Source organism: Achroia grisella, unplaced genomic scaffold, assembly GCF_030625045.1.
Source record: "Achroia grisella isolate CSIRO2021 unplaced genomic scaffold, CSIRO_AGI_Agris_v1 utg970, whole genome shotgun sequence".
In the NCBI taxonomy this organism is placed as follows: Eukaryota; Metazoa; Arthropoda; class Insecta; order Lepidoptera; family Pyralidae; genus Achroia; species Achroia grisella.
In genome coordinates this window covers 16,176-88,264 of record NW_026713076.1, presented here as the reverse complement: position 1 = coordinate 88,264, position 72,089 = coordinate 16,176, and the positions used below count along the sequence as shown (strand labels likewise).

The 72,089-nt window shown below is 42.3% G+C and overlaps 5 protein-coding genes, 1 long non-coding RNA gene and 1 pseudogene across 6 annotated transcripts; 2 read left to right on the top strand and 5 right to left on the bottom strand.

The window, feature by feature from the left end:
• Positions 1 to 21,909: 21,909 nt before the first annotated feature.
• Positions 21,910 to 27,545, bottom strand: LOC131854125 (probable G-protein coupled receptor Mth-like 1). Its single transcript, XM_059205257.1, has 4 exons — positions 26,267 to 27,545; positions 26,076 to 26,154; positions 23,071 to 23,397; positions 21,910 to 22,677 (listed from the first exon to the last, which is right to left on the bottom strand). Exons 1-4 carry the CDS (start codon positions 27,252 to 27,254, stop codon positions 22,296 to 22,298), a joined length of 1,776 nt encoding a protein of 591 aa, XP_059061240.1. The 5' UTR covers positions 27,255 to 27,545; the 3' UTR covers positions 21,910 to 22,295.
• A 3,573-nt stretch (positions 27,546 to 31,118) lies between these two features.
• On the bottom strand, positions 31,119 to 37,371 carry LOC131854142 (protein-tyrosine sulfotransferase). The gene is made up of 4 exons (XM_059205273.1): positions 36,959 to 37,371; positions 33,846 to 34,374; positions 32,881 to 33,134; positions 31,119 to 31,317 (listed from the first exon to the last, which is right to left on the bottom strand). Exons 2-4 carry the CDS (start codon positions 34,368 to 34,370, stop codon positions 31,119 to 31,121), a joined length of 978 nt encoding a protein of 325 aa, XP_059061256.1. The 5' UTR covers positions 34,371 to 34,374; positions 36,959 to 37,371.
• Positions 37,372 to 38,078: 707 nt separating this feature from the next.
• LOC131854136 (putative nuclease HARBI1) lies at positions 38,079 to 40,178 on the top strand (annotated as a pseudogene).
• A 118-nt stretch (positions 40,179 to 40,296) lies between these two features.
• LOC131854154 (uncharacterized) lies at positions 40,297 to 42,013 on the bottom strand. Its single transcript, XM_059205288.1, has 4 exons — positions 41,987 to 42,013; positions 41,731 to 41,916; positions 41,432 to 41,617; positions 40,297 to 40,919 (listed from the first exon to the last, which is right to left on the bottom strand). Exons 2-4 carry the CDS (start codon positions 41,914 to 41,916, stop codon positions 40,695 to 40,697), a joined length of 597 nt encoding a protein of 198 aa, XP_059061271.1. The 5' UTR covers positions 41,987 to 42,013; the 3' UTR covers positions 40,297 to 40,694.
• Positions 42,014 to 42,542: 529 nt separating this feature from the next.
• On the top strand, positions 42,543 to 60,564 carry LOC131854140 (helicase domino). Its single transcript, XM_059205272.1, is given in 18 exon segments — positions 42,543 to 43,083; positions 44,764 to 44,987; positions 45,811 to 46,267; positions 46,373 to 46,513; positions 46,753 to 47,858; positions 48,148 to 48,465; positions 49,188 to 49,596; positions 49,598 to 49,869; positions 50,480 to 50,691; positions 50,781 to 51,262; positions 51,585 to 51,645; positions 51,790 to 52,004; positions 52,086 to 52,274; positions 54,074 to 54,112; positions 54,196 to 55,209; positions 55,854 to 56,018; positions 58,845 to 58,882; positions 59,256 to 60,564. Coding segments are annotated over 18 exon segments (6,711 nt in total). The 5' UTR covers positions 42,543 to 43,023.
• A 495-nt stretch (positions 60,565 to 61,059) lies between these two features.
• LOC131854155 (uncharacterized) lies at positions 61,060 to 62,679 on the bottom strand. Its single transcript, XR_009358020.1, has 3 exons — positions 62,626 to 62,679; positions 62,208 to 62,280; positions 61,060 to 61,123 (listed from the first exon to the last, which is right to left on the bottom strand). It is a non-coding gene; the product is annotated as an uncharacterized LOC131854155 (long non-coding RNA).
• Positions 62,680 to 64,560: 1,881 nt separating this feature from the next.
• LOC131854139 (E3 ubiquitin-protein ligase RNF19B-like) lies at positions 64,561 to 69,667 on the bottom strand. The gene is made up of 5 exons (XM_059205271.1): positions 69,539 to 69,667; positions 68,721 to 68,887; positions 68,454 to 68,552; positions 64,982 to 65,205; positions 64,561 to 64,597 (listed from the first exon to the last, which is right to left on the bottom strand). Exons 1-5 carry the CDS (start codon positions 69,630 to 69,632, stop codon positions 64,561 to 64,563), a joined length of 621 nt encoding a protein of 206 aa, XP_059061254.1. The 5' UTR covers positions 69,633 to 69,667.
• Between the last annotated feature and the right edge of the window lie 2,422 nt (positions 69,668 to 72,089).

Here is a 72,089-nt window from a genome sequence, read left to right as displayed (position 1 = left end):
AGCTAGCTCAACTTGAGTCTAGATGGCGCTGTGTGAATTGTCCTGAGATTATTATTATTATTATGTATGGTACAAATACCATTCATCATCGTCATCTCAGCCGGGAAGACGTCCACTGCTGCACAAAGGTCTCCTCCAAAGATCACCATGACGATCGGTCCTGCGTAACATTGCCTCCGTTTTACGCATATGTTATTATATCATCACGTTGCGTTGTTACTCAACCGATGTCAATTATCAATTCAAAGGAAATTGTCACAGCTGCGAAGAACGCCGGAAATTAGATATGCTACTTATTTTCCGTCATAAATATTGTCGCAAGTAAATGTATTTTAAAAGGGAATGAAAATGCGCTAATTCCTGGCTGCATGAACTGACTCTAACGCTGTTCATCCGGTGTGACGGCGTGGTGTGTACTGGTCTTCTCAACTCCCTACATGATGTGCCTCTCACACCCTCACACTCAAAATTCAAAATATCTTCATTCTTATATCTTCAAAATATCTTCTTCTTATGATATGTCAAATCTACCGTCAGTTCGCCATTTTGATTTATACCAAAAATGTGTAATAATTGTTTTCAAGCACTTGCCTTAGTCCTACTATTAACACATATTTATGGTTAAAAATAAAATATATTAAAGATATAATTGTCCCCATTAACTAGTATTTTATACTTACACAGTCAGTACAGCAGACTCACTACACACACGAGTCCTTTCAAATCTTTATTGTGAGGTTGTAATAATATCAATTGATGTAAGTTTATATTTACTCAATGATTTATATTATTTTGTTTAATTCCGCTACAATTAGCATGTGTGAGATCACAAATAGTCAGTGCGGAAACTTGACTACCGACTACCGACTACTACCTTACGACCTCTAATGGGTATCAAATTCCGACCATTATTGAGTCTACACCCATATTGCGACAATTGTTTCGCCTCTGGCGTTGAATAGAGTTCGGATGTAGCTTGGAAGTCTAGACTCAATAATTCGGGGACTTCGGGGACCAAACCGCGACCAGTCGAGGCTAATTATAGCGGAATTAAACAAAATAATATAAATCCAAGTAGTGAAATGGACTATCGTAAAATAACACTTAAATCGATTAAATATAGAATTTTTAGCGGCTATGATAGAGCTCAAATATTTGTATATTGAGTGTTCGTTTGGTACAGGCCGCGGCAGGAAGAGGGCGGTGAAAGGATGAGTCCAGTGATGTCTATTTACATGTTTATAATAACGAAATATTTACAATGAATATATATACAAGAAGGCGATTCAGTCTCGACACAGGCCTGTTTATTTTATATTAGTTAATTCGCCACCAGTTTATGTTTATTAATACCTAATGAAAATTGATCAACAGAATAATAAAGCTGTCTCAATCGCTACAGGATTGCGGGATGAAAGTGATCGGTAGAGCGAGAAATTAATGACCACCTTTGTGAGAGGACTGCAATTACAAATGAAAAGTTTATTGGGTAGTTGTCAAGTCACAAACTTAGCTAACGAGGTTCGAACTTTTGCACAGATTCAAAATTAAATTCAGGCTGAGTTGATACTATGATTAGATACATCAGTGTATTGTGCAGTGTACAATATAACAATTATTGTACTCTAATAACATTCAATATCGTTGTGAGTATGGAGGAACACCACAACTTCCTCGCCAGTATCTCGGAGAAAGCAGCTAGGAGAAAAAAACACGAGCTTCGACATCAGGGCAAGACGCTGCAAACTCCAGATAAAATTCCATCAAGCCGCCTGACCAGCGCGGTGATAGCAAATCTCGGATGCAGAGTCCAGCGATGGCATAAATATTGCGGAAATTTAAATGTATATTTTGAACCAACTACTAAACAAATTGGAGTGTGTATAATATTGTAAAGATGTTATAGTATTTTTTATTACAGTAATATCTCTAAACATACATAAATGTGTAACATGCGCATCCTCGTTTGAATTGGATCGATCAGAGGGGGCGCCGGGCCGGGTTATTGGGCTCTCTAAAATATGGTCGAGCGCAGTGATGACTGGCTCATACGTCATACTCGTGAACGAGTGCTGCTTGTAGAGACTGTTCTAACCACTACGACTGTTTTAATTGTATTGTGTATTTAACATAATAAGTCTGTAATAGACCTACATTTATAAAGATATTTTGAATTTGAATATCTGGTCCTAATAAATTAGTGCTTGTTGGTAGTTTGAATTCATACGTTTCTTTCTCGTTCTTCTCGTGATGGGACAGCTTTCCGAATGAGCGGTAGATTAAAAGAATCACTATGACTATTCAAAAGTGCTTAAAATAAGTTTATTTAAATTATTTTCTATTCTATTCTATAACAAGAAAGCTAATAAGGTATCCTATACAATTAGGTTACGATGGTCACCTCACTCTTCAAGAACACGCCGCAGCATTGAATAATATATTGAAGGTATCAAAGTTTAATGACGGTGAACGGTAACTAAATGCTTGTAAAACATTATGATTGAGACAGTGGCGTACCTACAACACACCACTGCCTCGAGTGTACGTATGTGACGTGAATACATAAATAGATAAACATTAGCCTATTCCTTCTTAAAAGGCCGACAACGTACTTGCAATTCCCATGGTGTTGCGGGTGCTCATGGGCGACGGTAAACACTTACCATCAGGTGAGTTCTCGTTGTACCCCGTGTTATAAAAAAAAAAGAAAACAAAACGTTTTAATCATATTCAATGTACACTAAATATCAATTTCTTTTTGTTTAACTAGCTGTGCTCGCGACTTCGTCTGCGTGGAATGGCGACCTTGAACAGCAATTTTAATTGTTTTACTAATAAGACGTGCATGATATCGTTATAGCTTCAAAAATGATGAATTCCCATAGAAACTTTCATCTTTATTATATTTTCGACGGCCTCGGTGGTCTAGCGGTTTATCACACGGCCTTACTTCCGATAGTCGCGGGTTCGATTCCTCGCACGGCACAAACATTTGTATTCATGAGTATGTTTGTTTGTATCAGTCTGGGTGTTTTCTATGTATAATATGTATGTATTTACGAAAAACAATATATCTATGTATTTCTATTTCTATCAGTTATCTAGTACCCATAACACAAGCTCTAGCTAGTTTTACATGGGTCTAGATGGCGCTGTGTGAATTGTCCTGAGATTATTATTATTATAATCAAGTATTAATTACCAAATCCTGAAGGAATGGCCTGTCACTCAGTTTGCCATCTCAAGTTTTATAAAAATACTAGCTACTCGCCCCGGCTTCGCCCGGGTGTACACGTATTATATATATAAATCTTCCTCTTAAATCACTCTGTCTATTAAAAACAACCGCTTCAAAATCCGTTGCGTAGTTTTAATGTTTTAAGCATATATAGGGACGGACAGATAGCGATAGCAGTTTTTTCATATATTTTATTTTTTTTATATTCAGGAATATGTATGTATCTGCTCATGCAGTAAAAGACAGTTCCCCGCTGCGTTTGTCTGTATGTCCGCGATAATCACTGAAGAATATTAGATGTATAATTTGTTAATATTTTTGTGTAAATTGCTTGAAATATCCATGGAAACCGTGGCCTCGCTAGTTGTATATAAAAATAATATGTACATAAATTTTTATTATACACACACCGCACAGACAGTCACCAATAATATTGCTCTTTTTATTTTATATTCATTTTAATTATTATTGTCACGTACCCTCAAATGGGTTAGAGCTGAAATACAGTGTTTTGTTCCCTGAACAATGTCCCACGCTGAGTTCGACCTGTTTGTATGCTACAGATCACACATAATAACACAATTTTATAAATCTTATGTCGTATTATGTATTGTCTATTCTTATGAACGTGTTGTGTATGATTAGTAACAAACAAATAAACTATATATCTATATACCTATCTATAAAATTTATTGTTAGTTACTTAGCTACGTCAGCTTATTTACTCAGCAAACTACAAACAATTATATAAATGTTGATGTCCTAAATACAAAGCAACATGACACACGCCGTGTTATCGGCCACTAAACAGACAAACGCACATCACTACTTCATTAGCATCTATTTTGGTTGCAGTCGATAGATTACACGCAACTTTAAATATTCCATTCAAGGTACTACCTACCTTCAATGCACAATCGGGTTCCCTATAATGTTAACCAGGGGCGGATCGTGAATTTGTGGGGCCCTGGGCTAAATCTACTCAGGGATCTACCTAATTATATTAATCAACTAAAAAAATACACCGACCAAAAACAAGCGATCAGAAATTCCCCGTCCCTTTCGATAGATCCACTTGCATTGGTTAATTGATCTCAGGGTTGCCAACCTTATGATAGGTTTTTTAACATTCTAGATATTTTTTTATGAGTGGAGGCCCTTCATATCGTCGGGGCCCTGGGCTGCAGCCCAAATAGCCCTTAGGTAGATCCGCCCCTGATGTTAATAATAAGGCATGAAGTACAGATTAAAGATGTGTCGTAAGTGTAGACAGAGAGAGCACTTCACCTGTGGTATCTCCCATTAGTGCAGGTACTAGTTTTAAAAGCCCCATTTGACTATCTTAGCTAATGTCAACCGAAGGCACCGCTATGCGTCTTCCGTCGCCCACGCCACGTCGCTCCACGTCGCACCACGTCGCTCCACGTCGCGCCACGTCGCGCCACGTCGCTCCACGTCGCACCACGTCGCTTCACGTCGCTCCACGTCGCGCCACATGTTTATAGTTATACTATGAAATAATAATAATCTTATTGTAGAAAATATCTAACTTAAAATTCATAGCGCTGACAATGTTATCTGATTGAACAGAGATTAAGTGCGTAGCGGTTTCTATGTTGATTGTCGCATGCCTAATACTGTTAATATAATTAAATATAAAAATAAAAATATAATTAAAACAATATTTATTTAAAAGAGCAACACACAAGTTTCTTGCTCGTTCTTCTTGTGATGAGTCTGCATTCCGAATAAGCGGTACAATAAAAAATGTGACTATTCAAAAGTGCTTACATTAAGTTTATTTGAATAAAGATTATTTCTATTTCTATAAATTCTTATAGTAATATTTCCAAAGATACAATAGTAACTTAAAATCAGTATCGGTTGTTGGTTCTATGTTTGTGGAATTAAAAATACTTGTTACAGAGTTATCTTAGTTCCACTCTGAATAGCAAACTTAAATGATTACTCATATCATCGTAACCGCTCATATAATCTATACATATAAATAAAATTGGAGTGTCTGTTTGTAATATTGAAGTAACAGTTTTTAGTACATGCATATGAATATAAATACAGTACATATACCAAAATATCGTTTTTTACCATTTTTGCCCCTCTGTTTGTTCCGGCTAATCTCTGAAATGGCCGGGGACCTATTTTGACAGGATTTTTATTGGCAGGTAGCATATAATAAGGACCAAAATAATATTTTTTACAATTTTTGTCTGTCTGTCTGTTTGTTCCGACTAATCTCTGAAATGGCTGGACCGATTTTGATGGGACTTTTATTGGTAGGTAGCTGATGTAATAAGGAGTAACTTAGGCTACCTTTAGTAGTAGTTTTTAGTACTAGTAGTAGTGTACCCGCGACCGCGCGGACGAAGTCGCGGGTACACTTACTTGAACTCTTAGGTAATATTGTGTTGAGTAAACTGTTACACTGCACTCTCTAATTATTTACGACATAAGCGTCTTTAATTACAATTCTAAATGGCACTAATTTACTTTTGGTTGTAAAATTATATCGTAATAGTTTATGCATCAGAATTATAGATACCTACTAGCTGTACCCGCGACTTCTTCCGCGTGGAAACAGACAGTGAAGACAGACAAAAATTATAAAAAAACTATAATCCCGTCAAAAACATAAATGTGAAATGATAACCAAGTTCAATATTATGATATATGCCTTGATTGTTGACTTCAACGACAAAAGAAGTGATATCTAAATGGATACCAAGTTCAATGGTGAGTCCTAAAATTTATCTATAACAATATAAAATATCATTTCTACTTATAACTTAGGATAATGTATTGTAGCCTAAGGTCTATAATTTTTTCCTTTGTATTCACCCAATAACCTATCTGCATGCCAAGTTTGAACTTCCTAGGTCATCTGGAAGTGGGTTATAATTTTGATCGATAGTTGAGTCAGTGATCAAAATGACGATGTTTGGACGTTAATATCTAAATAACCGTTTGAAATAAATAACAAAAATAGATAACTAAATAACATATTTATCTCGCAAGTCTCAATATATGAACCAAATTTGACAAGTTTATGTGAAAGAGTTTTTGAGTTATGAGGGGGTCAAAAGTGGCTCCAAATGGTTCGTGTAAAACTACACACGGTGCTGCTCGCCAGTTCTCTTACTTGAACTTGGCTTTGACACGCTCCCGCGTGTCTAGGTAATATATACGTCCAGCCCCGGCGCTGTATGCTCGATCGGTACCACGCCGCCACGGCTGCAGCTGCGAATGTGCACTGCTCTGTGTGTGTGTGTGTGTGTGTGTGTGCTCGGCTCTGTACAAAAATGTAAACCCGTTGTGCGTAGTTGACCTTCGATCGGAACCGATCCGCCGCCTCGGGTCCACACCGCGCTGCACACGTAACGTAACCATTTACACTTTGACTCAAAACGGAACAAAACAAATTCTTAAAGCTATTTATTCAGGAAAAGGTAAGTATTATTGGATGAACAAACTTGTTTTAATATAGGTAGTGAAGACCACAGACAGACACAATTATAGACAGATTTACAACGTATAAGACCGATTTACATGACTAAAAATTTTGGCACGATTTTTTATACCTATTCACTTCAATTATCAACTATAATCAACATCACAACCGGCCCGCTCGACCACACAAATTTTCGCGGAGTGTCCAAAAACGGGACAATTTTGCGTCCCACATTTTATTTTGGGGACTCCGGGACTTGTAATTATAACAAGGGACAGTCCCGTTTAAAACGGGACGTCTGGTAAGGTTAATCATACGAGTACATCGTCAGTGTATACACAATACACACTTACCTCAAATAGATGGCGACCTATAGATATGTACATCGCATACTTAATCAACTTGCATTGTACTTACACGAGTACAGACACTTTCAAATGTGTTGTTAAACAACCGACAATCACAACACTTTCTCAAAACAAGAGTGCAACCAGCACGGTGTGTAGCCGGTAGTAATATGCACCGCGGCTTTGCTTATTCTTTGCAGCTCCATACAATTGGGTAAACTACACAAATTTATTTATTAGTAATTGGAATGTCTGTTTGTAATTTTAAATTAACAGCTTTTCACTAAACGCATATCATTACATAGTATAAAACAAAGTCGCTGTCGCTGTCTGTCCGTCCCAATGGATGCTTAAATCTTTAAAACGCAACGAATTCAGAAGCTATTTTTTTAATAGATAGAATGATTCAAGAGGAAAGTTTATACGTATAATACATGTACACCCGTGCAAAGCCGGGGTAGATAGCTAGTTAAATATATACGGTATTTACATAAAGAAAAATATTTTAAAACTTTTTTGTCTCTGATTTTGCTAATCTCTGAAACGGCTGGACTGATTTTCGGGACTTAACTCGCAGATAGCTAATGTTATAAAGAGTAACTTAGCTACTGTTATTATTTAGAAAATGTTTTTTTGTTTGTTTGTAATACGTTATTGTACAAGAAAATTATAAATTAAAGGACCCAATTGACTTAAAGAATAATAACTTAATGTATTCATTTATTTTATACTATACTAGCTACTCGCCCCGGCTTCGCACAGGTGTACATGTATTATACATATAAACCTTCCTCTTGAATCACTCTATCTATTTAAAAAAAAGCTTCAAAATCCGTTATGTAGTTTTAAATATTTAAGCATACATAGGGTCCGTCCCTATGTATGACAGCGACAGCCACTTTATGTTATACTGTCATTATTATATATATATATATATATATATATTAAATTATATATATACATATAATACATAGCATTACACATCTTTATTGCACTCTGTTTAAAAGTAGGCCTCACAGTATTGAATGGGTCACAATGTATGAAAGGTAGCTCTGCTGTGTTGTAGGATTGTTGTTAGTCGTAGTGAGGAGGACCGGTGCGGTGGGCTGCTGTAACCGGCTCGGAGAAAGCGGCCGCGATCGATGCCCCGCGCCGCACTAGCGCCGACCCCGGAACTACTTGCTTCATGCATTTAGATTTGATTACTTTTCACTACTACACTCTGCCTACTTACGGCACAGAGACGTGGTCACTAACTATGAGCCTCATGAACACGCTCAGAGTCACTCAGAGGGCAATGAAGAGGGTTATGCTCGGAGTTTCTCTGCTTAATCGAATCAGAAATGTGGAGATGCAGAAGAACCAGAGTGACCGACATAGCCCGAAGAATTGCAAAACTGTGGCAATGAGCACAGATGGCCGTTGGGGCAGTAAAGTCCTCGAGTGGTGACCGCGAACTAGAAGACGCAGCGTGGGAAGGCCTCCAGCAAGGTGGACGGACGATCTGATCAAGATCGCTGGAAGGCGTTGGATGCGAGCAGCGCAGGACCGATCGTCATGGAGGCCTATGTTCGGCTGTGGACGTGTTCCGGGCTGAGATGATGATGATCGACAATTTACGCGGATCAACTCTCGGCCACTTTTAATAAATATATATTTATATTGCGTAGATAATCCTTGATTATCCTGCTACAATATTTAGATACGGGAAACACTTTAAATGTCCAACTCAGTTAGTAACAGACTTGGGTGTCACTCACGTACTTTCCCTGATATCTAATGGGACCAGAAACGTCCATACTCCCGATTACATCACTATGTATAATCAATCAATCTTCATTATCTCCAAACATTAATTACGTCGAGGAGGCTGGGTCCAGGGGATATGGAAGTTTGGTCACATTGAAAATCAATCTAAAATTTAAATAATTATAATTAGCCTAAGTACACATTGCGTGCTCTGACGTACCGGATGGGTGATCGTTGGGTCATAGCAGATTGAGAGCCAGCGAGATAGTTAAACAAAGTAAGTATGGGAGAAAATTGTCTGAGAATGTTATGATCATTTGTCTTTTTTATGGCGTAGGAGACAAACGATCTTGCGGCTCACCTGATGGTAAGTGATTACCGCCGCCCATGAGCACCCGCAACACCAGGGGAATTGCAAATTCTGTAATGTTTTGTAACGTTAGACCATATTTTTTATAAACAGGTGACGATTTGCTAATATGCTTTAAAACATAGGCAGTTTTAAAGTGCCTTTCATATCTATACATAAATAAAATTGGAGAGTCTGTTTGTAATATTGAAATAACCGTTTTTTTACTACATGCATATGAATATAAATACGGTACATACACCAAAATAACATTTTTTAGAATTTTTGTCTGTCTGTCTGTTAGTTTCGGCTAATCTCTGAAATGGCTGGACCGATTTTGACGGGACTTTTTTTGGCAGTTAGCTGATGTACGTACATAGTATAAAACAAAGTCGCTTTCGGTGTCTGTCTGTCTCTATGTATGCTTAAATCTTTAATTCTCCGCAACGGATTTTTAAGGAGTTTTTTTTAATAGATAGTGATTCAAGAGGAAGGTTTATATATATATCAACACCCTGTAATGATCGTTTCAACCGTGTTGCTATAATTTTTTCTGGGTATTATTTTTGAAGTCCTGAGTAATAATTCTATGAATTGCATAATCCAATTTTTTTTCCTTTAAAATTTAGGAACTTTTGTACAATCCAAAAGTACCACTTCCATTGTACCCTAAAACTAATTACATCAGTGAACAAATTGCCTTAGCCGCACTATCTGAAGAGCAAATATAAAGTCTAAACTTTAGAAGACTAAAAAAAAAGAATTTTGCCCAACTTTAATCTACTGTACGTATTTATGTAGTAAAAACGTAATCAGTAATCCCAATTATAAAAGGTATTTCAGTCCAATAAATATCAAATCTATTTAAGACACCGTATAGTCCGCTGCCAGTCGGAATGCGGCCGGCGACGCGCCCATGAGCCTGTACTTGCCTACCTGCCTTCCAAGCAATGTTGAAACCACACTTACCTACTCACTTCCTAGTTTTAACAAATTCGCGCCGCTTGCAGTGAGGAACCGTCTCGTACATGTACTCATACGTGGCCACTAACTATTTTATTGCCTACATGTAGGATTTTAAACTTGGCTGTATGAATGAATGGAGACGAAAGAGTGAATGGATATCTAACCAAACAATTATGGTTCAAATAAATAGAAATGAGAGGCGTCAGGCTAGGGGCGTAGCTACCGCCTTATCTGCCGTATCAATTGGGGCCCCTGGGCCACGCGGGCCCCCAACGTGCGTAACAAAATTCACTTCCCAATTCTTTTTTTGTTATTTCACAAATGATAAAAGTAAAATAAAAAAAAATTCCCGCAAAACGTGCGGTCAAAATGGCAAGGAGAGTGTAGATTTAATTTGAATTGTTTGTAATAATTTTGGAAAAAGTAACAGATAGGTAATTATGATAAATAAATATTAGTTGTATTTTTTTTCTTTTGTGTGCAATCTTTACCCTTCGTACGCGCCTCAAATATTTTATTATACGGGGCCCCTCCAAGACACGTGGCGCTTTTGCGTCAGGCCTTACATGACTGTGAAGTAGGAAGTAAAATGTATCCGAACAAAAGAAAACAAACTCGTATTAAGTGGTACAGAATTAAGTTAACACATTACACTTTGAACTAGTTTTTTTTTGTGGATGATAATGGAATGGTGCATCCGCCTGCGCTAACGGTTTACGGTGGCGGGGCACCAGTGGAGGATGATAATATGAGCATGAGGTCAGGTCAGTTAGCTCATCGTGACAAATTCACCAGGAATTTAACACAATGGTTTCCAGGGGGAATCGCGTGGAGGTCAACCTGATATGGTACATTGCTAGTAATGGGTTCATTATTTTGTCCACATTAAACAATCCCATTTTGTTTTACTTTGAACTATTTATTTTATACTAAAACAACAGCTGATGGAGAAGAATTGATTGGAAATCGTGCGGTGACCACAAATAACGGGAAACAGGTAAGGTCAGCATACCATGATGCTGGTATAGAGTACAGTCCTATTATTATTGAATAGATTATCTAGATTCTAAATTGCTCAGTAATCGCTCGGTGGTTCGCCTTCACAGGGCCGCGCCGTCAGAACATTGGTGTTATGGACTTCATAGTTCATTGCTGGCCACTTAAAAGCCACTATTTTTACTTAAAAAAGCATATATATAATTTGATTTCTTTATTTTGTTGCACAAGAAAATATACGATTTTGTTTTACTCCTTTTTGCATCGATTTATTTTATATTCTAATTCAAAATATCTTTATTCACGTAGTTCTATTACAGACTCTGATATGTCAAACCTACCGTCAGTTCGGAATGATTTCGAGATGAGAAAAAAGAAAGGTTGCCTTCGACAACATTATCTGTGGTACTGGTGTAGCTGTAATTGTATCCGAATGTGTACGCGTCCCAACCAACAGAGCACTACCACTGTGTTGCTACAGATCACACATAATAACACAATTTTATAAATCTTATGTCGTATTATGTATTGTCTATTGTTATGAACATTATCATTTATTTGTTTATTATGATGAAAATATTTAGGTATTATACTAGCTGTGCCCGCGAGTTCGTCCGTGTGAAATAATGGTCTGGTCCAAAATAATTTCATAATCTAACCCAAAAAAGCTAAGGAAAAAAGTTTCATCGCTCTAGCTACAAAAATGACGAATTTTATGAAAATTAAATTTTCATCCCCTCTTTTACTTAAGTGTAATTTTTTTACAAACTTTGAATGCCATATTTACTTATATTTAATCGCCAGCTTAAGAAATAATTTCCAAGCATCTAAAAACGACGATACTTCCACACAATCTTTCATCTCCTCTTTCAACCCCTTACAACCCTTTTTTCACTTCAAGAAATAGCCTATGTCCTTTCTCAAGATCTAAACTATCTATGTACCAAATTTCATTTACATCGGCCATTGTTTTCTGTTGACTGGAAGAGATCACTTCTAGTGATAAGTCCACCTTTGCTCACATTATCTCTAAATTATAATGACATTGTATTATCAGTGCAATAAAGAATATAGAAATATGTGTATGTATGTATGTATGTATGTATGTGTGTATGTATGTATGTATGTATGTATGTATGTATGTATGTATGTATGTATGTATGTATGTATGTATGTATGTATGTATGTATGTATGTATGTACGTGTATGGAGCGACTTGTAGACGCGTAGTAGTAGCGCGGCGAGGCGCACCTACAATTATTAGCAATTGACTGGAGCGCGATGACCGCCGCTCGGTGGCCTCAGGGCCTCCATCACAATACACTGTTACTGTTATTTGATCAGTTATTTACTTAACTTATATTCTGCAACGTGAATTTAAACTGTCGAGAAAAGTCACGAACCCTCGTTACTTTTATAGACAGTTTAAACAGACAGTTTATTGATATTAAAAATCTATACATATAAATAAAATTGGAGTGTCTGTAATATTGAAATAACCGTTTTTTACTACATACATATAAATATAAATACGGTACATACATCAAAATAACAATTTTTACCATTAATGTCTGTCTGTTTGTTACCGCGACTATCTGAAATGGCTGGTCCGATTTTGACGGGACTTTTATTGGCATATAGCTGATGTAATAAGGAGTAACTTAGGCTACTTTTATTTTAGAAAAATAAAGTAATATTCCACCACGAACAGCTAGTTCTAAATAAAACCCTCCTGCTTTTAGCAATATAAAAGTACCACACATATGAAAATGTTTTCTCAACAGAGTATTCCGATAATGATTGTGATGATGAATGTGTGATGAATTAGAACAAATGACATCTGGTGGCAGCCCTAGCTTGTGCTAATTTCACATATGTAGTGCTATACGTAGTAGATAGGTCGCTACGTGAGTTACACTTGACTTGCGTACATCACTGCACTGACCGTCCGAGTAGTGGTTGTACTGGTCATTGTGTAGGTACCACAGGTACATGCTGTCATTGTTGCACACGATCACCAACGCCGAGTAAAGTAAAGTCACTACTTTACTTTAAAGGACGAGGATTGTCAACAATGGAAAGAACAAAGAAATTATCTCATGCTAGCAATAAACTCTGTTTAACTTCACTCGGCTCCATAGAAAACCAGTCACAATAAGGAGCAGGATATTGTTGATTATATACGAACCAAGAGTAACCTGACATTGAGGGTGACGCAGCTGGAGTCGAGCCACAACGCGAGTCTCTAGGCGTTCGTGGCCTTGGTCCAAACCAACATGCTGCCCACCTTCATGAAGCAGGACTTCTGCCCGAAGGGTGTGTGGTGTGATGTAATGGCGCTACCATGGCAGGTTGCCGTCGTCAGTGTCGTGACCACACAGACCACATCAATATATTAATTCATATGTATCTTTAAGGTATTTAAAATATGGGCCTGGTTGTCTGAAATAAATCTATACAAAACAGAGTGTCTGTTGGTAATATTGAAATAAGTTTTTTACGACATACATATGAATATAAGAAAGAAAAGAAAAATGTTATTTGTATGTCTGTACCGTATACAGACATACAAATAACATTTTTTACAATTTTTGTCTGTCTATTTGTTCCGGCTAATCTCTGAAATGGCTGGACCGATTTTGACGGGACTTTTATTGGCAGGTAGCTAATCTAATAAGGAGCAACTTAAGCTACTTTTATTTTAGAAAAATAATGTTAAATTCCACGCGGACGAAATCGCGGGAACAGCTAGTAAATAATAATAACCTATAGACTAATTTGCTCCTCATTCGCAGGAGTCCTAGCGCATGCGCTATACTTACACTTTTTAAAAAAATACTCTAAATGTTACTGTCAGTCATACCTACACACTACGCTATTGTAAATTACATGGAAAACAATAAACATCACTTCCACTTTCAATCGCCACGCGCGCCCGCCGACTCTTGTCATGGTATCTCTATACTGTTATTGACCGCCGCGCCGCACTGAAGAGAAATGTGTACCTACTTGGCAGTCTTTTCAGGCTTTTATCTATACATATACAAAAAAATTGGAGTCTTCGTTTGTAATATTGAAATAATCGTTTTTACTACATGCACTATGCACATGCATGAATATAAATACGGTAACGGTACATACACCAAAATAACATTTTATACAATTTTGTCTGTCTGTCTGTTTGTTTCGGTTAATCTCTGAAGTGGCTGGACCGATTTTGACGGGGTTTTTATTGGCAGATAGTCGATGTAATAAGGAGTAACTTAAGCTACATTTATTTTAGAAAAATAAACTAAAATTCCACGCGGTCGACGTCGCGGGTACAACTAGTAAAACAGTCAAAGTATTCAATTGATTCAGAGCACTGACAAGTGGAGGTTTCAAACAGGCTGCTGGTCAGTAGATCGTGGTAGTGCAGGCGGACACGTGACAGTGACCACCGCCGCCGTGCGTACACCTCGCTCGGATCACATCTCTGTACTGTACCTGTACCTGTACCTGTACCTGTACCTGTACCTGTACTGTGTATAGGACCACGCTTGTAGGGACTGGTCTGCTCTTATCACTACCACTGATTTAATCTTATTGTGTTTTTATATTTGACCCTAATAAATTAGTGCTGGTTGGTAGTTTGTATTCACACGTTTCGATTTGTAAAATGTGAACTTACAAGGATTATTTAAAAGAGCAACACACAAGTTTCTTGCTCGTTGTTCTTGTGATGAAACAGCTTTCCGAATGAGCGGTAGATTAAAAAAATGTTATGACTATTCAAAAGTGCTTACATTCTGTTTATTTGAATAAAAGACTTTCTATTATATTCAATAAATATATACATATATAAATGACGTGTCACATTGTTTGTCTGCGATGGACTCCTAAACTACTGAACCGATTGCAAATTTGATTTGCACATTGTGTGCAATTTGATCCAACTTGAAAGATAGTATAGCTTACATCTCAATTTGTAGTCGCAATATTATTTTATTGCAAATATATAACATATTACTTTCTTGGGAATCAGCTAGTCTGTCACTCGATGTATAATCTCTTTCAAGAGAAATTATTAAAACTAAAAACGGTGGATACAGATGAATAACCTAAGCAACTTATTTAGGTATTATTGAATGTAAAATCTAGCAAAATTAACATTGGGTTGTAGTTGATATACTTAATTATATATAGAAGGTCGTCTTACATCCATAAAAAAATTGCGATAGTTCCCTCAACTTGGTAATAAATGCTTAGCAATCATTTGCGGGATGACTTCACGTATTTATTGACCGGATTACAAAGTAGTGGAAATATTCCATGTTTTATAATCATTAGTGGAGTACACTTCTACGTGGATATAGTTGCATTGATTACCTCGCAGTGTAGGGCACGCGCCCGTGCGTACAAATATAAGATGGATTGAATAGCACTGCAGAGAGCATCGTGTAACTCATCTCACAGCTCAATCCAGGTAACTCAAATGAGGTGATTTTAATAATCACCAACATACAATAGTATACTAGGATTCCATTACTCAATATCTCCGTTAAAAGATAAGCCAATGTTGATGCAACGAACATCCATACATAGCTACAGACCGCAGTCCAAGTGACGACCCTACATATTGATAAACGAAAAAGAACTAATTGTTAAACCAAACAAGCGGCTATGTTCCTTATCTGGGATGAGATACTGGTAATGGGCAGTAAGTTACATCCTCGCTCATCCGAGTGACGCATACGGCGCGCCGGTTATTAGTATAATACGTCGCGTACACAGCCATCTTGACCTAGTTTTTTTTTTTTGACTACTCTAATGCTGTTGCCCTTTACAGCTTCACCGGACGATAGGGGGCGAGTGCAGATGGCACTCCAAACCAAAGGACGGACTTATGGAGCGGCTGAAGGCCAACTCCCGCCTGACGGATACGACTTTAGTCTGAGGGCACCGCTAGGGGTTCGAACCTCGGCTCAGGCCGTCGTAATATCGATCCCCGTTTGAATTGGACGGGGATCGATCGGAGAGGACTTGACCTGGTATCAGTGTGGATTGTACGAGTGGTATGTCAACCCACTGACTGACGCTGACTGACGGCGAGCGGCGTGCTGCGGCACCACACAGCGCAGTGTTCCGTGCATCCGATAACCTCTAGCACAGAGCCCTTTATCTAAGTAACATGTAATTACTAGTTATTTATACTCGTCACATATAAGAGGTGATATTGTTTACAGCGCGCCGCCGCGCGCCGGGCAGCTACTCGCTCGGACCAGTATTGGTATTCCGTAAGCGTTTTATCAACTCACTAGCTTATGCCCGCGGCTTCGCTCACGTTAATTTATCCCCTTAGGGGTTGAATTTATCAAAATCCTTTCTTAGGGGATGCCTACGTCATAGTAGCTTTATGCATGCGAAGTCTCAGCCCGATCGGTTTAAAATTGACAGTTTCATACAAACTTTCATGCCTTATTTTATCCCCTTGGGGGTAGAATTAATCAAAATCCTTTCTTAGCGGATGCCTACGTCATAACATCTACCTGCATGCCAAATTTCAGCCCGATCCGTCCAGTGGTTTGGGCTGTGCGTTGATAGATCACTATGTCAGTCAGTTACCTTTGAGTTATATATATTTAGATTTGACTCATCGCTTCACTGAAGGCACTCGTATCCATTTGTAAATATAAAATTCCTACTGAGCTATCGAGTTTGTCTTTATGTCTAAAGAAATCACTAGTGTCTGTCATACCTCCATCCAGATCTGGAGCGTGTGGCGCTGCTGTCGCCATCGAGTTTTACAGAATACTAAAGTACAATCTCACCGCGGATTCAGCTTTCAAATTCGTGAGGGGCCGTCCATTAATCACGTAATCTTGTTTTAAGCATTTTTTAACGTCCCCTCCCCCCCCCCACCTTGGGTGATAAGTGATGAGGTTTAAAACTACCCCCCCCCCCTTCCCACCCAACATCACGAGTATTTTTAGTATCTACAAAAATCTTAAAATTTTTAGAATATTATCTTTAAATACAGGTATAAAGTATAATCTTATTTTATTCTGAAATTAAGGCAGATTGCAGATTGTTTTTAATTGGCATAATATAAAGACCCCACTCCCCCTTGTGATATTTCGTGATTTTTGCCAACCCCCCCCCCCCTCCCCCCTTTGTCGCGTCACGTGATTAATGGATGGCCTAAGTGATGCTTACAGAATATCTCTGCGGACGGCTCCCAAGCATTTCACCGATACCTGCATTGTTGAATACGAATGAGTCACGCGTTACTCAATCGTATATGTACATGTCTCTCCACAATGACAATTATAAATATAATGGGCGAGACAATCGCCGGCCACTCACTGTCATTGGCTCGCGTATTGTTATCGAAGTTATATAACACTGTCAGACTTTACCAGGCTGATGTATTATTATTATTTTTTTTGTCCAAAAATTCTCATCTCCCCTCTTAAGGAGAGGAGATGGCAACATACCCCCGGCAGAAGCACAGTCGGCCGGAGTTCAGGGCCCCAAGGAGAGAAACCGGCGTACAATGCGGGCAGAATCTAACAGCACCGCTTTCTGCATCTTTCCCGGGAGTGAACCGCCCCGGAATCCCAACCGTCTGAGATGTTGTTCCAGACTGGTTGGGATAAGACCGTTCACCGACATAACGATTGGAATGATTTCGGTGGACATCACCCCCCACATTTCGGTCACCTCGTGAGCCAGGTCGAGATACTTTCTCTTTTTCTCAGTTTCGGCTTTCACGAGGTTCTCGTCGTGCGGTATGGTGATGTCCACCAAAAACACCCTCGAAAGTGCCCGATCCATCACCACGATATCAGGTTTGTTCGCAAGAACGGTCCTGTCCGTGATGATGGATCGGTCCCAGTAGAGCTTGACGCTGTCGCTTTCGAGGACCGGCTGGGGCTCGTACTTATAGTACGGCAACCTCTCATTCGCGAGGCCGTACTTCAGAGCTAGTTCTTGATGGAGTATTTTGGCTACCTGGTTGTGTCTGTGCAAGTACTCAGTGTTGGCAAGAGCTGAACAACCCGAAAGCACATGTCTGAGTGACTCTCCGGGATGGCGACATGCCCGACAGATGTCCTCAGTGCCATCCTTCAGAATGTGCTTTCGGTAATTGTTCGTCTTAACCACCTGATCCTGTATTGCACAGACAAAACCCTCGGTCTCTCCGAAGAGATCACCGAACTGTAGCCAGTGCACGGAGGTCTTCGTGTTGACGTACGGCCCGTGAAGGGCTTTGAAGAACCTTCCGTGCAACTCCTTCTCTTTCCATACGGCCTCCCGCTGAGAGGTACCCAGGACTTCGGGTTTTCGCCAGTCCTCTTTAGCCAGAGAAAGAGGGGTGAATCCTTTGTCACATTCTATGACCTCTCTATGCAAACCCTCGTCTCTTTTCTTCAGAAAATATGTCCTGAGACTGTCAATCTCGCGGTTGTGCATGGTCTTAACGCTTAACAAGCCTCGACCACCAGCCTTCCGCGGGATGTACAGCCTCATGACTGACGATTTCGGGTGATGCATTCTATGGAGGGTCATAGTTGTGCGGACTTTTCGATCCAGGGCTTCGAGTTCGGTTTGAGACCATCTGAGTACGCCAAAAGTGTAAAGGAGTACGGGTATGACCCAGCCGTTATATGCTCGGATCTTATTGGCACCCGACAAGGAACTTTTCAGTACTCTTGTAAGGCGCGCAAAAAATTCCTCACGGACTGACTGTTTCATATCCGTCTCCCTCACACCGATGTTTTGTGACATGCCCAGATACCGGTATGTTTCAGCCTCGGAGAGGGTTTTGATGTTGGAGGGATCTGTAACGATCCCTTCAGTTTGATTGACTCGTCCCCTCTGCACATGGAGAACCGCGCACTTGTCTATTCCGAGTGCCATCCTAACAGAGCTGCTATAATCGTTTACAATATTTAACAGCTCTGTCAGGCGTTCGACACTCGGAGCTAGTAGTTTCAAGTCATCCATGTACAGAAGGTGAGACACTCGTGTACCTCCTCTCCGATACTGAAATCCAGTCCCCGGATTCTCCAGTAAAGTACTGAGAGGATTCAGGGACAGGCAAAACCAAAGTGGACTCAAACAATCGCCCTGGAATATTCCCCTCTTAATCTCAATCCGATCAGCGGCATCCGTCAATCGCTCGCCCTGGATAGTCAGAATCGTTATTATTATTATTATTATTATTATTATTATTATTCAATTGCGACTCACACGAATAGGTGCATACTGAATTTCTAAAGATATAATAATAATTATAAAAACCCTGGACAATTAACACAAGTAGAGCTAGTGTTATGTGTACTAGACAACTGATATAAAATATATATATATATAAAAGTGTGATATATAAAATATATATAAATAATAATAATATAAAACAAAACTGTCAGAACATGGTATGTACAGCTACACACACAGATATTAAAAATCTATACATATAAATAAAATTGGAATGTCTGTTTGTAATATTGAAATAACCGGTTTTTACTACATGCATATGAATATAAATACGGTACATACACCAAAATAACATTTTTTACCATTTTTCTCTGTCTGTCTATTTCTTTCGGCTAATCTCTGAAATGGCTAGATCGATTTTGACGGGACTTTTTTGGCAGGTAGCTGATGTAATAAGGAGTAACTTAGGCTACTTTTATCTTGAGAAAGATTATTTTATTTTAGAAAAATAAAGTTAAATTCCTAGTGTGTAATATAATTTTAATAATATTGTGCTGTTTGCAGCGTACAAATATTAATTCTGGAATCCAAGCATTAATAAATATATTATAAATTCTAAACATTAGTCTGTCATCACAACTTCTTACTTTAAAAACATTATGGAATATAAAAGAATGTCTATATTTCATTAATTGTAAATATTTTATTTTAATTCTAAGCTATAAAATCGATACTATGGTTGGAATACATCACAATCACATTACCGGTAGTTATTTGTTATAAAAAATGAACCTCCGCATCAGCGACCTCAATTTCCAGCAGCGTCCGTGACAGTGAGTGACTTGTGTTGTGGGTACTAACTAGAGAACACAGCCTCGCAGCCGACACTCGGCTCGGACACCAGGATGCATGTCGCAATTCGCTGTGACGTCACACCACACACAGTCACACAAACGAACCACATGTGCAAATATATTAATTGTTAAGTAGGACGAGATATTTTTCTGTCATTGAATAGAATAGAACAGAAAATAGAAAATCATTTATTCCAATAAACTTAATTTAAGCACTTTTGGACAGTCATTTCAATGTTTTTTTTAATCTAGCGCTCATTCGGAAAGCTGTCTCATCACAAGAAGAACGAGCAACAAACTTGTATTTTGCTCTTTTAAACTATTCTTGTAAGTTCACATTTACATGTCGAAACGTGCGAATACAAACTACCAACCAGCACTAATTTATTAGGGTTAAATATAAGTATACAATAAGATTAAATCAGTCGTAGTGATAAGAGCAGACCAGTCCCTACAAGCAGCATTCGTTCACGAGTATGACGAATGAGCCAGCCATCACTGCGCTCGACTCGATATTTTAGGGAGCCCAATGACCAACAAACGTGAACAGGTATAGAATTGCGATTTGGATTAGTAAGTATCTTAAATCCATATAAAGTAGACATAGATATAGATATATGTAACAATATTGATATCGGTCTGCGGAGGGAAGAAATATAATGTAGGTACTCGTATATAAAAATTCTTTCGGCAGTGATATAGATAACCTCTGTCGCGGATGCCGCGTCATTAAATCATTATTATCCACCAAAAATATGTGGTCATCATCATAAAGTGAATACTTTCAATAATAATATAATAATAATAATAATAATAATAATCTCAGGACAATTCACACAGCGCCATCTAGACCCAACTTAAGCTAGCAGAAGCTTGTGTTATGGGTACTAGATAACCGATACATATATATAGATATTTTTTTTTGTAAATACATACATTATATACATATAAAACACCCAGACCAATACAAACAAACATACTCATGAATACAAATGTTTGTGCCGTGCGAAGAATTGAACCCGCGACCATCGGACGTAAAGCGGTGTGCTAAACCGCTGGACCATCGAAGCCGTCAATAGGTAGGTATTCATTCAATATGTTGAATACTTTATAGCGTATCATAAGTCGAATGAGTCCATTCGATGGTATGGCGACGGTCACTTCGTCGTTGCCACCAAGAATGTGGCGCGTCACTGCGGACGTGACGGTCGTCGCACGTCGTTCACGCAAGGACGTGCGCCGTGCTGCGAGCTTACGTAACACAAGAGAAAGCGCAACCGGACCGTCGAGGTGGCCGCCAGGGAGGCGGTGAGGGGGGGGGGGGGAGGGGGGAGTGTAACCACTCGCTGGCGATGTAGGCACGCGGACATAGCACATACACACAGCAATGTCAGGTGTGTAATGCAGCCGAGAAAGTGGCCGCGCGGCCCACCCTGCCAACAAAAGATATAAACGCGCGCCGCGCGCTGCCTGCGGGCCCGTGGCCGCCACCTGACACACGACAGAATTTTTATCAGACTACTCTAATGCTGTTGGCCGCAGCTGGCCTTTACAGCTTCACCGACGATAGGGGGCGCGTGCAGATGACACTCCAAACCAAAGGAAGTTGGAGTGGCTGAATGCCAACTTTCGTCTGACGGATACGACTTTAGTTTTAGGGTACGGATACCCGTTTGAATTTGACGGGGGATCGATTGCAGGGGACACAGGATAGCGGGAGCAATAAAACATATACAGTTCATCATAAAATTTTATTTAACAGCCAATCGAACGGGCAAGAGCGAACATCTGGTCGACATCTAGACGGAGTACTCGCGGAGCGTGCGCCACTACTTACAGTACTTAGTCACTAATTAATTACACAATTTGTTTCACCGGAGCACACGATGTCGCTTCACGAACACAACAAACGATCAGTAGAGCCTCTCATAGCGACCGACGGACGGTCTCACCGTCCTCGTCCTCGTCCTCGTAGATACGACCACTATCTACCGTTTACACACAATCATACGACACTGTAATCGTAATCGTTAGACGCAAATACAAAAATAATACTGTAGAATAAATACACGTATAACATACGAAGAGTACATTAAAGCTGTATCTTGTGCCTGGGCGGCTACACTGCTCAGCACACGGTCTCCATGGGGATGGCGGGGGGCGCGGCGGGGGCGGCGGCGGCGGGGGCTGCGGGCGCGGCGGTGGTGTGCGTGAGCGACTCCCCGCAGGACGGCAGGTGCGTGGAGGAGTGCGTGGCGCGCGCGGCGGGCCCGCCCCCCCCGCGGCCGCCCCCGCAGCAGCAGCGCGCCGCCGCGCACCGCCGCAGCGCGGCCCACGCGTGCGGCTGGCAGCCCACCACCAGGAATATGAACACGCCCTGCAGCGCGTTCAGCAGGTCCGTCGCGTACCACACGTAGTCGGGCCCGCCGGCCGCCCACGACACCACGTCCGCGCCCCACGTCACGCCCATCACCACCACCAACTTGGCGCACACGCGGCCCAGCGCCGCCCTGCAAACCACGCGTCGGAATCATTCACACGCTCCAAATTATTACACGTACGTAAGTACGTACGGTACGTCAGATAGCACCCGAGTCCGTGGGTATGCAAGAGAAAGTTGGCTTGTAATATGAATTACGTTCTGAACACGGCCATCCCATTCACATGGAGATCGAAATTATGACGAACCAAACCAAAGTTTGAACCCCTAGCGATGCCCTCAGACTGACGTAGTGTGTCTTTAGCCGGTCCATAAGTTCTAGGAGAGAACTTTGCATTCGCCCCTTTTTTCATAAATTGAAGCTGTAAAACCTAGCTAGAGCCAACGGCATCAGAATAGTTGGATCGAAAAAACTGCCATCGTAAGATGAGCAAAGTCGGAACCAATTAAGAGGACAATGTACCTCTCCGAAGTCGATTTGACTTCGTCGCGCCGCCACAGGCCGCACGTGAGCTGTCGCGTAGTGGATATGAACAGGGCCAAATTGACGAGCAGCAGCACGCCCACGGGCCCGAAGAAGTAGACGAGGATCTCCATGTCGCCGTAGAACCAGCAGCGCTGGACGGCGAAGCGCGGGCGCAGGAAGGGCGCGGCGCCGGCCCCGGGCGGCAGCTGGTCGAGCAGCGCGGCCGCGCCCGCCAGCGCCAGGGGCCCGCCCCACGCGTACAGCATGTACACGCGCAGCCGCCACGCCTCCTGCCCGCGCTCCAGGCTCGTCGGCCGGAAGTCCCTGCGACACACCGCCCGTCACTACCGCACCTCACCGCACTTCATCCCACGCCGCGGCGCCGCCACACGAGGCCCACATACTAACACTCCCTCTGTTGGGCGCACACGCTCTAGCCACATGGGAGAATATCGCTAACAGGGGGAAAGTGATTGTTAGTAATACTAGAAATGTACAATGTCAGGTTGACCCCACGCGGTACTCCATGGAAACCATCGTGATAAATTCTTGGTGAATTTGTCACAATGGGCGAGCTGACCTGACCTCATGCTCATCTCATCACCCCCACTGGTGCCCCGCCAAGCTAAACCGTTTGCGCAAGCGGGTGCAGTCCATTAGCATTCATAAAAAATATCGCTAACATTAGCCTGCTATCAAATTCAAAAATCATATATTCATGTAGGACATTTTAGCCGCTTAAGAACGTCAAATTTTTCCATTCTAATTTTAATTTTTTCCCTACCGTCCAGGTCGGTCTATAGATCCAATTGAGAAGAACTGGCAATGAACTCAATTCAATTACTATTATTTTAAAGGCAGTTTATTTACAATGCGTATTAGGTTATCATCACGTCCGACAGGGGGCTTAACAAATATAATATCGGACATTCCTCCTAATGCTTGTGTTTTGCTTTGTATCCTCCGTTTCTATTTTTTGGTTACTGCGTATTAATACAATCACTATATATCATCATCATCATCGCAGCCCAGAAGACGTCCACTGCTGGGCGTAGGCCAGATATATATCATAATACGACCAAATTACAAAGTTATAATCGCCAACCTGAAATCTTCTATTACGTTCTTTTTAAATAGAGCAGGTAGTGATTACATAGCTAATTACAACATAATTCATTTTTAATTGCAATTTACGTTATATTGTCATATTTATATTGTGATTAATTTAATGTTAACTGACTATTCATGTATAAAGACAACTTCTAGCATATAATTTCCTGTGATTGATCGTCATCAAGCACTGCTGTCAATTGATGGGCTAGCTCTTGTAAGTGTAATATTACACGCCTGCTACCTGCTACTACATACAAAGTAATAAAACTGTAGGGGGTTTAAACTACTCCAAAATGTAATGCATGTAACAGGAATCTGATTTCAATAATATTTAAAAATAAGCATTTAGACCTAAACATTATATTTTTAAATTATAAGTTGCACTTTAAATAATACTAGTACAAATAAATTTAAAATGCAATAAAACTATACATTCATTATTAAGTTAATAAACGTTCCTGTGTTTTCACAATGTCAAGTACATACTCGTACCTAAGGTAAGGAACCTAATATAATATTCGGACATAGCATAGGTACTACTGCATACAATGATTGAGTTTCGTAATATCTCATTATTTTCCTAATTTCACATTTCGTTTAAAAGTAGAATTTCACAAATGTCAATCAATAATTTGAATGGGTATTACTGGATCCACTAACTCGACTCGTGCGTCCTTGTGGCAACACAAGGCTGATTCATTAAACCTGTTTTACGGCTGTTTAGTATTCACAAAGAAATGAGTGTACATAGCTATCGCTACAGATACAGAGAGCGCATGCTATCCGTGTCGTTATTTACTTGATTGGCAATACTTTCTACTCAAATAGGCACCTACATACCTCGACAATAGAATTACAACATGGAATGTAATTTGCTTACGCGCTACATTAATATAACAATCGCAAGCAAAACATGATTGAAGTATTAACGATAAGTTATTAATACAAAACAGGTCAGTTCTTGTCAGTTCTTCTCATCTCGGAATCATTCCGAACCGACAGTAGATTTGACATATCATAAGAGTCTGTAATATGTAGGTCACATGAATAATGATATTTTGAATTTGAATTTGAAATTTGGTCAATAATACGTATATGACAGGCCATGCGCCTGGTGAAGAAAAAAATTACAGTGGAGGTCTTACAAGTATTTAGATGCAAATGTACGCGTCATTATGAGGAGGCATGCAAATTACAATTTCTTAATGACGTACAAAATAATAAATATTAAATAATTCAATGTTAAGTAAGTATGTCAATTCACATATTTAGTAACAACATTTTTTACACAAGTGACTCGTGTTATTCTATTTTAAACCTATTTAATGACACCTCTCTAATTGCCAGCGGCATTTTGTTATATATTTGTATGGGAGTTAATTTCAAGTTGGTTATATACGGACGGACGCATTCCTGACTTAGTTTAACCTTTGTGTAAAACTACTATTCTTTATACTAAAGGAACAAAGCATATCACAGCTCCGAAGGGAGCGGCGCTAAAAGTAAAACATTGTACCGGTGAGATGATAGCAGACTAATAGAAATAGTCTTTTTTTTATTGTTCTGCCACTCATTTGGAAAGTAGATTTAGCACAAGAATGCGAGAAACTTGCCCGATCTCTTTAAAACAAATCACATTCAACGATACTTGTTACATTTAAAGTTTTATATGTGCGTAACAATATAATTGTTGATGTCATTAAAACATACATATATTGTTGTCAGTCAATAGTTGATATACAATTCAGTTATATTCCATTACAATTGTCTAGTTTATGTTTAGGGAAACAAAAGATTTAAACGAGATTTACCCGCCTGTGGCTTCTGATTAATGGAATTAGTTTTGGTATTTGATCATTTTGATTCCGATTACATTAAACCTCACTCACCTAAAGGTCCACCAGATGTTGAAACACATCGTGTTGAGCCAGAAGAACGCCGACAGGAACAGGAAGTGCATACACACCGCTGCTCCATACCATGCAAGACAAAACGAGCCAATGTAAGGGACGCACAGAAATACGGAGTTTACGCAAACGGAGCACTTTAGCCGTATTCGCAACTGACATGCTACACTCACCGAGAGCGCGACATAGTGTCGGAGGCACTTTGTCCCCGGCCAGCTGCGTGGCGGCGAGCAGCACGTCACCCAGCATCAGCGCGGCCACGTAGTGTGTCTGGCAGCGCCAGTGCAGCGCGTGGTGCGCCGCCGGCAGCGCGAAGCCAGCGGCCAGGGTCGCCGCCAGGAACGCCGCGCCCACGGCCAGCCCGGCGCCGTACAGCGCGTGCCGCGTCGCCTGCGACGGCCGAGTGGCCCGCGCCGCCGCTTCGCACGCCAGTATTCTCGATTCCTCCTCGTCAGCCACGGCTTCCGCACACCATGCTCCCGCTGCCAGAGTTTCTCCTTGCGCTAGCTGAAGGCCTCCTTCCGTGTCCAGGGTCGCCCCTCGTAGTGCTCCCGCTACCGCATAACGTAAACCTTCCGAGCACGCCGGCCACCCGCTCCCCACCGCGGTGCCGTTAGCCAGGACTCTCAACTCGGCCAGGGTCTCCGCCGCGCGGCGCTCGTCATCGATGCATCTGATTCCATCGAACGTCCTGTTTCCTGGACAACATTTGGACGGCAGATGGGGAGCGTAGTCGAGGCAAACGAGCGCAGCGGTCGCATCGGCGCAGTAGACTTTGGTGGAGAGTGCGAGAGCCGCACTACGCAGCCACAGCGAGCCGTTGTTGGCGAGGAGCGCGTACGGCGCCGCATGCTCGGGCAGCACGCGCACCTTCTCGCAGTCGGGCACGACCCCGTACGCTAGGTGCCAGTGAGCCGGCAGCCGCACCATGAACGATCCTCTCGCCGGTGCATAGATGCGAGGCGTCCAGGGGATCCTTCCGTCGACATTCTGGCACGATTTGATAGCATCTACAGGCGACAGCACTTGTGTTAACAAAACCTCCTGTCCCAATTCTTGGCCGACCGGACAGCAGAAAGGTACGTCCAGTAGTGGTGGTTGCACTCCCCCGGCCGCCGTCCACCACACGCTCACCACGGCCAGAGTTACCGTCCCGAACATCACTCGGCCGGATCGCGCTCACCGACCACAGTCCAACGGTAAACCGCACAGCATCTCGTCAATAGTACAGCATCGTGAACACTTCGCTATTATGAATAATTTTTAATGACCGAATGCCGTTTGTTTAACTTGTTACATTTAATGTCGTGACATAAACCCGCGAGCCGCGGAATAGACATGTTAGCGTGAGACGAGGAACGAATGAACACGTGCGTAAAAGCTCAAATCGTCGGCGACACAAGTTTCCTCCCCGAGAGCAAACACGGCACTGGTTGCTCGGCGGCGAGTGGCGGACGGCGGCGGTGCGCCCCGCCAGCCGCCGCGCCCGGCCCGGCCGCCCCACACCTGACTGCTCCGCCGCCAACACTCACACGCCCGCCGCCATGACAATGCAATCGTTGCATACTGCACGCTGCACGCTGCATGCGACGATACTGCACGGGTACGTGTACACTGTACACACTGCGAGCTCTACTAATATTTATTATTACTAGATATGAGCCGAGACTTTGTCGGTCTGTGACATCAGATAATGTTAAGTGACAGCGTGATCGTGACACATTCACTAATTGGGATGTACCCCATACGATAGATATAACTTTCTCAATATCAAATACCACGACTTTTTAAAGCATGAATAAGTAGTACATATTGTACTACTTGTAACATTGTATTCTGCAAATAAATAAATATATATTAGGTAAAAGTACATATTTAACGGGGCCATTAAAATATAAATTTCTGATTAAAATATAACCGTCTACATTAATAGAAGCTTTATACATCAAATAAAAGATTTATAAAAATCATAGAATATTCTGTTAAATGCAGAGAAAAGCTACAATGAATATATAACAACATATATTTATGTAGAGAACCTGAATACTATGTATACATATATTGTAGATTATAGCGTTGATACACGTACAAGTTACTTATGTATTATTGTTCAGTTTCAGATACAGACGATACAGTGCATAAAATTTTATTATATTATATGAAAGGAGCAGACACCGCGCCGACCCTAATAACAGTTAAAGCAATGATGCCTTTTATATATATAATAATATTTAATATCTGTCTGTCCGGCCCCGTGGGAAATATTGATACTCTTTGTTTCTGGATCTCTGTGCGACCCGACCCCTCTGTTCCGTTCTGTGTGTGCGACCAACACAGGAGTGGAACATAACTACAAAATAACTAATAGAATAAATAACTATGATATTATATTTAAAAAATGTATTGATATAATATTATATAAATAACTCTGCTCTAAACTCTTCCAACAACAAATAGAAACGTTGTACAGCAATCGTGTATTGAGCCGTTCTCACAAATCCACATGCCTACTTAGAATAGGTATTGTATTAGCAGGTAATATTTAAAATTACCCATTCTTTATCATTGTACTGATTTGTATGCGAAATTCCATAGCGTATACCTTTCTTCCTCATTCTGAATGAATACACTGTCACAAAGAAAACCTGTTAATTGCAAAACTGATAATTCACACTCTGCCTGAATAGCAAATGTTTAAAAAAAAACTTACGAATACGCATAACAGGTGACAATAATAAAACATAGGCCAGAAGGTTGTTGCCACAAAGTAAGTGACAGATATTACCTAAAATAATAAAAAAAAGTAGCAAATGTTTATTAAACATGGAAGGGACAGATTTTTCGGATAATTAGGTCCCTATCTTTTTATTTCGTTTCATTTTGCGTTTCAAACAACTTTTAGGTCTGTATAATCCTGCCTGATGAAATTACGCTTCGCTCTAATTTATAACAATGAAAATGTTTGCTCCCATCGTGGTATAATAAATATGAATTTCCATTAAAAAAATATAATATAATAACTAAAATATATTATTAAATGGAGTCCCTTTAGGCAAAATTCCGAAGATACTGGCAGTTTTCCCCTTTGAATGGCTAGACTAATTCTTTGTCCGAGGTAGCTGCCAGCTCTTCGGTCTCCTGTGACGTCGACTAAACTTTTTGCTATTTCCCTAAAAAGCCTTATAGCGCGATTTCCATTTGATATAAGTTCTCTATTTACGTGGATAAAGTCTCTGGTTTGATTCCGGTGTGGTTGTTATAAATGAAATAGTTTTGAATATAATAAGATATACCTATTGTATGGAATTTTATAAAATACTACTACGTTTAAGTTTTTGTAGACAAATGGCTTATTTTATATATAATACAAATATTATGAGTATTATACTGTACAGCTGTTAGTGAATTATAATTTGCTTATTTTCAACCCGTGGTGCCATCTAGTATTCTCGTACGTGAACCGTATGTAGAACCTTCAGCGTTTTATTGTAGTTGTAGTTAAGCTTAGCAGTTATCGTTTAGAAATTCGTAGTGAATAACATAGATGGCGCTTACATTATAATTCAAACGTCACAGAATTTAAAATGAATACTTAATTGAAGATTCATATTAAAATTATAGACACTATTATGTTGCAAACTATACAGAATTTTAAAATCATGTAAAATGTAAGAGGTAAATGCGTTCTATCCAAAATGGCACATAAGTCCAGTGTAACAACGTCTATATTTGTTTACTTTTTTACTTCATTTCCTTATTGAACAATATCTTGGATAAATTTCAATGATGACTTATTTGTTACCGTTTTAAAGTGATTATAGCTATGGCTATTGTATAATTATTATACACTACTAAACCTTACGTAAATTGGGGAGGAGGGAAGTTATATGATGCTACGTAGGACTTCTCGATTGTAGAGGCGGTAGTGTTAGTACTTGTGGCGAATCTACTATCATCGTGCGGCAACACCGTTGCCTAGTTACGATGCGACAGCAAAAATAACAAGTTGTGATTCGAGACCGAATCACTTTCTTGTACATACATATATATCCATTGTAAATACTTTTAATTATTATAAATATGTGCATAGCTAATTCGGATTCATCATTCCATCTCCTCCTTTCCTGCTGCTGCCACCATACATTGAACACATTACTAATACACATAATAGCGGCCACATCTTACCCGCTAAATACTAAACAGTATTAAACTGTTTCCTAAATTGCCAGTTTTATTGGTTCTATCGTCCTACCAGACGCATAGAAAGTGTATATTGGGTAACAACGGTGTATATAATTTCATATCAAATTCGTTAATTTGCGAAACTAATTTTGACGCATATTGTTCGTTGGTCACACTTAGTATGGTTCTCTGAATAATATAAATAAATTTCAAGTTTATTAAATTAACGTAAGTTCATTCATAAAATAATATAGTTTAGGGGGGTCCGGCGGGGGGTTGGAACCATACTAAGTGTCTGGCAATGAGCAGCGCAAGTTATAATACTGCTACGAATAATATATGAAAAAATAGAGTTTCTTAAAATAATGAATTTAGTATGAAAATTTTTACACCTTTATTACCTGTTATCTGCCAAAGGAACCACGAGCCAGGTGTGATGTGTGGGGATCGTTCCTACCTGTGTTGGGGACACACATTTACTAATAAGACGTATGTCTGGACACCGTGGGCTGTTGCTCTACTAGGTTACTGTCACCCAGATGTTAAATTAATATATTTCCCATATTTTTTTGAATTAATTTTTGTATAATGTACCAGCATGTCGGGGTGAGGGGGATTGTTAGTAACGTGAGCTTGTGAACTCATCGGTACCAGTGTACCCTCCCTGTCAACCGCCATAAGGTTTCCCCTGGAAACGATCCTTGCAAATTCTTAGTGAAACGACGGTTCCGTTCAGCAATGGGAGTTAAAATTCGGCTTCGCGAGTTCGATGACCGTTTAATTTACTCGAGGACAGGTGCGAATGAAAAGCAGCGATGTAACAGTGATAATTCATTTATTCTGCTACGGGGGCTGCGGCGCGGCGGAGGCGGCGGGCGGGGCGCGGGGCGGGGGGTTGGCCCACGGGTCGTAGCCCAGCACCGACAGCATCGGCGCCAGCTCCGACATGTCGGCGCGGACGTCGCTGGGGATCTGCCCGACCCACTTGTCCAGCGCGTCCAGGTTCACGGGCCGCACCACCTGGTCCGACGACCGCTCCACGCTGCGACACACCACCACCACCACCATCATCATCATCATCATCACCACCACCACCACCGTTGAGACTGCTGAGTCACCACGAGCGGTGATATAATACACACCGAATCAGTACAGATCGGGTGTTCATTATATCGCGGCATTGGGATTGACGTTTTTTAATTTTATTTTCTCATTGCTTTCTTGATTTAATTGATTGATTTTAGAAATATGAAAGCGTAGCGGTTTTTGTATTAATTGCCGCATGCATTCTCATGTAAAATGTGAATACTATAACTATCAGATGACAATTGTGAGTAGCTTTGACGTAAAATATGGTCGAGCGCAGTGATGGCTGGCTCATCCGTCATACTCGTGAACGGGTGCTGCTTGTAGGGACTGGTCTGCTCTAATCACTATGACTGATTTCCTATTATTAATTGTTTAACCAGTTGGTTATGTATTCAATTTTTTTTTTCTTTTTGAGTATTTAATTGAATTAGTGCTAATTGGTGGTTTGTATTCACACACTTAAACTTAAAAATGTAAAGTAATAATAAAATTATTTAAAAGAGCAACACGCAAGTTTCTTGCTCGTTCTTCTTGTGATGAGACAGCTTTCCGAACGAGCGGTAGATTAAAAAAATGTAATGACTATTCAAAAGTGCTTCAATTAAATTTATTTGAATAAATGATTTTCTATTTCTTATTTCTATTTCTATTTAAGCAATATGAGTTTTTTTCTCTTTATTTATTTAGGAGCTTAGAATCACAATAGTGACCGTGTTAGCTCCCTGTTAGCTTCTTAATTAATTACACACTTACATATTTTACATCTATACAAAAAAAACCTTTCTATTCTCCTATCTGGCAGATGTTTTGAGTTTCTGAACTGATGACAGAGTGTACCTACACCCCAACAGGAGGACCTACTCCTCAACATTACTGCTAAATATATAAAAGAGCAACGCACAAGTTACTTGCTCATTCTTCTTGTGATAATTCTACGTTCCGAATGAGTGATAGAATAAATAAATATGAGTATTCAAAAGTGTTTATATTAAGTTTACTTGATTATTTCTATTTCATAATATCGCTTTAAGCGGTTAGGTAGATACCAAGGCGCTTTTTATATACAAAATATATGATTACTATTTGTGCCCGTGGTTTCATCCGCATTAAATTTCAATATATAAAGTTTATACAAAAATATTAATTATATAAATTTTATACTGTAATATTTCATCAAAATCCGTTCAGTAGTTTTTGCGTGACAGAGTAACAAACATCCGTCCATACTCACAAACTTTCTCGTTTATAATATTATTAATAAGATTATGATGTTTAGTCACCAATTATTTACTTTTATTTATATATTTAAACTTTAATGCACAAATAGAATAATAAATGTATATATGTCGAACTAATATTGACTTTCAAGAGTCGCGTGCCGAGACTTTTTTAAATTTGGTAAATGACCAAAATTAATCAAGTTATAAGAATGAGGCCCTGCTAAACTAGACACTAGAGTACTAGACACATTCCTGTATGTCTGTCTGTGTGTGTGTGTGTGTGTGTGTGTACGTACTTGGAGAGGGCGACCCCGTTGGGCTGGTTGATGTACCGCTCGTGGTGCAGCACGGCGTCGTCCCAGGGCAGCTCCAGGAACGACAGCACGCGCCGCAGCGTCACCTCCGGCGCCTGCACCAGCGACTCGTACCGCACCATCAGGCACTTGGAGGGGCCCATCGTTTTGCACTGCTGGTACATCAGCTCCACGGCGTGATTCCACTTAGTCAAACACTGACGGTAGCTGGTCAAGTCGAATCCCGTAATAGTCACCTACGCACCACACCATTACACTATCATTAGTACAAAACATTATCACGAACATGTGCTGGTTGTTCGTTTTATGGTTATTTCATGGATACACAGGGCGTAGTAATAACCTGCATGCACTAGCTATGTACAGTGTACAGTACACACACCCACATGTATTATATAATACATTGAGACAATGACTTTTTATCACCGTCTAACACTGACCACAAGACTGTCAAACGGACCGATAAATAGACAGACAAACAGTTTTGATATCGTATTATGAATGTACAAAATGTGTGGAATAGGTTTTTCCGTATATCCTGGACATTATAGATATCAACTGGCGTTGTCAGACGTCCCACATTTTAAGCTTAGTTTAAGATGTCCCGATGGGACTGACTCTGTCCCGTATTCGAATCGTGCTCCGTTTTTTATTATTAAATTTAATTTAAAGATAATTTGTCCCGGTTAACTAAAATCCCGTATTTTTTTGTCTATTTAAGAGTTTGGCCCTTATAGACTGAAAAAAAAATCTAGCAACTCTAATGCCAACTGATGTTGACTCCGCACTACCTCAACAAGTATAATATGATATGATTGCAGCAGACACGCACTAGGAATACACACGTGAGTGCAGCTGTTGTTACATGTTACTGTATTGACCATCCATGAGATGCGCTATAGAAATATATTGTTAAGAGTTAACCCGTTTACATAGATAAAACTGACCTTCCTGGTTATGATCGAGTGCACGGTGGCGCGGCCGTCGCGCACCATGAACAAGAACTTGGCATTGGGGAAGAGTTCGAGGACGTAGGTGCCCATCTTGAGCACCAGCGGGTCCTTGTTGCAGAGGCGCGGCGCGGGCTCGCCGTGGCGCACGATCACCTCGAGGCAGAAGGCGGCGATGGCGTTGTCCAGCACCGCCTTGGAGACGCCGGCCTGCTCGAGGCGCACGCTCTCCTTCTGCGAGCGCGTCCAGTGCTGCCGCATCTGCAGGATGCGCGGCACCACGCGCGTCTCCTGGCCGCAGCGCACGTCGGGGTGCGCGTCCAGCATCGCGCGCATCAGAGTCGTGCCCGAGCGCGGCACGCCGCCGATGAAGATCAGCGGCAGCTCCCGGCCGGCCACCGCGCCCCCGCCCGCCCCCGCGCCCGCCCCCGGCCCCGCGCCCGCCCCCCGGCCGCGCCACGCCCACGTCACCAGCACCACCGCCGCCAGCGCCGCCGCCGCGCGCCACCGCGCCCGCGCCATGCGCCTGCACACCGCACACACTTACCCACCGCACACACACACACACTCGGCACGCGCACACACACACCGACCGCACACACGCACACACTCGGCACGCGCACACACTCACCGACCGCACACACGCACACACTCGGCACGCGCACACACTCACCGACCGCACACACGCACACACTCGGCACGCGCACACACTCACCGACCGCACACACGCACACACTCGGCACGCGCACACACACACCGACCGCACACACGCACACACTCGGCACGCGCACACACTCACCGACCGCACACACGCACACACTCGGCACGCGCACACACGCACCGACCGCACCCACGCACACACTCGGCACGCGCACACACACACCGACCGCACACACGCACACACTCGGCACGCGCACACACACACCGACCGCTCACCCGCACACTCGGCACGCGCACACACACACCGACCGCACACACGCACACACTCGGCACGCGCACACACACACCGACCGCACACACGCACACACTCGGCACGCGCACACACTCACCGACCGCACACACGCACACACTCGGCACGCGCACACACACACCGACCGCACACACGCAGCGCCCGCCACGGACCCGCGGTCCGGGGGACGCTTGTTCCACAACGACCAAAAGAAACTACAGCGATACAAATAATTTCCAAGCTAAATTATTTCTAGTAGAAATATTAGGAACTAGAAATAATAGTAAATGTTATGACAACAACTGACATTGGTATGAAATTTAAGACAAAGTGGGTCCTTGAACTTTCCATGGCATCTATTTCTGACTCAGAATATTTCTTATTTAAAAACCATGGAATTGACAGTCAATATAAATTATAAAGTGAGTACTCTTGTCTGTTTATTATCAAGGAATAGAAATGGTTCTTGATGGCTGCACAGTGCATAAAGTTATCAAAGTATGGGGAGAACTGAACTTGTAATTCAATGCAGTATTATAACACTTATTATTTTATAACAAATGTGACGAATTCATTTCAGTAAAAACATTCAATTATTCGATAAAAATTCGATAAAAAATCACTATTTTTATTTGATATTTTGGATAAAAACCATTATTGATGATTTTTTAATTCCCTCGAGTGGTGGCAGTTAGTTGATCACCTGACTGTTAAGACCCAAAAGACCCAAGAGTCCACTCAAGAGCATTATTTTCTGCTAGTACTCCACAGACACATCAACTCTAGATAGTTGTTGTGGAAAAATGGCACTGCTATCTCCACAGCAGAACTCAGTGGAGCCCTTACCATCTTTCTTCTAAGAGCACCAACAATTTATACCATTAAATAAACATATATTCATAAAAACTCATAACATTATAAATGTAATTATAGAATCACCCATAATGTTTATGTTTTATGTACAGATAGCAATTAATGGTATTTTTATTATGTTTAGAGAGATGTATATAATATAGTTTGATTAAATTGTTCTGTTTGTAGATTTTATAAAATAGATAAAAACCAGCACTGCAGTGAACATACAGCCGAGTGTAATGTATAGTGAATATGAGAGAAAAGCATTTTGTAAAATAGACAAGCAATGGGTAAAATACTTTTGATGTTATTGATATATAAATTATATATTAAATATATAAATTGTCCCAAATATGTTTACCCTTTTGATTTTTTTAAAATACAATAAGTATCAGATAACAACAATGTAATACTAACACATTATGAGCGAGACAAGTGTTTCTACCCGTTCCGAGTACTGCAACTCAAAAAGTACTAGAACTCATTCAGCACATTGCAGTTAATGGTTAAGGTATTAGTACCTGTTTAAAATAAGTCATTTTAAGTGATGCAAGGGAAAAAATATATAATATATATATTTATTAATACAGGCACAATTACCTGCCCCACTCATAATGTGCCAATAACAAATGGTAAACTTGTTAGGATATAGTTATGTATGACACAGATGAGTTGACTTACAATTTACCTCATACTGTACAATTAAATATAATAAAATATTGCTAATGATGAATTAATAGAACAATGCTAATGGGGACAATGGAGTCAATGACGTCACCACACTGATAACAAGTATACCCTACTGATGACATTAAGAAGTTACAACCCGTATTATTAATGGACTTACAACAGTTCTAGCACTTCTTGTTACGACCAAAACAGACCCTGTAACAATTATATGTAAAAATCACTAACACACTGGGAGTCGGCTGACAGTTCCAAGCTCGTCAGTATCCACACCCTCCTCCACCCCCCCTCACTACTAACTACGACCATGGCTCCCACCACATTTGTGGCCAGCCCTCTGTACACTCATTCAAATTGTAACACAATAGCTATATAGCTGTATAATTAATAGGTAGATGGGAAGTAACCTAAACATTTATTACATTTTCAGTTGTTTGCTAGATTATTCAGAAAATACTTTGGTAAAGTTTTCAATTCATGTATGTTTTGATTATAATAATAAATTTCGATTATGATTTGAACGCACATAACAAAATCAATAAAAATTTACAATCGTAACTGTAATCGTCCAAGTGGTAATTTAGGTTAACACTTTTTGTTTGCACTCTCTAATACATACCTACATTAAATCAACTCTATGCAAAGTAATAACTGCTCCCTTTGTGCCAACACATCTCTTTTAATCACTACACTTGACTCACACCACTAGATGTACCGAAATCGAATTGAATTATTTATAAATTGACTAGCAAAATATTGTGCACTTGCGGTAAAATTGTTACAAATGTAAATTTTATATCACTACAGAAATAGTAACATTACAAACCGAGACAACTTCAAGGATATCTGTTATAAAATATATGTTAGATATTTTTTAATGCGTCAATAATACAATAAATATAGAAATAATTGATGAGTATATTGAGAATTGCTTGGTTTAATTGTGTGTTTCGGTGTATATTAAAGTAAAACACAACAATTTCGTTCTGTTGAACAGTGAGTTGTCACCACAGCACAGATCAGACATATTTATATGTCACTATCAGTTTGAGTTGGATGTAAGCAGTATATACAACACATAAACAGACTACCTTGAGAGCTAGGGATTCTTTATATTCGTCAATGTTTAAAAAAAGAAACCTGAAAAACATTGTTGTTTTGAACTAGACATTAGTGGAAAAATATTAAAATTTTAACACAAGGAAACTCAAATAATGGTTATTCCATTTGCCATTTCTTTTACAGCTCCAATAAATAATAAATAACCTAAAATATATATAGGTATATGTCTCATTCATTATTATTGTACATGGATAACACTATCGATGTTTTTAAGACCATTCATACTCGTTAACATAACATTGTAATGTACACATAACATTGTTAACGAGTATGAATGGGCTTAAAAACATCGATACCTGAGTGACTGAGGTACATTCGGTATTTATTTTCTAGGATCCAACAACCCTTTATATGTGAGGAAGGTTATTTTTACCAATGCGACAAGTGGCCACCTTGAAATGGCAATTTCCATTGTTATAATCATACAATTAAATTATTTATATATAATGGGTTACGATTTAATTATACAATTATTTATAGGCGAATGCAGCCTGCAACATAATAATAAAAGTTACAAGTTACAAACAATATAAAAGTTATATAAAAAAAATCTTAAAATAACTAATTTTATTATTATTATGGTTCAAAAGAAATCGTTACTATGAAACTGTAGGTCTACCACGAAGTGCAATTCCGAAATTTCGGATCGATATTTCGTGTGATTCGTACCATGAAAAACGTTCATTCCGAAATCGTGCCCGAAAACGGAGAATATCGTTTCGATCGTCCCAAATCGTACCATGAAGTATCCGTTCGTACGTGATTATGACGTTTTGACAGCACGTTTATCGTGATTTAAAGTGCGAAGTAGACGAAACCTAAATAGTTAACTTTTTACTTTCGTAAGTATGGATTTTACGTATATAAGTGCTGTAATATATAAAAAAGTGATTAATTAATAATTCAGTTAATGTGTTACAGTGAATAATGTGATAAAAGTTAAACTAATTAGTGTTTTTAAATATTATTGTGTTCAATGTAACCTACAACTTAGCATTACTTTATTTTGATTTAGTTTCATTATGCCAAGATTGGCTGGAATTTTAGAAGCCCTCAATGAAGAAGAAATTGAAAGACGCAGGTTTAAAAGAAAAATGCGTACTAGGTACCTCCAAAGATCCATTCCCGACTTCGAGTTTGTATCTAAATACAGACTCAGTCGGGAAGTCTTCGAGAATCTTTGTCAGTATGTGGTACGATTATTACCCCTGCCTAAAAATAGTCGAGCAATCGATCCAATAACCAAAGTAAGAACTTATGTACATTTTGTAGATGAAAAAATTTAGTATTTACCTATTATTTAGTATTCCCATATCTATTTTTTTTCAGATTCTCACTGCATTAAATTTTTATGCCAGTGGTAGCTACCAGGGTGCAGTCGGACAAAATTTAGACACCACTATGGCTCAGCAGTCTGTCTCAAACTGCATCAGGGATGTAACAGATGCCCTAAATACTAAGGAAATTTATAAGATTTCCTCAATCCAGGGAAGACAGGAACATATTGAAGAGAAAGTAAGTTTATGTATATTAAATATGATTAAGATTTAACTTTATAGAATTTTATGCTCTTTGTCGATTTATAATACATATACTATTAATTTAGTTCAGTCAACTATTTGTAGCTGTAAATTTATAAATGATATTGTTGTTAATTTCAGGAATCAGCATAAGTTAATTGATGTTTAAATAATCAGTAGTTTATATTTCTTTTTCAGTTTTGCTACACAGTATGGTATCCCTGGTGTTATAGGATGTATCGACAGCACCCATGTAGCTATAATTCGGCCAACAGTCAATGAAGAGAGATTTTTCAATAGAAAACATTACCACTCTTTAAATGTTCAAGTTGTAAGTACAGTATTTTATGTAAAATTTGCATAGTGTATAAATAATTCTCAAGTTATTCATATTTGTCACTATCTGCAAATATCTTTATAATGTTTGTCCTATTTTTTAGATTGCTGACAGTAATTTAAAAATTATGAATATTGACGCCTCTTATGGTGGTGCCACTCATGATGCATTCATTTGGGAGCATAACGAGATCAAAGATCATTTGGAGAGTCTTCAAGGAGAAACAACTTATTTGCTGGGTAAATAAATCGTAATTGTTAACTTTGTAGTTGTACTACATATAAAATTGGTGAACAAACAAGAATACAATGTTTTGTCATTCCTTTTCATTATTAGGATGTCATAAAAGATGATTATAGATTGTATTTCAGTATTTTTTATGTTAAATATTATTAGCTGATATTATATTGAATAGTCTATAAGCTATCAAGTGCATTTATCAAATTCCAAGTCTCACAGTTAAGTATGTTTTCTTTTCTTTCAGGTATATAAAGATTAGAAGAGAGCCATACATTCTATTTATGGTATGGGTTCGAGATAGTCATTACATCAAGGCTTTAAAGAATCAAATATCCTCACCGTTGCCTCACAGTACATTTATGAAATATTATGTATACAAGGAAAAACTTAGATAGTTTCAAGAAACTTAAAGACTGTACAAGTAGAAACTTATGCAATAAAAATATACTAATTTTACCTAAATGCTGTTAAAATTGATATTAAACAAATGTTATGTAAAAAAGCCTATTATAGGATAGATGAATTCATAGATGACAGCAATATAATAAGTTTATTTGAATAAATGATTTTCTATTCTATTCTATTAGAAGTTAAGGCATTACTTATTTACAAAATTAAAAACTTTTTACAATAAAATATTTTTATTTTATAATCACATATATGTAGGTATATATATATATATAGATAAAAATAAAATCAAAATTGTATATTAAACATTTTTTAAAATAACACTAATTATAAATGATTAAACATTCATTCAGAAAAATGTTGTATAAGTATATGCAAACTAAGTAGTGTAGTTCAAGGCGCATTAAATTAATGACCAGTAAAAAACTGTAGTTTAGTACTTTGTGTCTTTGTTAATACTTATATAAAGCTAAGTAACATTTTTATACTGATTATTTAACAAATCAACAAACTAACAGAATTCAACAAATCAACAATGATATATCTAAAGCTAACTAACTTTTTTATACTCATTATTTAACAAATCAACAAACTAACGTAATTCAACAAATCAACAATGATATATCTAAAGCTAAGTAACTTTTTTTATACTCATTATTTAACAAATCAACAAACTAACACAAATCTACATTAATCATGTCAAATTTAAAAAAAAAACAAAATTTCATCTATTCAGTCGTCTTAATTCTATTTGTAGACCATCCAATCGATCCCTTATTAATACATTTAATTCCTGGAGTGATTGGCGAATCAGCCCTGACTCTACCACCCGTCGATCCTCCGCTGCGATTCGCCGCTCCTCCATTTCGAACAAACGCCTGCGTACACTGCGAGGTCCAATGGCGTCTGCTCGACGGCGTCGTCGCTCTGGACGTGTAGTAGCCGTTGAAGTTCTAAAAAAGTTTTTTTTAAAATAATTATTATCATTATTGTTTTCGGTATGCATGATTGGTACTAATACCAGACTTGATGTCTAGGAATATACTAGTGATTAGGACTATAAGCCCCCATTACTAATAATCTTAATATTTACAGAAATATTTTCATATAACAATAATTTATTATGATATAAATTTTTTAATCAATAATAAGGTATAAGTAAGTGTTATTTATTAGTACTGTCTTATCTTTACTTCTTAGTTAACATTGAAAAACTGTATATATAAAAAGGTACCAACTCTGTCTCAACTCATATTTCTGCTATGAAGCAGCTGTTCTTGCATAGCTGTATTTCAGTCTGAAAGGTGGGAAAAAGCTATTTAGGTACCTTATATACAGAAATAAAAGGAATGGTAATGCATGAGGAATACTATGGAAGTCACCATGTATTTTGATGACATCCATTATGTTATATATGTCTAGAGATAACAGTTAGTACTATTTTAGTAATGGTTTTACAACATACCTCTGGAAATGCAGGAACATGTGCATCCGACTGAGGTTCTCCAAAGGCCTCTCCCATAATACCCAATATTCTGCACTGTATTGGGTTTAAAGGATCAGCAGATGATGGCCCTACCCCAGTGGCTGTGGCAGACCTTCGAGCAGCAGTAGCAGCTTTTTTAGTTAGATATTTTTTGTCAGCCCATACCTAAAATTTATAAAATTTATAAATTATCAGTATTGGAAAATTTTATTTAATAACAAAATTATTTAACATTTTAAATGCATATCACGTACTAAAATATCAAGAAAAGTGCTTACCTTCTGCCACTGCTTTACAGTTTTAGTGCATCCACCCAATGCATTGAGTTCGTCTGTGAGACGAACCCATAATTGGGTTGATCTTGTTCGCCCTTCTGCATTTCTACAGTGGCCACGAGCTAACTCCTGGTGCTCTGCTAGGAATGTTAGGAGTGTATGCACTTGTTCCACAGTGGGATTACTCATCTAAATGCATAAATACATTTGTTAGCGCTTGTCATAAATAGAAACTAATAAATAAAATCAAAGTTATTACATGTTCATTTTCATTGATGTTTAACGAACAAATTTAGCAATAAAAATCATTTAAAAACACTTGTGATGATAATTCTTAAGTTTATATATAAAAAAAATAAAAACAAAAATATTTGTAATACGCAGTAACGTTATTTTCAAATATAAATAGAGGTTTGACGTTTCCTTATGACATAAAATACTACTAATTTTATATTTTTATAATTTAAATAAATTTAAATATAAACGACTGTACATTTTATTTTATCCGGAGTATACCACTTTATTTTTTTCCTAATTTAAGAGTGTATAATAAAAGACCTCTCATCTTTCATTCGTTCACGATCATAGTCTATGGTACCCGTCCGAAATATCTTATTCCGAAGAAACTTCATGGTTCCTTTAAACTAGTATTTCGGTCGTCTTTCGTTTCGTTACGCGATAATCGGCAGTAACTTTCGTGGTAGACCTACTGTTATATTAAAGAAATAAAAAAGATCGGAAAATGAAGTTACTTGCCATAATATTAAAAATCGAATTTCCCCTTTTTTAATTTACATAACTGGCAACACCTCTAATTCACGACATTTGACAAAAGGCTACTAAGTTTGATGTTCGTTTTCATTATTTATCTTAAATAATAGTAACATTTCAAAAATATTGCAATAAAGTGATAGTGCAATTAATTGTATTTTTTAAGTATACTTCGTTAAAGCATGATGTGTAATAAAAATGCTAATAAATCTTGATTAATTTTGTGATACTTCTCAGCGTCACCGCAAACGATATCGTTAATATTTCAATATGGCCGCTCTATTGTATGTCTTTAATTATTTTGTTTACAGTGGATTCCGACTTTGTAATTCATGGACTATTTGTGACTATCAATCTGACCTCAAGCACTTAAAAAGTTCAAACAGTGATGCGTTTTTCTGCCTATGAATGTAATAGAAATAAATAAGGAAAATAAATTATTATGAAAATTGTGCAGTGCGGTGTAGTGATTGTTTACGATTTGTATATCGGAAAGACCAAATGTATTAATCGCGATGTCACAACATGAGCGATTGTGATGAGTCTGCAGCGTCTCTCTCACACGGCCCAACACTACGACTCATGGTTAGTAAGAACTCGGAGGTAATTGTTTATTTCTTTATGGATTAACTTAGTTAGGACCCTAGCCGGCGATCACCGACAACTCCATCTTATATCAGGTTAATGTACTACAACAAATCTTTACAAAAATTCAGGTAACTCAGATTTTTAACTTAATTGTTAGGATGTTGTCTATAGAATGAGTCCATGAGGAATAACAATAAAACTGGTGACAAATTAATGTATTTTGTCTAGTTCAGGATCTAGTGGTTTACTGTACCCAGTTTATGAAAGTTAACCATAGTGGGATCAAAAACTAGACCATTAGCCAGCTGTGGTACTACATTTTAAACTATCATCCTGGAGTTGAATACTGGATAATAAATTATTAACTTGGACATTATGAAATTAATAAAAATGCTAAATGATTTAAAAAAAATCCTTGTATAATAAAAGTAAAAAAAAAACTATCACTTCAAAATCACTCTTATGTAGTCTATTTTAAGGCATTGTATACTTCAGATACAAATATTATTTACTTTTATGACAATAGAAAAAACTCAATTACTGGAGTTTATTTTTCTGCCACCCACAATCACACACATAACAGGGAATATTCTGGTATAACTTGCCATACCGAGAATATTCAAATGTTACGGGGCGGCAGTAGCAACAAGAGACTATTAATTTCTTCTTTCACTTATATGTATTTTTCACTTTGAGCACTTAAACCGAACTGGTCTGTGCACACAATATGTTTTTATTTATTTATTTATTGCTTCTCACATGGTACATTATAGCTATTATTAATAAAAAATATATAAGACATGTGTACCCCGTAGGGGCACTGCAATTACATTATAACTATGTACAGGTAGGTACATTAGAGTAATTAGTTAAGTTCATAAATAGGCGTTATAATTTTTACAATGTCAATAAATTTATGAATAAATTAAATAATATAATAAATCGAACAATCAAATTATACAGAGTCACATATAATCAAATAAAATTATTATATTATACATTCATGAAATGATCAACTGTTAAGAACTCTGTAATACAGTAATAACATTTGTTTATTAAAATTGATTTTAATTTGCTTTTAATTTTCATTATTGTCATTCTTTTCAATTCGTGAAGGAGATTATTATATATATTTTTAGACATGTGTAACATTGTGTAACATGTGAAACATTGTTATGGCCCATTTGATGGTATGTGGTAGCCTTCGCATGTGAACATGAAGAGTATCTCAGTTATCAACATTGTCATGTGACACCCGCCATACACTTTGTATTGACATAGTGTAGGACTAAGATGTTAATGGACTAAGATTAAGAATTATGTCTTTTATCCTGTAATTTACACATTATGAGGGGGGCCCGTATTTGTACCCGTATTAATAAATACATACCCGTATAAACACAAACACACACAAGGGAAAAATATATATATTTCCCTTGTGTCACTTAAAATTACTTTAAACGGGTACTAATAACTTCCCGCTTTTAAACGGCAATACGTGGCAATCCTCGGATCGGGTACAAGTACCTACCCCGCTCATAATGCGTCAACTACCTTGCTACACTTTGAAAGAGCTTATCAAGCTGCTTGGCAGTTTAAGTAGCTGGGACTGATAACTTTTTTACAGTCCATCTCAGTCAAATCTAGTCTAATATATAAAAAAAACTATAATCGTAGGGTGTGGAACGCGTCGGGATTCCTGCCGGCGGAGGGGCGGGGGGCGGGGCGGGCGCGGGGGGCGGGGGCGGGGGCGGGGCCGCCGTCAATGGCGGCGCGGGCCTGCTGGAGCGCATTGAAGAGCCGCCGCGGAAGAGACCAAAGATATCCAGTGAAGAAGTGCACGCGCTACGCAAACATATACTTGAATGCGAGGCCTTGCGTCAGAGATCCATACGCGAAAGGTGAGTCGAGAGTTCCCGGGGTCTGTTTGTTGCTCGAAGATGCGGAGTAGCTCTCATATGGCCGCTCTCTTGAGAACAATGGTCACAGTCGTAGTTGACTTCAAAATAAATGGAGCAGAAATTATGTAATGCCGATATGTCCTGCATATGAAGGATAAAAAAGTAAAAACAATTAAAGATTGATGAAATAATACCATAATAAATTCTTCTTCTTCCTTCTTTGTCGATACCTCAAGGCTGAGGGTTGTGACCACCAGGAATGCTTATTCCAACCAAATCTCCAGGCATCTCTATCCTGTGCCAAGTGGACCCCCGACGGAACGAACGAATTCTCAAACAGAATCAGTCCAACGTGCAGGTGCCCTGCTCTGCCTCTTATTTTGTCCATGTGACCCACCATTATACATTTTTCCAAAATATCCTGTTTCTGACGGGTCACGTAGCCAAAAAAAAATAGACGCTGGAAGCACACAGTATAGAGCGGGACACTTCAATTTATGTGAAGTCCATATTGCACACTTACATGTACGATTTTACAAAGCAGATCGGCGACCTCCTCGTTTAATTTTATTTAAATAGTGTAGACAACACTACACTCAATAGTGAATCCTTCCAGCAATGGCATTTCTGAACCGGTGCGATATCGTAATTTTCAAGAAAAGTGCTTATTCCTTTTTAAAAGGCCAACAACGTACTTGCGATTCCCCTGGTGTTGCTCATGGGCGGCGGTAATCACTCACTATCAGGTGAGCCGCAAGCTCCTTTGTCTCCTGTTTAAAGGAAGGCGACAAGTTAGGAAATTTAGTTTTTTTTTTTATTTTAGGATAACAGAACACCTGAGCGAGCTGTACTTTCTTCAGGCGGGTGGCAACATGATGGATTACCTAGCGTGGCGCAAGCGGCCGCCCGCGCCGCAGCTGCTCGCCTTCCTGGACGCGCGCCGCCCCGCGCCCGCGCCCCCGCCCGCGCCCCCCGCGCCCCCCGCCCACGCTCCCGCCGCCCCCGACCCCGCCCCCGCCGCCCCCGCCACCGCGCCCGCGCCCCCCTCCGCTGCCGCCGCCGCCGCCGACGAGATGGTGGAGAAGGCCAAGCAGGAGGCGTACGTGGCGTCGCGCGTGGCCGAGCTGACGCGCGCCGGGCTCTGGACCGAGCGCCGCCTGCCGCGGGTCATGGAGCCGCCGCGCCCCAAGACGCACTGGGACTACCTCCTAGAGGAGATGGCCTGGCTCGCTCAGGACTTCGCCCACGAACGGAAGTGGAAGAAGCAGGCTGCGAAGAAGGTGAATCTCGTAGACCGACGGATAGAAACGCTCGTGCTGTTTAGATTGGTAGTTTTTTTTTATGATTCGACGCAAACGGTTTAACAAATATTTCGATGTGTTCAGTGTGCCCGCGCCGTCCAAAAATATTTCCAAGACAAGGCGACGGCGGCCCAGAAGGCGGAGAAAGCTCAGGAGTTGCAGTTGAGGAAGATCGCGGCCTTCGCTGCAAAAGAAATTAGAACGTTTTGGTCCAACGTCGAAAAGGTGAGTGGCGTTTTCTAGTTTCTTTTTTTTTATCACAATTTATTTTTATTTATTTATTTATTAAAGGAAAATCAAGGCTTTAAATCATTATACAAAGGTACTAAGTCTGTGTGTCCTGACAGAATCAATATATATTTTGTACAGTTTAAACTTAGGTAAACAAGGTTTTTCATTATAGAGTATAATCTAGGTGGTAGGGTACCACGAAATGATAATCGAAGAGCGTATAATCGGTACAGCTGGTGGAGTGGAAGCGCGTGCGGCGCGTGGAGCGCGCGCGCAAGGAGGCGCTGGACGAGCAGCTGAGCTACATCGTGGACCGCACCGAGCGCTACTCCCGGCAGCTGGCCGCCAACCTGCGCCGCCCGCAGCCCGACACGCCGCCCTCCGACGACGAGTTCGAGCCGCGCGGCGCCTCCGACGACGACGAGGAGACCATCGCCGCCGCCGAGCGCGAGGCCGGGCTCGACGCCGCCGACCACCGCGCCGAGCTGGACGCGCTGCAGCGGGAGTCTCACCTCGACCTCGGGGACCTGCTGCCGCCCGGCTACCTGCCCGCGCACTCCCCGCCGCCCTCCGACGCCGACCGCTCCTCGCCCGGCTCGCTCGGCGGCGACGCCGACGGGGACGCGGACGGGGACGCCGACGAGGACGCCTCCGACGACAGCGACGACGACGCCGACGACGACGACGGCGCCGCCGACGAGCCCGCGCTGGACGCGCTGGTGGCGGCGGACGCGGGGGGCGAGGCGGGCGGCGAGGCGGGGGGCGCGGGCGGCGAGCGGCGCGTGGAGGCGGCGGCGTCGCTGGCGGCGTCGCTGCAGCCCACGGGCACCACGCTGTCGTCGACGGCCGTGGGCACGCCCGTGCCGCGCCTGCTGCGCCACACGCTGCGCGAGTACCAGCACGTGGGGCTGCACTGGCTGGCCACCATGCACGCGCGCGGCCTCAACGGCATCCTCGCCGACGAGATGGGCCTCGGGAAGACCATCCAGACCATCGCGCTGCTGGCGCACCTGGCGCTCGAGCGGCACGACTGGGGCCCGCACCTGGTGGTGGCGCCCACCTCCGTCGTGCTCAACTGGGAGATGGAGTTCAAGAAGTGGTGCCCCGCCTTCAAGCTGCTCACCTACTACGGCACCATAAAGGAGCGCAAGCTCAAGCGTGTCGGCTGGACTAAAGTGAACTCGTTTCACGTGTGCATAACTTCATACAAACTCGTAGTGCAGGACCATCAAAGTTTTCGTAGGAAACGATGGAAATATCTCATACTCGATGAAGCTCAGAATATCAAAAACTTTAAATCACAAAGGTGGCAGATGTTGTTAAATTTCCAAACAGAGAGGTGAGTGAATTCTCTAATTTATTATATTTTCATTGATACAACTTGAAGTTTATGAATGGAAAGTTTATTAAGTTTATAGTAACTTCTTTTGAACAATCGAAATGGGAAACAAACTGACGGCCCGCCTGATGGTAAGCGGTGACTGTCGACTATATATAAAATATGAACAGACCTACAGACGTCCGTGTCACGTTATCGCGTGACGTCCGCGGTACTGTCGATCTGTTCACTGGTCAATGGCACCTATCGACCAAAAGACACGTAGTGATGCGAGCGTGCGGGTGCGCAGGCGGCTGCTGCTGACGGGCACGCCGCTGCAGAACAGCCTGCTGGAGCTGTGGTCGCTGATGCACTTCCTGATGCCGGACGTGTTCGCGTCGCACTCGGAGTTCCGCGAGTGGTTCGGGTCGGTGGCGGACATGGCGGAGGGCGCGCGCCACAACGAGGCGCTGGTGCGGCGCCTGCACGAGGTGCTGCGGCCCTTCCTGCTGCGGCGGCTCAAGGCGCACGTCGAGCGCCAGATGCCGCGCAAGTACGACCACGTGCTGCTCTGCAGGCTCGCGCGCCGCCAGCGCTGCCTCTACGACGACTTCATGGCGCGCGCCAAGTACGTACGCACATACATTCATGTAGTATAGCTAAACGGAGGCTAACTATATACGATTTGAATCAATAGAAGACCACACTAAACTACTAACAGTCTATCACAAATAACAACAGATTAATTTAGTTCAATTCGACAACACCCTAGACTAAAATCCTTCGAGACAAATTAAAGACGTTATCTCCACATAAGGCAGAAGAATACTCGTCTTCGAAAGTAACAGATACAGATGTATATAAAAGGAGGACCACATTACAGGATGTGGTAACTCAAAACGACAGATAACGAATGTTATAAAATCTGATAAAAGCTAATTGGCTAATCGCAGATAGATAAGAAAAAAATAAAAAAAAATTCGACACCACTAAAATTAGTATAAGAACAAGTAACGAATAATGAATTTATACAAACTGTATAAATCATTATTCGTTAGTTGGAGTTCAATAATAGATTATATGCTCCTTAAGCTGCAGAAATTGGTGTATTTTTGCAAAACTTAAAGTATATTATACGGATTTCGTAATTTGTAGGTCGTTTTAAATATCTTCGAAACGTAGCACGTAGGTTTACCTAGGGTTTCAACTGTATACAAAACGTGTAGTATCATATTTTTAAGGTTTTTGCTCGCCGAAAAAGACACCAGTCGAGCAGTAAAAAACCGAGTGCTTCGTGTAGCTTTCGTGACAATATTTATTATAAGGTCGCGGGTGTCGTTCCGTCGACAGGACCAAGGAGAGCCTCGCGTCCGGCAACCTGCTGAGCGTGATCAACGTGCTGATGCAGCTGCGCAAGGTGTGCAACCACCCGGACCTGTTCGAGCCGCGGCCGGTGTCGTCGCCGCTGCAGCTGGCGCCGCTCGCGTACCGCGTGCCCGCGCTGGCGCTGCTCGCGGGCGTGGCCGGCCGCGCGCGCCGCGCCGCGCGCCTCGGCGGCGACCTCGCCTCGCTCGAGGCCTCCGCCGCCGGCGCCTTCGCCGCGCACCGCGCCCGCCACCTGCGGCCCCCGCGCCGCCTCCTCGAGGACGCCGCCGCCCGCGCCGCCGCCGCGCCGCGCCCCCCGCCCGCCGCGCTGCGCCTGCACCTGCGGCTCGTGCCGCGCGCCGCGCCGCCGCCCGCCGCGCCCGCCGCGCCCGCGCCCCGCGCCGCGCCCCGCGCCCGCCGCGCCCGCGCCCGCGCCCGCCGCCGCCCCGCCCGCGCCCCCGCCGCCGCCCGCCTCGCAGGCCGCGCGCCGGCTGGCGGCGCGGCGCCGCGCGGCCCTGCGCCGGCTGGCGGCCGTCAACGAGCGGCGCTGCTGGCGCCTGCCGCTGTACGGCGCCGACCTGCGCGCCGCCGTGCGGGCGCCCACCGAGCCCGTGCCGCCGCCCGACCTGGCGACGCTGCTCGCGCGCCTCCACGACACCATCGACAGGTGAGCGCCGCACTACGGCCGTATCGTATCCTAACAGACGAGACAGACGACCTGATGCATGATATATCTTACTAATATTTTCTTTGGAACTAATACTTATCGCGAATTATTTTTCTTTATTACATTTTATTCATTTGTCCATCAATAAATAAAAAATCTCGCATTTATGCTAGCAAAGAACTACTTGTTACCGTTACGTCAGTCTTCTTAGTCCTCTTTTTGCATCATGTGTGAACATATTTACCAATTGAGCCACAACATTGAGCCATGCTTAACAAAGCCATCTGTGAATTTCTTTCAATGTTAGTCTATAACTCTTTAGACCTAACACCAAAGTTTTCAATAAAAATGGAATAACGGAAACAGAATATACCAGGACAAAGTGGATTTATTTGCAGACCATTTAACAAGCATTTTTAAATGGAATGAAGTACCAGACAACGCTTTAGAAAAATATATTGTCCCAGTTCTGAAACACAAGACCTTTTTTTAAACTTACTAAAGCACTCTGTCGGGCATGAGGCGTGTCGTGTAAACGCCGCTACTTATAGTCGCGCGACGGTGTTAGTGAATGTGGTGCGTGTGTGTATGTGCGTGGGTGTTGTCGCAGGTTCAGCGTGTGCTGGCGGGCGGCGCGCGCGGCGGGCCCGCGGCTGGAGGCGGGCGCGGGGCGCGGGGCGCGGGCCTGGCGCCGCGCCGCCGCCGCCGCCGACTGCGGCGCCGCCGCCCGCGCCGCCGGGGACCTGCTCGCGCTGCTGCACGCGCCCGCAGAGCGGCAGGCCGTCGCCTTCCCGCACCCGCGCCTCCTGCAGTACGACTGCGGTCGGTGACGCTTCGACGCTATAGCTTTTATTTTCATTTCGGTCGTTCTTTGCCCGTGACCGTGACCTTTGACCCCCTTTCGGCGACAGGCAAGCTGCAGACTCTGGACGGGCTGCTGCGGCGGTTGCGCGCAGGCGGGCACCGCGTGCTGATCTTCACGCAGATGACGCGCGTGCTGGACGTGCTGGAGGCGTTCCTGTCGATGCACGGGCACACGTACCTGCGGCTGGACGGCAGCACGCGCGTGGACCTGCGCCAGCCGCTCGTGGACCGGTTCAACTCGGACGCGCGCATCTTCGCGTTCATCCTGTCGACGCGCAGCGGCGGCGTCGGCCTCAACCTCACCGGCGCCGACTCGGTGGTGTTCTACGACTCGGACTGGAACCCCACCATGGACGCGCAGGCGCAGGACCGCTGCCACCGCATCGGGCAGACGCGCGACGTGCACGTGTACCGGCTCGTCACCGCCGCCACCGTCGAGGAGAACATCCTGCGCAAGGCCGACCAGAAGCGCGCGCTCGGACACCTCGCCATCGAGGGCGGCCACTTCACCACCTCCTACCTGCGAGCGGTGAGTCCGCGCCCACACTCATACACCTGCACCATCGTTTATTATTAATAGCTCCAATGAGATTCTTAACTATTATTAATAAGATTATTATATTATTAAGAAGGAAAAAAATCATTTGTGAACTCAGGTATAGCTGTAAAAGAGAATGTATCGCTGCATACAATGTGAATCTCGAACTTCTTTGTCAAATAATATATTAATTAATTTTATGTCTATTTGGATAGTTATTAAAGCGTAATTTAAGTTGATAATATAATTTTATGTGTAGTAGCTCTATTTCAAACAAAAAATACTGAATTGTAAAAAATTATCGTCCTTGCAGTCTAATATCAAGGAACTATTTGACGCGGACGCGGAGGCGGAGAGCGGCGGCGGCGGCGGCGGCGGCGGCGGCGGCGGCGGCGGCGGCGGCGGCGGCGGCGGCGGCGGCGGCGGCGGCGGCGGCGGCGGCGGCGGCGGCGGCGGCGGCGGCGGCGGCGGCGGCGGCGGCGGCGGCGGCGGCACGGCGGCCGGCGACAACGAAACAGACGCGGCCGACGGCGGCGAGCTGGAGACCGCGCTGGCCGCCGCCGAGGACGAGGCGGACGCGGCCGCCGCCGCCGCCGCCCGCACCGAGGCGCAGGGGGACCTCGCGGAGTTCGACGAGACGCTGCCCCTCGACGACGAGCCCGCCCCCGCCCCCACCCCCGCCGACGCCGCCGCGGACAAGGACGCCGGCGACCTCGCCGCGCTCATGAAGCAGGTGCGCGCAGCCCCCGTTCCCTCTCCCGCCCTACGCCGCCCGTCGACGTCCCGCACTCACCGCCGCCCCCTCGGTCCGCAGCTCACGCCGATAGAGAAGTACGCGATGCGGCTGGTGGAGAGCAGCGACGCGGCCGGCGAGGCGGAGCGCGCCGCGCTCGGAGAGATGCGGCGGCAGCTGCGCGAGTGGGAGGACGCGCGGCGACAGCTGCGAGACGAGCGGCCAGCGGAGCCCGAGCTGACGTACGCGCGGGACGAGGCGCGCGGCAAGGTGCGTGGCCGCCGACGGGCGCCGCCGCCGCCGCCCGCGCCCCCGCCCCCGCCCCCGCCCCCGTCGCCGCCCCCGCCCCCGTCGCCGCCGCCGTCGCCGCCGCCGCGCACGCGCTCCCGCGGCGGGGTGCACATCGACCTGTGGACGCTGGACGCGGGCGCGGCGCGGCGGCGCGCGCTGCGCAACGGCACGCTGGACGGGTGGCTCGCGGCCGGCGCGCGGGCCCGCCCCCGGCCCCGGCCCCGGCCCCGGCCCCGCCCCAGCCCTGGGGACCTCAATAAATGATTCGATGCTACATCTGCGTTTTTATATTCCTGACGTTCGACGGAGCCGCTCGTTCTCGTCCGTAAATGCTTGACTCTCACCGTCTGTGGGCCTCGAGCCCCCGCGAGCCTCCCGCGAGCCGTCGGCCCGAACGTCAGGGATGTAAGATCGGCAAGCATTTACGGGCGGGGCCGAGCGCCGATACCCTCCTCCTCCCCTCCCCCCCCCCCCCTCCCGCTCCACCCCCGCTCCCCTCCCACCACCCCGCCGCGTGTACGAGCGGTCCGCACCGGCGAAGCGACCGAGACGTTATGACGATATTATGATACACGTTAGCTCACCTGAGACATGATCCTGAACCTTTTAACATACTATTGATATCAACACACTATTAGTAAAAAATAAATAGTAAATGTTGCTTGAGAGAACTCTAAAGAACAATAACGAGAACTTTACTGAGTTTGTAATTATGAAAACTGTAACTGCAATGCAGATACTTTAATGAGTTTACGAAACTTTTAAACAATCCTCACACTGATCACAAACTAATATCTAGTTTGCATTTTATGAAACATCAATCAAATGGCGCCATTATCAATGACTGCACGCGTGGCGTAATAACAATAATAATAGTAGCCTCTTGTATTATAGAAACTGATTATAAATGGCACATCTAGTTAGTGTATTCAGAAACAGTAGTTAGTATCGGTTGGTACGTAAAGAACGCGTCCTATTGCCCGTACACGCAGACATACCATCCAACAGTAACAACTAATATTTGAAGGCCACTGTTGAACTCAGCGTCGCAGTTGGTCGCCGAACAGTCAACACTATGCTTCCAAACTACATATATCCGAACTCTTCAATTGTCTCGTTCAAAGGCGAAACACATTACAACAGTTAGTAGAAATTGATCAACAATAGAGAAGGTAGTCGCTAGGTACGCTAGCTGTAGCGGTGGTCAGGTTGCACTGAATATATGTGATCTTAGGTAACGAGGTTAGAAAGTTTCAATAAACGAAGTGAGTGTTACTAGTTATTGTTACACTACACCACCCACAAAGAAATCTTGTCTGGTTTCGTAGCTCCTATTTGAAGAGTCATCCACTTGTCCGGGAACGGTCGTCTACGAAAAAGTTTGAGAGTCACAAATTAAGCTACACGTATCTGCGACTCTGGTCTAAACGTGGCCGGTCATAGAGACGTCAGTGGTCACGACTGTTATCAAAGGTGGTGGTATCGTCATTTGTACGTGTGGTGTACGCGACTCTGGACGTGACGAACTCTCACGTTCACAGGGTACAACTGAAACCAACATAGCGGGGGAGATTTTCCCTTTGTCTCTGATTAATTTTTGATATTCAAATTTGAACGCATACGTCCTTTACGGGTGTAAGTAGAGTGTAGTAAACGGCTAGGCGACGACGCTCTCGAAATTAATTGTGAGTATCAAAGTGATAGATAATAAGAGATTCTATATCGGATCGACGGGTTAACTTAATACGCGTAGAGTTCATCGTTCATTATCTTCCCAGGTGTGGGTGAGCGACACGGGAGACGGCGAGACGATGCCGGTGAGTATCCGACCGGGCGGCCGCAGCGCGATCCGCAGCACCCCACAGGGTCTGACGGGCACTGACGATTCCTCCCGCCGCAGATGTGGTGCCCGCCCACGCCGCCCTCGGGCGACGGCGACGTGTACTGCGAGAGCTGGGCGCGCGCGCTGTACCGGCGCGGCGCCGCCGACGAGGCGCTGCTGCCGGGCGTGTGCCGCCGCGAGCCGCGCGCGCCCCGCTCCCCGCGCCGCCGCCCGCCGCCCCGCGCGCCCCTCGCGCCGCCCTCGCTGTTCGAGCGCGGCGGCGCCCGGCCGCGGCCGCGCGCGCGCCCGCCCGCCGCCGCGCCGCCCGCGCCGCTCGACTGGCCCGCCGCCGACGACGCCGCCCTGCGCCGCGCGCTGCGCCTGCAGCGCCTGCCGCCCGAGCCGCCCGCCGCGCGCGCGCCCAACTGGGACTGGGTCGCGGACGCGCTGGCCGACGTCGCGCGCGCCTACCGCTCGCCGCGCGCCGCGCGCGACCGCCACGACGCGCTCGCCGACCCCGAGCGCGCGCGCCGCAAGCACCGCCGCGCCGCCGCGCGCCGCCGCCACGACGACGACGCGCCGCGCCCGCCCCTCCCGCGCCTCGACGCCCTCCTCCACGCCGCCGAGCGCCGCCGCGACGCGCCCAAGCGCCGCCTCGAGGACCCGCCCCACGCCAACCCCAAGCACGCCGCGCTGCTCGCCGACCACGGCATCGACTACGACGCGCCGCCCACGCCCATGGAGGTCGCCTCGCGCCGCGCCGAGCGCATCGCCAAGGAGAAGCTGAAGGCCGGCGCGCCCCCGCCCGCCGCCTCCGCCGCCGCCGCCGCCGCCCCCGCGCCCCAGCGCATCGTGGTGGCCACGCATGCGGCGCCGCTCCCCAAAGCGGACGCGAGCCGCCGGCCGCGCGCGCCCGCCGCCGCCCCCGGCGCCCCCTCCCCCGCCCCCGCGGCCGACAAGCCTCGCCTGGCGGCGCCGGTGGCCGTCGCCACGGTGACCGGCGCGGCGCCGCTCCTCTACCGGCAGCAGCAGGCGCTGGCGACCCGACACCACCTCAAAATATTACATCACGCGAGCGTGCCGCACACTCAGGTCAGTAGTCGTCGATGTTTGTGTTTAGTTCTATAACGTGTACAGTCGGACGGTACTTCGAAGTCGAAACTCTTTAAAAAATTAACTTGTGTCACTCACAGAAAAATATTAAAGGGATTTCAACGACTTGACTATTTAATTAAAATCATTTATAAACAAATATGGACATCACGTTACCATATAATTGCAGAAATATTACCTTGAAATAGAAATGATCAGTGTGCTCCCTCTGATATGATTAAGTGCAATGATGACTGGCTCATCCATCATACTCGTGATCGGATGCTGCTTGTGCCCCACTGTTCTGTTCGGGTTATTAACATTGATTAGACAATTTGCTTGTCTAATAGTGTATGCTGGTGACTCTATTCTTTCAAATTTCAATTAAAAATAAATCTATACTAATATATTGTATTGTATAAACATGTACAACATTTATTTGGAAAGAATAAGCTTAGTTTCTGGAAGAAGAAGAGTAGAACTGCTCGTCATCTCGAAATCGGAGTCGTCAGTTCGGAATGAACTGACGGTAGATTTGACATATCATAAGAGTCTGTATAGACCTACATGAATAACGATATTTTGAATTGGAATACAATTTATTTCATATTTTTTGTTTATCGATGGATTGTTCGTGCCCGCAGGCCGGCGCGGAAGTAGGCGGCGCGGCGCTACGTGCGCTGCAGCTGCAGCAGCTGCCGCGGCGCGCGCCCCCCGCGCACCCCGCACACCCCGCCACGGCCCCCGCCGCGGCCGCGCGCCCCGCGCACGTGCTCGTGACGCACCTGGCCGCCGCCGCCGCCGCCGCCGCCCCCGCCCCCGCCCCCGCCGCGCCCGCCGCACCCCCGCGCCCGCCCGACGCCAGGCAATGAGCCGCCCGCCGCACGCCGGTCCATCTTGCTCCTTCCATCGAAGGAATCATCTTACGGAAAATCGTGAACCGCCGCGCGTGTTGATGTTATGTAGAGAGATGGAAATGTATTGATGTTGAAGAAATGTATTACATAATCGACTGTATCGACTCATTAATATCTGTATTTTATTTAATACACTGTGTACCTAGTATTGATTACGTGCAGCAGTACCGGGTACATACTGTATGCATAATTCCTAAACTTACCTACTAAACCTAGAGACTTGTGCGGGTGGCATTAAGTCGACCCCATATATTTTTTTTTCTACCGAACCCCTTTCATTCGTCCTCGAGAACGATTTACGGCTGCCAAATTACAGAGTACAAAGAAGAAACAAATCTGAACCAGGATGCTGAAATTAAATTTGTCTTATGTGGTTTACTCGATGATATGATCCGCTATGTAATTACACCCGACAACTGTTATATCTAAGTAATGATCAAAGTAGAGTAGAAACCATCAGCAGTTTCACAGTTACTAGTTTACGAGTACAACGCATAAAGCAGAGGTCCTATTACATCCGGCGATATCGTAGGGAGACCCGCGACTATAATATTGGAATCAGCATTCGTTTTCACCATAAAGACATGTTTAACTAGCAACTTAGCTGAGGTAATTTGGAGGAGGAAAAAAATCCATAAAAAATAATAATTGTTTAAAGAGTGTTAGAAGTGTAACGCAAGTTTAATTCTAGATGGTGTTGATGATGATGATGATGATGCTGTTATAAAAGTAAAACACTAGCGTGTTTTCATTTTGTGCAAAAACAGTTGGGGTGTTGTTATGTTTTGAATAAATGTTAGAATTACGTACGGTTCTGTCGACCTAACCGTACCGTATCGTAAACGACCAATAAACCGTATATACAGACACAAGTGTTTGGTTTATAGTATTCTTGGTACTTGAATGTTTTGCATGGTCCTTCGAGCCGGATCGGGCATACGTTTCTGATAGACGTTTGAATATTGATACAATGGAAATAATATATATATAATAAATAGTTGAATTGTAACCGAACAAACAACAGAATGGTTAACAGGTACTGTACATTTTCTTATGGATGATAATGGAATGGAGTTTACGCTGACGGGGCACCAGAGCATAAGGTGAGGTCAGGTAGTCCATCATTATATATTCACCAGAAATTTCTCACGATGGTTTTCAGTGGGAACTGCGTGAAGGTTAATAGGACATGGTATGTGATGGTGATGATGATTACACACTGTGACACCCGTGGTAATGTTCTCGCAATGATTACATTTCCCGTCTTGTGAGCTGTAGCATTCTTTGATAGATGATAAGAAATTCGTATTTTTTAGAGTCGATTCGATGTTACTACTACTTCGTTATTTTTTTTTTTTTTATTAGGTCTACAAAACTGGATGTCTTACATAGTACATAACTTAATACACATAAAACAAACTATTTAAGTAACACATCCTTCTAGATGTAGACACAGCATGCATAACTTAATTTTTACACACACAAAATGACACTATACAATAATAATTTGCATTAATAGAGAATTATTTTATAAAGCTTTCTTGTATTTCAAGAAAATTACAATTTAATGTCCGTTTAATATTACTGACTGATGCACCGAAAATATCAAATATGTGTCTGACATTATTATAATTCTCACACATTCGATATACCGGGGAGTATTTGCCATAGTTAGTTCTACACTTGGGGAGATTAAAAGTTTTTCTATTAAGCAGTCTGCTACATGATCGTGGAACTAATATACCAATATTTTGTAGAATATCAGGGCACTCGACTATTCCGTGTAAGATTTTATATAAAAGTACCAATTCAGATGTTTCCCGACGTCTTGAAAGGGATATAATTCCATAATATTTGAGTCTAGAATTATACGAGGTAAGATGTTTACATTGATTATCCGAAAAAGCAAGATGGTAAAGAATTCTTTTTTGTACTTTCTCTAATCTCACATTGTGAACCTGGTAGTTAGGATCCAAACGGGGCTACAATATTCAAGAATACTCCGTACAAAACTATTATAAAGCAGAATGGCTATTTCAGAGCATTTGAAAAAATTATTTTGTCGTATTATAAAACCTGTAAGTTTAATATCTCTAGTTACTATTGCACTTATATGTTCGCGGTAGTCTAGTTTTTTGTCTAGTATCACTCCCAAGTCATTCAGCTGAGATACTTCTTTAAGTTGAACGCCATTAATGTTATAAAAGGCTTCTATTGGCTTTCTTTTTCGCGAAAATTTGATATGTGCACATTTAGATACGTTGAGAACCATGTTATTGCAAGTACACCAATCAGAGACAGCATTAATGTCGTTTTGTAGGCATTTGATATCGTCCACCGATTTAATGATTCTATAGATTTTAAGATCGTCAGCGTAAAGCTTATATTGTGACGTAATGCATTCACTAAGATCATTAACGAAAATCAAAAAGAACAAAGGACCCAAATGGGAGCCTTGAGGAACGCCTGAAGGTACTACTCTTGATTTAGACTTGAATCCGCGTAGCATAACGAGTTGCGAACGGTTTCTTAGGTAGGAATCGCACCACCTCAACAAAGACCCACAGATACCAGCGTGTTCTAATTTATTAATGAGTATATCGTAGTTCACGACATCAAAAGCCTTGCTAAAGTCAGTGTAAATTGCGTGTACCTCATAACCCTCCTCAAGCGCAAGTAAAATATCGTTTGTGTAACTTAGTAAATTGGTTGTTGTAGATTTTCCTGGCAGAAAACCGTGTTGATGGGGATCTATGGTGTGTTTAAGGTGAAAGTATATTGTTTTCTGGATGAGGGATTCGAAAAGTTTGGGTATGGCTGAGAGTATTGAAATTGGCCTGTAGTTACTAATATCGTTTAGATCTTCCTTTTTGTGTATTGGGGTGATATGTGCTAGTTTCCATAGGACGGGGAAACATCCGTTTGATCCGTTCGTTATATGTATATAGAGCATATGAGGTTTAACGTTCAAGTAATACCTCGTATAGCATATTATTATATATATATATAGGTACAGTACATTGCAATGTATAGTAAATGAAAGTCTTCAAAAGAAATTACAGTCTTGTAGTTTTAATTAGTAAAGTACAGAAACAAACAATATACGCGCGTCACAGCGTGCGCGCGCAGGCGCAGGCGGCGGGTGGAGGTGGACGTGCACGAGGCGCAGCGCCGCCACCAGCCGCGTCACAGCGTGCGCGCGCAGGCGCAGGCGGGCGGCGGGTGGAGGTGGACGTGCACGAGGCGCAGCGCCGCCACCAGCCGCGTCACAGCGTGCGCGCGCAGGCGCAGGCGGGCGGCGGGTGGAGGTGGACGTGCACGAGGCGCAGCGCCGCCACCAGCCGCGTCACAGCGTGCGCGCGCAGGCGCAGGCGGGCGGCGGGTGGAGGTGGACGTGCACGAGGCGCAGCGCCGCCACCAGCCGCGTCACAGCGTGCGCGCGCAGGCGCAGGCGGGCGGCGGGTGGAGGTGGACGTGCACGAGGCGCAGCGCCGCCACCAGCCGCGTCACAGCGCGCGCGCAGGCGCAGGCGGGCGGCGGGTGCAGCTCGAGGCGCAGCGCCGCCACCAGCCGCGTCACAGCGTGCGCGCGCAGGCGCAGGCGGGCGGCGGGTGGAGGTGGACGTGCACGAGGCGCAGCGCCGCCACCAGCCGCGTCACAGCGTGCGCGCGCAGGCGCAGGCGGGCGGCGGGTGGAGGTGGACGTGCACGAGGCGCAGCGCCGCCACCAGCCGCGTCACAGCGTGCGCGCGCAGGCGCAGGCGGGCGGCGGGTGGAGGTGGACGTGCACGAGGCGCAGCGCCGCCACCAGCCGCGTCACAGCGTGCGCGCGCAGGCGCAGGCGGGCGGCGGGTGGAGGTGGACGTGCACGAGGCGCAGCGCCGCCACCAGCCGCGTCACAGCGTGCGCGCGCAGGCGCAGGCGGGCGGCGGGTGGAGGTGGACGTGCACGAGGCGCAGCGCCGCCACCAGCCGCGTCACAGCGTGCGCGCGCAGGCGCAGGCGGGCGGCGGGTGGAGGTGGACGTGCACGAGGCGCAGCGCCGCCACCAGCCGCGTCACAGCGTGCGCGCGCAGGCGCAGGCGGGCGGCGGGTGGAGGTGGACGTGCACGAGGCGCAGCGCCGCCACCAGCCGCGTCACAGCGTGCGCGCGCAGGCGCAGGCGGGCGGCGGGTGGAGGTGGACGTGCACGAGGCGCAGCGCCGCCACCAGCCGCGTCACAGCGTGCGCGCGCAGGCGCAGGCGGGCGGCGGGTGGAGGTGGACGTGCACGAGGCGCAGCGCCGCCACCAGCCGCGCCGCGGGCTCCAGTGCGTCGCCCAGCGCCAGCGCGGCCGGACGCAGCGCGCCCCGCGCCGCGCGCACCACGTGGCCCACGAACACCAGCACGGGGCGCACCGCCGCGTTGAACGCCAGCGACAGCGCCGGCTTCACCACGTAGTCCGACCACGACTGCACGCAGCCCGACACGACGCCACGCACCGCCACCAGCGCGCATCTGCACCCACCGCACCCCACATATTATACTGTGCCACTGATATGCGACCGACACGTAGCCGAATATATCCATTCGAATGTCAGTACACAGATGTAACTGATACAAATGCATATATAATTAACTAACTGAGTAAAAAAGTATCAATCAATCATAAAATAATGGTCTAAAATTTAGAGTTTCTTATTATTGACCAATTTTTCTTTTAATATTTTCTGTCACTAATGTTAAGCGGATGTCGATGCTCAACCTGTAACGCGAGCTTCTAAGGACCGAACAAATGGGACGTGATAGTCAGATTGAACACACCTCTGCACTTGGAGGGCGAGTGCTAGAGGCGCGGTGAGGAGGAGCGCGGCGGCGGCGAGCGGCTCCGCGAGGAGTGCGGCGGCGCGCCGCCCCCCGCGCCGCGCCGCCCGCTCGCACCGCGACGCGCGCGCGCCCCCGCTCGCACACAACAACGCGTCGCCGCGCTCGAAGTGGTACACCTCCACGCGCTCCGGACCTGCACACCCGCACACTCATACACTCACACGCTCGCACGCCGCCCGGCCCCGCTCATGTTACGTACCATTACGACGCGACCTCACACACAATACAGTACAGCAGTAATCGTTATTCAAGTAAACTCGTTACGAGCACTTTTGAATAGTCATATCTCTTTTTGATTCTACCACTCATTCGAAGTGCAGATTCATCACTAGAAGAATGAGCAAGAAATTTGTGTGTTGCTCTTTTCAATAGATGTTTCTTTGTAAACAAATAATTACAGTATAACAAGTAAGAGGCGTGCGATAATCAACATAGAAATCGCTACGCACTCATTATTAGTGTGATCAGATAATATTGTCAGTGCTATAGATTTTAAGTTTTTCTATAAAAACATTATTATCACGTCATCACACGCACTTTGCGCATATAAACTTTTTTTCTAATAAGATATTTAGTATAGGAAGCCTACGAGATGACTCAGTCGTCATTACCCCGCTGCTTTTATTGCGATCGAGTTCGTCAGGGCGCGACGTATCAACGTGACGACGGCTCTCTGTGTCCGACTCACTGTTAGGTAGAGGAACAAGGGAATGTGAATACACTTGGTGTGTGTGCTAAGAATGACGACTTCAATAATAAGTCGGCAACTCGGGAAATGTCATTAGGTTACAGTGAGTATAGCGTCGGGGAGAAACAGCGCTCTAGTGAACTAGGCCACACCTGATTGTATGGGATGAGGGTCGTACAAAGCTCTGTTTATAACAAAATTAAAATAATCTTATTAAAAATATATTAATTCTTACAAATATACTTACAATATAAATCCTTTTATTTTAACTCTATTGTATTTTATTGCTCATTCTAAAAATTAATCATAAAAAACACCAAGACTTATACGTGTAATTCACTAAATACAAAATAAATAAATACCATGTTACTTGAATAACAAAAACAAATGTCCTAGTTAGAGCTTATGTACAGACATTACAGACAGCGGCGAGCATGTTTAGGTATCGTTCAGCACGTGCATGCGGATACATTTTTTCAAAACTGCAATAATATATCCGGTAGGTATAGTTAGTCCGTGAGTAACTTACTACAATTGGTCGAGTCCACTTGTTCATTTTCAAAATTCTTCAAAGGATGCCAATCAGTCGCTTTACACTTTTTCTGAAAATATTTTAATAATTTGATCCTAGTTGACAAACGCCTAACTGATTCACAACATTAGGATACTGGTTTTAATAAATATACAGATAAACAATTAAATAGTTTTATTCTTATGGAGTAATTTTTTTTTTTAATATTGATGTACTCTAAAGTATAGTTGTGTTTACAGCGTATTTTATTTAGTAGTTAAACACTAACAGGGATTGCTAGTAACGTGGACCGATGACCCCAGTACTAGCTACTAAGTCAAGTTGAACTCCACGCGGTCCCCCCTGGAAACTAACTATAACACGGAAACTATAACGAAAAAATATATATATAACACGTGTACAACTGTGAGCGCACCTGTGGAGTGGAGGCGACGCCCCCGAGCTGGTGCGGCGCCTCGCCCGCGCCGTCCCCCGCGCCCTCCGCGCCCCCCGCCCCGGCCCCCGGCGACGGGCGGCACGCACTGCTCGCGACACGTCTCACCATGTACATCACAATAGATATCAGTGATACCACATATATCTATGATATATATGATATCAAGTTTTTTTTTTTTTTATTTTTCTTTTCTCTTATTAATTAATGTAATTAGATAGATATAAAAAAAATATTCACGTTATAGGCACACACACACAAGGCACTGTAATATTAATAACAAAAATAAAAACAGATACACAATTACATTGGTCAGTAACAAAATATAATACAATACAGACAAAATAAAATACAATACACGTACAAAAAAGAAAACGATGAGTATGAGTATGAGTAGCGTAGTGTGTGTGCATAGCCCATACGCAGAAGGCAGCACCTCAGTGTATTGTTTGCAGCATACAAGCAGCAAACCACTGATATTCAGGCACTGCCCAGAGACATACGCGAGGACGCATGAAACAAGACCGCCGCATCTAATCAGCCCTATTATATTATCATTAATTCAAATTCAAATTCAAAAATCATTTATTCATGTAGGACATTTTAGCCCCTTATGAACGTCAAATTTTTACATTATAATTTTATTTTTTTTCCCTACCGTCCAGTTTGGTATATAGATCCAATAGAGAAGAACTGGCAAGAAACTCAATTGAATTACTTTTTTTTTAAAGCCAGTTTATTTACAATGTATTTTTAAATAGGTGTCTATGTCTAACATTAAATGAAAATTCAGTGCATGAACAACTATTGCCATGCACGCTCGTCATTCAAGTAATCGTTTAGTGAGTAATTTTGAATTTATTTAAGGGTAATTCCAACATATCCTTTGGTATATTATTGTAAATGTTTATACCTGTTCTCATAAAAGACCTATTTATTATCTTTTTTTAACGATACTTGGGGACAGCAAGTTTGTCATTAAATCTAGTATTAATATTATGAATATTGCTGTTTTTTGGAAATAAGTCAAGATTTTTATGAACATATAGGATATTTGAATATATAAATTGAGAAGCAACGGTGAGAATATTTGCCTCTTTGAATTTCTCTCTTAATGAGTCACGACTCTTCATGCAGTAGATCGCTCGAACGGCACGTTTTTGTAATATGAATATATTTTTAATGTCTGCCGTTTTTCCACATAGTAAAATTCCATAAGAATGTAAACTATGAAAATAACTAAAATAGACCAATCTAGCAGTATCAGTATCAGTGTACTGTCTAACCTTATGCACGGCAAAAGCCGCTAAACTTAGTTTCGCTGCAAGGCTTTGAATTTGTGCACCCCATTGTGTTTTATTAGTGTGATAGAAAGACAGTAGATTCTATAATAAATTCGAGAGAATCGTCATTTAATTTTATGTTGCAATTAGTATTAAAACTTTTAGACAGAGAAAAATTAACACATTTTGTTTTTTTAGCGTTTAACATAAGATTGTTAGTTGTAAACCAGTGCAGGAGACGCTGCAAAGCACTATTTACATCGTAATAATTATTAGTCATTCTATTAACTTTAAAAATCAATGAAGTATCGTCTGCAAATAATACTATGCCGCATCTATCCTGCATGGCATATGGGAGATCATTAATGTAAACTAGGAATAAAAATGGACCGAGAATAGATCCTTGAGGTACACCCATTTGCACAAGTGACCCGTCAGAAGTAGCGTTGGTAACCTTCACTTTCTGTATTCTATCAGATATATAAGATTTTATTCAATTTAAAGCATTGTCTTTGACGCCATAAAAAGCAAGTTTTTTTAGCAATGTATTATGATCAACGCAATCAAAAGCCTTAGAAAGGTCACAAAAACACCTATCGCATCCATTTTAGTTTCCCATGCAGCAAATACGTGTCTAAGCAATTCTGCATCTGCGTCTGTAGTTGAACGACCTTTGGAAAAACCGAATTGACTATTGTGGATTAAATTATTTAAATTGAAATAACTGAAACGTTGCATAAGGATTATTTTTTCAAAAATTTTACTGAGTGCTGGGAGTATAGATATAGGTCTATAATTTATTGGGTCACTCCTATCTCCAGATGTAAAAACCGGTATGATTTTACTAATTTTCATTATGTTAGGAAATTTACCTTCATCTATACATTTATTGAAAATAAAAGCAAGAGACGTCGCAATAATTTCTATTATACTATCCAGTATTTTAACAGATATACCCCATGGATCCACTGTTTTTTTTATTATTAAGCTGTTTAAATATTTTCAATAGTATTAATAATAATTACGTCATAATAGTAATAATAATAATTACGTACTCGGTATGACTAAAATAATAGGGCAAGGCAGTCCGCGACGCGTGCCTGACTGCGAAAGCTTCGGTAGGGCAGGCGAACAGTAGCGGTGCGGTGACCGGCGCCGCTGACACCAGGTACAGAGGCCCGCCCCCGCCACCCCCGCCACCCCCGCCGCCCCTGCCGCCCTCGACGTTGGCGACCCCCACCACTTGTTCGACTGGACACCGACCGTCGCCTTGTCCATCCTTGTGGAGCATGCAAATACATATTATATAAAGTAATAATAATATTTTATAGCGAAATACTATAAAATACAAAAAAGCATCAATGTAATTCGTTATAAAATCTTTCCCCTACGCCGCCGCGCCGCGCTGATCAGCTGAGTATGAGTCAAGTTCAATTAAACACGAAACGCGTACGAAAACGCCGTCGCTTGTGACATTACTATTCTTACATTTATGTATAGTTTTTCCTTTCTGTGGCTTTCATCATTGGCTTATTGGCTTAACATGAAATGACCCAGACACAAATACCTGAATAACTTAAATATCTAGAATGTTTACCCTTTCATACAAAAAAAAACCGAATTGGTTTAAGTGTATTCAAGTAATCGGGAACATACATAAAAAAGAAATAACCAATGGGTGAGGAACCTATAATAATAGTTCATGACCTATAATACCTATCTCTGGCTCAAAGCAACAATCGATACCCAGTAGGTATAAACATTCGACTAAAATTCGAAAGAAGCCGCCTGTCCGCCCTCGGCGCGGCGGCATCTTTTGAGATTATGTCATCGTCCTGGTGGCCAGGAATGGGTATAGCGTAGGGCCTAATTTTTTTGTTAGTTCGATTGTGTACTTTGATTTTAATGCATGTGTTTTGCGGAGTTTTGCCGCACTATAAAACTTTTTCGATTTTGTGTTGAAGTGAGATTAGATATTTACTGTTTTTGTTTAGTTTTTATGTATATTCTTATGGTGAATATTTTATTATTACAAATAATGGAACGTCAGTCGTCAGTCAGCACGTAATGGATTATTTGATGCCTGCGAATATGGACAAATGCTTATGTGCGTTACTACGTCTCAATGGATTGTTCATGCACAGTGCTACGAAAAGACCGACAACGACCGTACCATGTTCCTTGGTTTCCGGGGATTCGCTTCGCCGTGTTATGTACTCGTAGATTATTAATATCCGACCAGAATACCTACTATAATTTACGTATTAATGTTGTTTTGCAGTGTAAATGGTACGTACGAGTACGTTAGACATAAATAATTACCGACCAATAGTTTTAATCTCAAACTGCGAAAATTTTTGAAAAAGTTATGGCTAACCGCATAAACGATTTTATTGTGAAGAATAATGTCATCAAACCTATGCAATTTGGTTTCCAGAGAGGAAAATCTACATCGCTTGCATGTTACCACTTAATAAAAGATATCTGTGAAAATATTAATAATAGAATACCAACAATAGCACTATTCCTTGATATGACAAAAGCTTTTGATATGGTAGAACATGAAGCATTACTTAACAAATTGGACAATTTAGGTATCAGGGGAATTTCATTGGATTGGTTTAGAAGCTACCTACAAGACAGAAGTCAATATACCGAATTAATGAGTATGCAAAAAATTGTAAGAGAATCAGTACACTCTCAGTTTAAATTTAATAGAAATGGAGTTCCTCAGGGAAGTATTCTGGGCCCATTACTTTTCCTCCTTTACATAAATGACTTGCCAGACTATGTTGACCAAAAGTGTATTCTATTTGCAGATGATTGTACATTACTATGTAAGTGTACAAATTTAGCTACATTTAATAAAAATATTAATAGTGTATTGGATAGAGTTATACTATGGCTAAATAATAATAACTTGAAAATTAATCTACAAAAGACTAAATGCATTCATTTCAAGACATACTCCAGCCCAAAAATTGACTTAAATATATTGCATGATGGAACAAAAATAGACAAAGTGGACTCTACTACATTTTTAGGAATTACACTAGACGAAAACTTGAATTGGAAAAAACATGTTGACAATATTTGCAGAAAAATTAATAGATTTGTATTTGCATTGTTCAGACTCCGACAAGTGGCCACTTTACAAACTGCGCTCAATGCGTATCATGGGTTTGTTTCTTCTGTATTGCGTTATGGATTGCTAATCTGGGGCAACTCATGTGACATAGATAGAGCTTTTAAAGCTCAAAAAAAATGTATTAGAGCCCTTTGCAATGTCGGATGCAGAGAATCATGTAGACCTCTATTTAAGAAACTTGGTATTCTTCCGTTGCCTTGTATGTATATACTTGATATCTGCACGTTTGTGAAACAACATCCAAACTTGTTTAACACACATGATCAGATAAAAGACTGTCTCAGATCACAGAGAAGAAATAAAATATTGGTACCAAAGAGCAATTTGACGCTTTACCAAAGGAATGTATCATTTATGGCACAAAAAATCTTAATAAATTACCACGGGACTTGAGAAAAATGCCCTTAAATAAATTAAAAAATCGATTATATTACTGGTTGCTGGACAAGTGTTTTTATGACATCAAAGAATATTTATGTGATGATTGTTGACTTTTTTTTTTTTTTTTACTATATAATTAGAATGGTACATAAAACATTAATTTTAAATTATAATAATAATAACCTCAGGACAATTCACACAGCACCATCTAGGCCCAAGTTAAGCTAGCTAAAGCTTGTGTTATGGGTACTAGATAACTGATACAAATACATAGATATTTTTTTTCGTAAATACATACTTAATATACATAGAAAACACCCAGACCGACACAAACAATCATACTCATGAATACAAATGTTTGTGCCGTGCGAGGAATCGAACCCGCGACCATCGGACGTAAAGCGGTGTGTTAGACCGCTAGACCACCGAGGTCGTCTAAAAATGAGGTCGTTAAAATGGAATAATATTATAGATTATTCCATTTTAATATACCCAAAATTTGCATGCCCGTAAATTGGGGCAATTAAACAGTTGCCAATAATATTATTACCTGGACATATTATAATATCTAACTGTATAATACGCAAATAAATAAATTTCATTTCATTTCATTTCATTACGGTATCGTACTTATGTTCTGACGGGTCACCGTGCGCGATACTTTAAGTTGTATAATCACATTGCGCGCAATACATTGCGCGGCGTAAAAACTAAGAATCGTTATTTGTAATCGTTATTTGGCTGTAGTGCATTTACGGTGGGAAAATAATTTGTCATCTGATTCAGACCATTCATATGAATCAGCTGTTTTCGTTTTTGGCCAACCTGTCCCTTACACCCTGTATTGTATAGACCACCGAGGCCGTCGATGCATGCTGTGCCACACATAGTAGGACGTATTACTTACACAGTTTATTGTGTTATGTATGACGTCCAGTTCTGTACACATAACAAATTAAAGAAAACACTGTTGTATTATCAATATAGGTTGATATTACCTGCGTTATAGGACTGGAAGTGGTAGGCAAACGTGGTGGTGGCGGCGGCGGCGGTGGTGGTGGCGGGCCTCGTTGCTGTCGGTGCTTCTGTACCACCACCTACCAAACGATCACACACACTATGTATGCGCATTTAAAATGAGGACAACATATGATTTTAATTGTGGTATTCAGTACAAGGTCGAAGTTAGGCGGATTGACGGCAGTAGTGAAATATTAAAAATAAAAGTAGCCCATAGCAGCCTGTCATCACTGAAGTGTACTTACTTGAATGTATGATGTGGCATCATCAACCGAGGGTTGACGACCACCGCCAGCTCGGGCACGCGACTGCGGCGCACCACACACCTTGTCGTGCGTGTCGGCAGCCGCTGGCTCGTTGTAGACACTGTTGGCATCCGAAGGAAACTGGCTGCAGCCTGAACTATTGATGTCTGGGAACAATTAGTAATTAGTATTATCAAGTATTATCAAGGCATAATACTGCAATTTAGGGTTGCCAAGCCCAAATATTAAAAAACCAGGATTGAAATTTCAAAAACCTAAGACTATCAAGTTTAAAAACATAACGCAATAATAGTGTTGCAATAGTTATATTAATATGTAGTATATATTAAGTAATTAATATAATTAGGCTTTTTTTTTAACAAAACTGTTTGATATAATTATATTGTTGAAAATTAGTAAATAAGAGGAGCGCATATTAAATAACACAGGACGCTGTCAAATAACTATTGAGCACTTTCCAGGACACTTCGAAAACTAGGATATGTCCTGGGAAAAAAGGACGGTTGGTAACTCTACTGTAATCTAAATAACAAAACCTGAGATCATGTCGTAGCACTCCCGAACTCACTCAGGAGACTACACTTCGAAATTGAAACCACTTGGCTTCAATTGGCATTCTGTAGAGATGTGAAGTGCAGAGGCGAAGTGAAGCGAGTTTAAAAATGAAGGTTTGTGAGATGTGTTTCGGCTGAGTGAGATATGTCTGTGTCAGGAGCCGCTCCCCACAATATTAATAAATTGTTGTCATTCGCTAAGCTGGCACCTATGTAACAACAACACTATAGTACCGATAATACCTAGGTATGTGTTGGCTATTTCAGATTCTTTTGCTTCAACGCCTCTATCGGAGGTGAGCTTCGCGAAGTGCAGTTCATAATCGTATGTATTCATTACAAGGATGCACAAATTGTTCGGGCAATTAATTGTTTAATATTATATATACTTGTCAGTTGACATCAATCATTATCATCAATGTCACCTGACTATATAACAATATGCGCATACTGACAGTTTTTTTTTTTTTATCTATCTTGTTTTACCGCAGAAAGATTGTACTAGAGATTTGTCAAACTTTACGTGGATTTGATTATACAGAAAATGTAATGTCATATAATCACATAAAACTTTTTATTGTTAATGCTTAATAAAGATAATTTTAAACACAATTACGTTTACCATTTTTGTCAACAAAATATGTAGCAAAAAACGTAAAAGAAACGTGTAATTAGATTAAAAAAAGAAATATTCATCTTCAATCTATACAAGTAAAAATAAAAAAGGCGAGTGGCTTTTTTTTTAATGCGCTCGGCAATTATGGCTCAATTAATTTTGACGTGACTTCAATTTGGTAGATAGCTTATATAGTAGGGAGAACCTTAGAAAAAAAAATTGATAGTAGATCCACATCTACAGTTCACTGTAACACAAATGAGCAAGATCGATCGATGCGATATTACCCTCTGTATTAAATGAGCAAGATCGATCGATGCGATATACTCCTATGTATGCAGATAACACATATTGCATCCTGGTATGGGGATCTGCTGCTAAGACTACAATGCTTAAACTAAAGTTATGCTTAACAATCCTTTTAATTCCCCGCATGATCCCTTTATAACGCTGCGCAAGTACTAAGCGTCCGAAAGTTATACATTATGACAACACAACTAAACTGAAAACTGACAAAAAAAAATAAAAATAAAAAACTGCGAAATAACCCCACAACTACCACCAAGCGTTTCTGTACTCTTCCTAACCCTGCTACAAAAACTAGTTTTGCCAGGCGTTTCCCTCCATGTATGTATGATTCCATTTATTTACAATAGAATTAACTAATAGAAAAAAAAGACCGGTCAACGAGGTAAAACTTAACGTAAGCAATGTCTTGAAAAGTATGAATTATGATGATTGTGAAAACATACAGTAATCTCATTCATGCACCACCTACACACACAGGTACCATACACTAACACATACTCACTCGCCACCTCACACATTACTATATTAGTTTTGCTAGATAGTTTTAGGATATTTTAGCTTAGCAAATTGTACTTTTAGACTTAAAATTATTATAAGATAATTCGTATTCTGGTACGTACAGGACAGGCCCAGCCTAGTGTAGAAATCAATGCTATTTGGTTGGTCTATATTGGACCGCAGTTATAGTTATGTGTGTTTCTGCCGGCCGGCCACCATTTGTGTACATTACAATCAGTCGCCAAAATACAACCGCGAAGACACAACGTCGTTTCATTTAAATTTAAGTACAAAATTTCCACTTCTCCCAAAGCAAACAGAAAGCAGCTTTAACACAATCAACATATGGTCGAAATCGATCCGGATTGCAATTGCATTGTTTACCTGCGTTGAGAACAAAAGACCCACTGTAACTCGGGTCTCAAGATAAAAGGAGTTCGAGAAACATCTAATTTTTGTGAGTTATAATGAATAATAGAATTACAACGTTTTAAAACTTGAACATTATAAACATATTCAAGCTGTTTACTGCTGTTGGGAGTGAGCAGCAATACGAAGTGGATTTTAGAAGATTTGAAGTGTTTACGAAACGTCGTTTTAAACAAGATGTCCGTTGTTGAACAATACATGACAGTAATAGAAGACACAGCAAGCTTATTACAAAGAGCACAAATCAATTTAAAGAAGTGTCCAAAGCAACGATTAACACAAGGGTACATAGAAACTAGATTAAAATGCATAGAAGAATATTGGAACACTTTCAAAGAAGCTAATCAAAATCTATGCAAATCTACACCTCGAGATAAACGTGCCGACATACCTTACTTTGTCAATGAAGATTATTTTATTATAGAAGACCTGTATTTGTGTTTAGAAGCGGACCTGAAAGATATGTTACGTGGTATGCAGACTCGAAACAAAGAGCAACAATCGACTTCGTATAGCAATGTAGACGTTGAAGAAAAGACTTCACAAGTGAAATTACCCAGAATTGAAATCCCCGTATTTCAAGGGAAATATGAGGACTGGGCTACATATCATGATTTGTTCACATCATTGGTGCATAATAACACATCACTTAGTAACGTGCAAAAGTTACATTATCTGAAGACCAGTACTGCCGGGGAAGCAGCTTACCTGTTGAAACACATACAAGTTACAGATAACAATTACAATCAAGCATGGGATATTCTCAAAAACAGGTATGGAAACAAGCGTATGATACTTGCCTCCATTTTAAAGCGATTGTTTGGCCAGAAAAAGATATCTACACAGTCAGCCTACAATATAAGATCATTACTAGATACCACTTCAGAATGTATTAATAATTTACATAATTTATATATACCTACGGACTCTTGGGATCCAGTA

Coding starts and splice junctions, on each gene's coding strand:
- LOC131854154 (XM_059205288.1), bottom strand. CDS start 41,916: ATGAGTAATCCCACTGTGGAACAAGTGCATACACTCCTAACATTCCTA. Junction 41,618..41,730: donor CTGTAAAGCAGTGGCAGAAG/GTAAGCACTTTT, acceptor TATAAATTTTAG/GTATGGGCTGACAAAAAATA. Junction 40,920..41,431: donor ATGTTCCTGCATTTCCAGAG/GTATGTTGTAAA, acceptor AAACTTTTTTAG/AACTTCAACGGCTACTACAC.
- LOC131854125 (XM_059205257.1), bottom strand. CDS start 27,254: ATGTTCGGGACGGTAACTCTGGCCGTGGTGAGCGTGTGGTGGACGGCG. Junction 26,155..26,266: donor GACACTATGTCGCGCTCTCG/GTGAGTGTAGCA, acceptor GGTATGGAGCAG/CGGTGTGTATGCACTTCCTG. Junction 22,678..23,070: donor GTCAAATCGACTTCGGAGAG/GTACATTGTCCT, acceptor CGTGGTTTGCAG/GGCGGCGCTGGGCCGCGTGT.
- LOC131854142 (XM_059205273.1), bottom strand. CDS start 34,370: ATGGCGCGGGCGCGGTGGCGCGCGGCGGCGGCGCTGGCGGCGGTGGTG. Junction 33,135..33,845: donor ACTCGATCATAACCAGGAAG/GTCAGTTTTATC, acceptor TGTGGTGCGTAG/GTGACTATTACGGGATTCGA. Junction 31,318..32,880: donor AACGGGGTCGCCCTCTCCAA/GTACGTACACAC, acceptor GGTGTGTCGCAG/CGTGGAGCGGTCGTCGGACC.
- LOC131854139 (XM_059205271.1), bottom strand. CDS start 69,632: ATGAATACATACGATTATGAACTGCACTTCGCGAAGCTCACCTCCGAT. Junction 65,206..68,453: donor CTTCCAGTCCTATAACGCAG/GTAATATCAACC, acceptor ATGCTCCACAAG/GATGGACAAGGCGACGGTCG. Junction 64,598..64,981: donor TATTATTTTAGTCATACCGA/GTACGTAATTAT, acceptor GTTTTTCCAAAG/GTCGTTCAACTACAGACGCA.